Source organism: Acomys minous, assembly GCF_964271855.1.
Source record: "Acomys minous genome assembly, chromosome: 15".
NCBI classification, from domain to species: domain Eukaryota; kingdom Metazoa; phylum Chordata; class Mammalia; order Rodentia; family Muridae; genus Acomys; species Acomys minous.
This window is the reverse complement of record NC_140497.1, coordinates 91,310,776-91,382,864: the sequence shown is the minus strand read 5'-3', so window position 1 is coordinate 91,382,864 and position 72,089 is coordinate 91,310,776. Positions and strand designations below refer to the sequence as shown.

Here is a 72,089-nt window from a genome sequence, read left to right as displayed (position 1 = left end):
CCAAGCCAGAACTGATAGTTACCTGCAATAGCTTCCACTGATGGTGGCAAGCTGGGGCTAGGGCTGATGGCTCCTAGCAGGGGTTTCCACTGATGGTGGCAAGCTGGGGCTAGGGCTGATGGCTCCTAGCAGGGGTTTCCACTGATGGTGGCAAGCTGGGGCTAGGGCTGATGGCTCCTAGCAGGGGTTTTCACCTGATGGTAGCAAGCAGGGCCTAGATCTGATGGTGGCAAGCGGGTCCTAGAGCTGATGGCTCCTAGTGGGGCTTCCACTGATAGTGGCAAGCATCTAAAAAAGAAAGGAAAAGGAGAGAAAAGAACCATACACACACACACACACACACACACACACACACACACACACACACATACACACACACACACGTACACTAGATGATGAAATAATACAGACTCCAGCTGGTAGGTCTCAACAAGCTGTTGGTTGTTTTCAGAGGTTTTCAGTAGGTTGTTTTCAGAGATGGTGGTTGAATCCCTAATCTGCTCCAACAGCAATGCCTGAAAGAGATCAAGCATTGTTATTGTGTATGCCAAAGATCCTGCCCAGTGAGGAGCTGGAAGCCACTTTTGCAGTACTCGCACAATTCACATTTTAAGGGGATTATAAGGACCGCAAAGGTAATAAGCAGAGCTATGCTCCATAACAGCATGAAGCCCTCAGGACATGCAGTTCTCGGGGCTATGCCTTGCTGAGACACACCCGTGGTGGGTTTGCTAACCAGTGGGCCGCATTCTATGAGTTCTAGAGCTGTTTTGCTGTTCCTCTTGTATGGACCCCAACACATCATTCTGCTGCATACAAGAAACACACCTCAGCAACAAAGATAGACATTACTTCAGAGTAAAGGACTGGAAAGATTTTCCAAGCAAATGGACCAAAAAGCAAGCTGGAGTAGCCATTCTACTATCTAATAAAATAGACTTTCAACCAAAATTAATCAAAAGAGATGAGGAACGACACGTTATACTCATCAAAGGATAAATCCACCAAGAGGACACCTCAATTCTGAACATCTATGCCCCAAATACAAGGGCACCCACGTTTGAAAATACGGCATTACTAAAGCATAAATCACACATCAAAACCCCACACATTAATAATGGAAGACTTCAACACCCCACATATCCAAGTGTGGGATATGTAATAGATGTGAACATGTTTTTGTTTTGATCTCAAGTGTGGGCTACGGAACAGACCTTTGAGAGAACAGGTGATGTTTATCCACTAAACGACAAACCACCTCACGTGGTGGCTTGGTTTTTGCTGAAACACATCTTAGTACAGACTCTGGGAGGAGATATATATAGATATAGATATAGATATAGATATATAGATATAGATATAGATATATAGATATATAGATATAATGCCCATAACAGGAGGCTGGGGATTTTGGGGGGTCTTGGTATTGTTTGGCTGTTAATCACTCCACTTTGAGACACTCCTAGAGAGAATTGCTACAGAGAATGCTTTGGGGCTCCGGGTTCTGGCTGCTGTTCCTTTGGATGCAGCAACTTTGGTTGAATAGCTGGTCTGCTGAAATCCTGCAGACTATTCCAGGGAAATCATTGAGTCCAAAAAGATCTACTTCTCCTGTTGTTCCCATTAACCTCTTTTTTCTCTTGTCTGTGGAAGGTGGGTTGGAAGGGAAATATAAAGAACTTCAAATAAAGTAGGTTTGGAAAAGGTCAGAGCCTATAGACAAAGTCATTGAGACAAAAACTAAACAGAAATAATCAACTAGCAGATGTTGTGAATCAAATTGACCTAACAGATGTCTACAGAACACACAAACACAAAATAACATACTCCTTTCTCAGTACCTCACAGAACCTTCTCCAAAATGGCGATATAGTCAGTCATAAAGCAAGCATCAAATGATACAATAAAAGTTAAATAACACCTTGTATCTTACCAGATCACTGAGGATTAAAGCTGGACTTCAACAATAACAGAAAGCCTACAAACTCATGGAAACAGAAAAATTCTCTACTCAATGAACACTGGGTCAGGAAAAAAAGAAAGAAATTAAAGACTTCCTAAAATTCAATGAAAATAAAGGCACAACATACCCAAACTTATGGGACACAATCTAAGCAAGGATAAGAGGAAAGTTCATAGCACTAGTGCCTTCATAAAGAAATTGGAGAGACCCTACACTAGCAACATAGCTCACCTGAAAGCTCTAGAATAAGAAAAAGCAAACACACCGAAGAGGAGTAGATGACAGGAAATGATTAAACTTGGAGCTAAAAATCAATAAATTAGAAACAAAGAGAAGAATACAAAGAGTCAACAAACCCAAGAGCTGCTCTTTTAGAAAATCAAACAGATAGACAAACCTTTAGCCAAACTAAGTTCATTTTCTGCATCTTGTATCTGGTTGAAGATATCTGTTTTTGCAATTGAGTTGTAATCTGAATAAATTAATAAAATTTTTACAAAATAAAATATCTGTTTCAGCTTACTGCATCAACTGCCATTCTTCTCCACTATGCTGGTGATGGACTCTTATCCCTCTGGAACCATAAGCCCATATAAAGGAAGAAAGGGTCATGCAATTTTTAAGCCTCCAGTGGCACACTTCCTCCAGCAAGGCCACACTCTCTACATTACTAAACAGTGAACCAACAAGAACAAAATATCCAAATGCCCAATAGTATACCGTCTATAGTACCTCTACATTCTGTTCCTGGATACTCATAACCTTGTGGCCATATCATAATGTCTAATGCACTTAGTACACCTTCAAAAGTTGCTATCATCTCTCAAAGTCTCAACACTATTTAAATGTCCCAAGTCAGAAGTCTCTTCTGAAACTCAAGGGAATCTCTCAACTGTAACTCCATATAAAATAAAACGTAAGCTATGTCCTTTTGACCTACAATAGCCCAGGCTGTGCGTTGCCATTCCAAATGAAGGAAGGGAGCATAGTGAGGACCAAAACCTAGCAGGGCAAGTGCCAAATCCTGTGGATACACGTCCAATGCCAATGGGCTGCAATGTGAAGTTTCCTGGTGTTTCCTTTCTCCTTAAACTGTACATGTTGGATGTACTTCTGTCCCATTTTTTTTCTTTTTTTTTTCTTGTAGCCCTGTTTAAGAGTGATCCTTAATAACCAGGCAGTGGCTGGTAACACTCCATAAACAGTAAGGACAGCATAGGATGGCTGTCAAGGGATAACGTGGCCAATGAGTGATGTGAGCCCAAGAGAAATCCTACGTGGGACCCAGGTAGTCATGCTGTGGTGATGGTGTTGCTAAAGTCTTTAAGTCTTGCATCATTGCCACCACAGGCTTTTGATACTGGGATATAATGCAAGGCTTAGGCACTCGGAAAGTTATTTTTAATTCATTGGTATAGAATTGTGTGTTTTAGTGCAAAATAAGTGTAATTGTGATACATTGGTATAGAATTCAAATTTAAAGCCAGGCATTGTGGCGCACGCCTTTAATCCCAGCACTCGGGAGGCAGAGGCAGGCGGATCGCTGTGAGTTCGAGGCCAGCCTGGTCTACAAAGTGAGTCCAGGATGGCCAAAGCTACACAGAGAAACCCTGTCTCAAAAAACCAAAAAAAAAAAAAGAATTCAAATTTAAGATTATTCTTGACACATATTATATATATATATATATATATATATATTTCTATTCATATGTGCCATATTATAAACATACGACTCAATTATAGTACAAGGTTTACTTCCAATACTTTGTAAGTCATATTGCAGGCTGCTTAGGATAACTAAGTAATACAAGTTAATTGTTAGTTGATCAAATCATGGTCATATCAATTACTAGCCTATTTTTATCACAAGAGTTTAACAGACAGATATAATTCTATGGATATACAAGGTAAAATAGTTAGGTACATTATTCAAAAACCTCAAAGACATACAGAATACGGCATTTAAAGATGTTTTATTGTTTTAAGGATTCTTTGACATTAAGACAGGTTAACTCCTGGCAACACCCAGCCTACCTCAAAGAAGATGATGAGCATCAAAGAGCCTCCTTATAGAGATGGCTTCAAATGTGGCAAACCAGCCACTGGGAAAAATGTCGTTGTTTCTGTCACAGACAGAATTCTGCCAAAAACTGGGCAAGCTTAGATGCATGTAGAGTTGATGGCCAAACTCTGCCAAGCCAGGGTAAGCAAGTCCTCAATAGTTTTCTGGGTAACTAGGCAAGGATTAATACCCACTATTCAGTGTTAACTAAAAAAAACACACAAAAAGAATGCTATAGAACATTTCATTTCTTGTAGTACAATTTCACAATACATATATTTATAAAGTATATAAAATATCTGAGTGTGTAATTGTGCTTGTGTAATATATATGAACAATTTGGTATAATGTGGTATATTTTATTTTGAATAATCAAAAGATTTTAAATAAAGGCACGACTTGTAAGACAGGTTAAGGACATACTGTCATGGCTCAGGATCTTATGTTGTGAAGCACATATTACTTTTGAAATTAAAAAGTAGAAAATATGAACAAGATACAATTCTAACTTTTAAGGGTTAATTAAAGTAATGCTTTTTAAGTTGCCTATTCAGATCTGTGTTGGCAAAGTTTACTAATTATAGTATCTATAAGACTTTCAAAGAGGAGCCGATTTTAGGACAGTTTAGTCCTGAGTTTAACTAATCCCAAATGAATTGTGAATAAATTATCTCCTGAGCATAGCCTGAGTCCATACACTTATTAGGAAAATTGCTTGACCAAAGGGAAGCCAAGTTGGATGTAATCAGTTGATTGGTACACTTTTTTTCTCTGTCTCTCTATATTGTTTGGTTTTCAAGAAAGATGAGTCACAACATCACTATATATACGTCTTGAACTTCTGCTTGCATCCTTTTTGACTTTAGTTGAGTGTATCAGGGATTTATACACTGGCCAGAGAAGGTAAAGTTGTATTTATGTTTGTACAGTTTTCAACTTTATTTTATCCAGAGACCTTCAAACTGTTTGGCCCTGAAGTGTCTTAAAACAGTATCAATTGTTTTATTTTCTTAAATAATTTTAATTTATAGCACAATCTGGTTTTGTGGAATGATAAAAAAGATTTAAAATATTTATTTTCATTTCTAAATGAGGCTGTTAGCAACCTTGCAAGCAATTCAACATGTACTTTTTAACGTGGCAGGCTTCAGTGCAATAAGCAAAGGCAAGAGTGACCTGAATGGCAAAAATACCTTCTGAAGAATATTGTGAATATGTTTAATTTTGACTTTAAGTGGCAGAATTTAAGTCATAGCTGACCACTGTAAGGTCTTATATCTGAGTGGTATTACCATATGTACTTAACAGTGTGTTTCATATTTGTGAACAAATGCAATTTTATCCACCATTGAAAGCTTTAATTTACTAGAAAACAATGCAAAAATCCCCAAATGATCATTTAAATATATTTATTATTATTATTTTTACATTTTAGTATACTTTAACTATTGTGCAAACCACATAAAAGTTATCTGTCAGTTTTGATGATGTAGTGATGAAAAGATATCTATATTCCTAAAGAGAGAAAATGCTGAGACTCTGATTACTAAGCAGGAAATGTGAATAATGTCCATTATCAGCTTTAGTACTTAGCATTGCTGAAGTGCTCAGCATAGAAAAAATAGAACAGATCTGATGATAGCTTATATCACAGACTCTAAGGTACCTGCTGAGTTTCAGAACATAACAGGAAGATAGAAGTGATGTAGGTTACAGTGTGCAACTCTGTGGTTTGATAAAGTAAACCTATAGATAATTTTATTTATTCTGATAATTATTTGAGAAGTAAACCACTATTATACTTTTATTTCAATATACGTATTGTGAAAAAATTAGTATGAGTTCCTTTTTGTCTTTAAGAAAGTTTAAAAATAATATAACAAAGTAAACTTAATAAAAAGAAAATGTTAAGATGATACAAGTGCCTCAGAATTTATAGAAAACCGTATTGGTCCCTGGCTACCTTTAAATTGTTTTCTCTGTTCCTGTTTTAATTATCACAAATCATGAATTTATTTTTTTAATGAATCTCATTTTTGTCGTGACAAACACATTTAGCTCCTTGGCCATTTTAAAAGAACACACACTAAGATTGAAAACGACAGCATTAAACTTAGCAAGTATGATTGGGTGCTCAGTTTCAACCAATAAACTATAGAACTTTGGAAACAGTATTAGAATTGAATTTAAATGTTACATATTCAGTCCTGAAAGCACACAATATGTGAAACCAGAAAACAATGTTTCATACTATAAAACAATTCAAGATAGTATTAAAATATTTTTACATAATCTATACTACAAAGGTACCCTACACATACAGACATTATGACTGTTTGTAGGATTGTGTTTGTAATTGTTGAAGGAGGCTTTATAATCCATTCACAAATATATTGTCTTTCAATAAGATGTTTTCTGTTTAACAGGAGTAAATAGATATTGCTTTGGTACATTGGATATAGTAGTGTCAATATTTAATTAAATTTATACTTTGATTATTTTAATCAGTAGATTCAATGGTCAATAAATCAGCATGAGAAACCACTCTATGATTACTGAGTTTGTGCTCTTGGGCATATCAGACGATCCAGAACTTCAGGTTGTGATCTTCATCTTTTTATTCATTGCTTACATACTAAGCGTGTGTGGAAACCTAAGCATCATCGTCCTCACCTTGCTAGACTCTCAGTTAAAGACTCCTATGTACTTTTTCCTCCAGAATTTCTCCTTCCTAGAAATTATGTTCACCAGTGTTTCCATCCCCAGATTTTTGGAGTCAATAATTACTAAAGTCAAGACCATTTCTTATAACAACTGTTTGGCTCAGCTATTTTTCTTCATCTCCTTGGGAGTGTCTGAGTTCTTTCTTCTAACCGCTATGTCTTATGATCGCTATGTGGCCATCTGCAAGCCACTGCACTACACCATCATCATGAACCAGAGAGTTTGCACCCTTCTCGTCCTCACCTCATGGCTGGGAGGGTTTCTGACCATTTTCCCATTGCTCATGCTTATCCTCAAGTTAGATTTCTGTGCTTCGAATGTCATTGATCACTTCTGCTGTGACTACTTCCCCATTTTACAACTGTCCTGCTCAGACACATGGCTCTTAGAGGCATTTGGCCTTTATTTTGCCTCCTTCACTCTGCTGTTCACACTGGCACTAGTGATTGTGTCTTACATCTGCATCATCAGCACCATTCTGAGGTCTCCATCTGCCAGCCAGAGGAAAAAGGCCTTCTCCACCTGTTCCTCTCACATGATTGTCATCTCCATCTCTTATGGAAGCTGCATTTTCATGTATGTCAAGCCTTCTGCAAATGAAAGGGCATCACTGACCAAAGGGGTGGCTGTTCTCAATACTTCAATGGCTCCCATGTTGAACCCATTTATTTACACACTAAGAAATCAGCAAGTTAAACAAGCCTTCAAGGATTTGATTAATAAAGTAATGCTTTATAGAAACAAATGAAAGGACTGGCTAACCTGAATATCACTATGCTCCTTCAAAAAAGGGAATAATGGAATTTTATAAATATGAGCTCTTTGGCTTCAGCTTCTTAAAATAATTATTTTTGTGTATGAGTGTTTTGGTTGAATTTATTTCTGTATACCAAACTGAAGTCTGGTTTCTACATAAGCCTGAAGAGGTCATTGGGTGCCCTGGAAGTAGATACACAGTTGGTTGTGTCACCATATAGGTTCTGGAAGTTTCACCAGTGTCCTTAGAAAGAACAGCAAGTGCTTTTAACTCCTGACCCATCTGTCCAGTCCCTCAACATTTTCACTTATTTATTTACTTTTTTATAGTCGCTTGACTTTTTTCACTTTAGAACGTTACTATGTAATATTTTCCTTTTAAACAATGTAGGTATGTTTAGTATTTCACCCTGAATCAGGTGGGATTACATTTTATAAAATGTTATTTACATTAGTTAGACATGTGTATTTTGGAACAAGGACCTTATTTGGTTACTGTCTCTGTCTCTAGCTAACTGTAAAATTCATTTACACTTGGTGTTATATGTTTGTTATTATTTTCTTCTCCATTTCACAGGTAACTGTTTCTCAGTCCTCCTTTTCTAACTTCCCTACAAATGTGTGTTGTGTTTTATATTCCTTTAGATTGTGTGTTCCATCATGGTTACTCCTTTTTGTTCATATATTTGGGGTAGTACGCAAGTGTAGAAGTTGGTGTACATATTTGTGAATGTGCACACCAGAGGACAGTATTGAGTGTCTCCATCGATCCATCTTGCCTTGATCCTTTGAGACAGAACCTCTCACTGAACCTGGAGCTCAGCTAGGCTTGCTATCAACAAGCGCCACTGATTTTGTTTCTGTCTCCTCAAGTTCTTGAGTTACAGGCATGCATGGGACTATGCTTGCAGTTTATGTGGCTACTGATAACAAGACTCTGCTCCTCATGATTGCGCAGCAAGCACTCTTAACCTCTGGCTTGTGATCTCCTCTCTGCCACCAGCTCAGGTGACTAATTTATTGTAATGAAATTGCAGTATACTGGGCGTGGGAGATGCCCCACTATGATGTTGATGAACAAGGAAGGGGGCGACAATCAGGATGTCAAATGAACAAATTTTAAAATACTATCTGCCTTTATATGCTCCTTGACCACTTTCCCTTGTAGCTTTTAATATTCTTTCTCTGTTCTTGTGCATTTAGTGTTTTTATTATTATGTCGTGGGAGACTTTTCTTTTCTGGTCCAATATATTTGATGGTCTGTAAGCTTCTCGTAGGTTTATAGCCAGCTCTTTCTTTAGGATATGAACATTTTCTTTGTTGTTGTTGTTGTTGTTGCTGCTGCTGCTGCTGCTATTGCTACTGTTGCTGTTGCTGTTGCTATAGTTTTGAAATAGGTTTTATTTAATAGTGCTCCAGATTTTATAGATTTGTATGAGAGCACAGAGAGGACTACTCACAAGTCCTCTCCAGGTAAACAACTTAAACCAGGAAAGAAAACCATTATGGAAAGACATATGATTTTACCCAAATCTCTTATTTTGTTTGCGCTAGTGTAAATATAGTAATTTGGTTTCACATAAGTTTAGTTTCTTATTTAGATTCTAGATTACCTGGTCTGTGGACCCAAGAAATGGCCAGTCAAGGACATTTCTTTATTATCTAAAATTTATTACCTCCTACTCCTTGCTAATGTCAACTATTATCAAAGCAGGAAAGCTTTTGCCCTCCTTTGTGTCCATCCCCTTCTGTTCTGTGACTATATCAGCTCCAAAGTTGGTCATATAACTCAACTCTTCCACAGGCCAGAGAGGTTAGAGGACACTTGCTTACTGGTTTGGTTTTCTTTTTTCCATTTTTACTGAGAAGTCAAGGCCTGGCCTGGAAGAGTTACATGTCTGTCATTCCTGCACTGGGCAGCAGAGGCAAGACTGGGTGCGCAAAGCAATACTTGATTACATAGCATGAGGCAAACGTCAGCTGCAGGAAAAACATTGCTCTAAACAGAAGTAAATAATGAACAGCTCTTGAGAAAAATGGAAAGAAATTCTTCTATGATTTTGTTGAATAAATTTTCTGGGCCTTGGAGCTAAGAGTCTTCTTCTTTTATTCCTATTTTTAGGTTTGGTCTTTCCATAGTGTCCCACGTCTCTTGGATGTTTTGTGTCAGGAACTTTTTAGATTTAGCATTTTCTTTGAACGATGTATCAAGTTCTTCCTTCATCTCTTCTCTGCTTTCAGTTCTTTCTTCCATCCTTTGTATTCTGTTGCTGATGCTTGCATGGGTAGTTCCTGTTCTTTCAGCTGGCTTTTCCGTCGCCAGGCTCCCTTCAATTTGTGTTTTCTTTATTGCTCCCCTTTCCATATTCAGCCTCTGATTAGTTTTATTCATTTCCCTCACCAGTCTAATTGCATTTTCCTGTATTTCTTTTAAGGGATCTATTCAGTTCCTCTTTAAAGGCTTTTAATATCTTTATAAAATTGCATGTAAGGTCGTCTTTTGGTGCCTCAGTTGTATTAGGATATGCAGAACTTGCTTAGTAAGACAGATGGGCTCTGATGGGGCCATATTACTCTAGATATTGTTCATTGGGTTCTTATGTTGGCCTGTAGATATCTGGTTGTCTCTGGTGTTGGCTGTATGTTCCTGATTCCAGCAGGACTCCTCGGTGAGTCTGGAAGAGCCTTGGGCCTGACAATGGATCTCAGAGAACAGCTGGCTGCTTACCTCTTCTGTCTGTGCCTCTGGCAGACTGGAATGTTCCTGGGGCCCCACAAGCCTCCTGAGGAAGGGAAGTAGAGCTGTGGGCCCAACGATGAGCTTCAGGGGACACAGGGCAGCTTACCTGTGCTGGCTGTGCCCCCAGGTGGACTCAGCATTCAGGAGTATGGCTGGGAGGGCTCTAATCACCATAAATGGAGAAAACAAGATATTCCATGACAAAACCAAATTTAAACAAATTGTGTCCACAAATCTAGTCCTAGAGAAGATGCTAGAAGGAAAATTCCAACCAAAGGAAGCTAACTACAGCCAAGAAAACACAGGCAATAAAAAACTCCACACCAGAAAAAGCAAAAGAAGGAAACACACACACACACAACAACAACAACAACAACATCAAAATAACAAAGATAAACAATCATTAAACATTAGTATCTCTCAAGATCAATGAACTCAAATCCCCAATAAAAAGACATAAGCCAACAGAATGGATGTGAAAACAGGACCCATCATTCTGCTGCATACAAGAAACACACCTCAGCAATAAAGATAGACATTACCTTGGAGTAAAGGGCTGGAAAAAAAGGTTTACCAAGCAAATGGACCCAAGCTGTAGTAGCCATTCTATTATCTAATTAAAAAGACTTGTAACCAAAATTAATCAAAAAAGATGGCAAAGGACACTTCATACAAATCAAAGGAAAAATACGCCAAGATGACATCTCAATTCTGAACAACTGTGCTGCAAAGGGCACCCACATTCACAAAAGAAATGTTACTAAAGCTTGAATCACACATCGAACCTCATACATTCACTTCAATACCCCATGCTCACCAATGAAGAGGTAATTGAGACAGAAACTAAACAGAGAAATAATATAACTAACAGATGTCTGAATCAAATGGACCTAACAGATATCTACACAAAAGAAAAATCCTTCTCCAGTATTGACCATAAACTTGGACACAATGCAAGCCTCAACAGATGCAAGAAAACTGAAATGACCCTTGTATCTTTTCAGATGACCATGAGATAAAGCTGGACTTCAACAAAGACAAAAACAACAGAAAGCCTACAAACTCATGGAAACTGAATAACATTCTACTCAATGATCACTAGGTCAGGGAGAAAAGGAAGAAAGAAACTGAAAGTTTTCTAGAATTCAATGAAATAAAGAGACAGCATATCAAACTTATGGGATAGAATGAAAGCAGTGCTAAGAGGAAAGTTCACAGCACTAAGTGCCTTCATAGAGAAATTGGAGAGATCTAGTACTAACAATTTAAAAACACACCTGAAAACTCTAGAACAATAACAAAGGAATATAGCCAAAAGAAGTATATAGCAGGAAATAATCAAACTCTAGGCTGAAATAAATAAATTAGAAACAAAGAGAACAATACAAAGAATCAACAAACCAAGAGGTGGTTCTTTAAGAAAAATCAACAAAATGGTCAAACCTTTAGCCAAACTAACTAAAAGGCAAAGAGATAGTTTCTAAATTAACAAAATCAGAAATAGGAAAAAAGGGGGACATAACAACAGACACTAAGGAAATCCAAAACATAATTAGATTTTACTTTTAAAACCTGTGCTCTACAAAATGGACAGTTTTCTTGATAGATACCACTTACTAAAGTTAAATCAAGATCAGGTAAATAATTTAAATTGTCCTATAATCCCTAAAAAATAGAAGCAGTCATTAAAAGTCTCCCAACCAAAAAAAAAAAAAAAAAGCCCTGGGCCAGACGGTTTTAGCACCGAATTCTACCAGACTTTCAAAGAATAGCTAATACTCCTCAAACTATTCCACAAAATAGAAACAGAAAGACCATTACCTAACTCATTCTATGAAGTCACAGTCACCCTGATACCTAAACCACACAAAGGCTCAACAAAGAAAGAGAATTTCAAACCAGTATCCCTTATGAGCATCGATGCAAAAATACTCAATAAAATATTCACAAACTGAATCCACAAACACATCAAAAACATCATCCACCATTATCAAGTAGGCTTCATCCCAGGTATCATAGATGGTTCAACATATGAAAACCTGCCAATGTAACCCACCTATGAACAAATTGGAAGAAAAAAAAACACCTGATCATCTCATTAGATGCTGAAGAAGCCTTTTACAAAATCCAATGCCCCTTCCTGTTAAAACTATTGGACAGATCAGGGAGACAAGGCACATACCTAAACACAATCAAGGCAATATATAGCAAGCCAGTAGCCAACATCAAATTAAATGGAAAGAAACTTAAGGCAATTCCACTAGAATCAGGGACAAACCAAGGCTTCATACTCTCTCCATAGCTATTCAATATAGTACTTGAATTTCTAACTAAAGCGACAAGACAACTAAAGGAGATCGAGGGGGATACAAATTGGAAAGAAAGAAGTAAAAGTATCAGTAGTCACAGATGATATGATATTACACATAAGAAACCCCAAAATTCTACCAGAGAACGCCTACACCTGATAAACACCCTCAGCAAAGTGGCTGGATACAAAATTAACTCAAAAAATCAGTAGCCCTCCTGCATACAAATGATAAACAAGCTGGCAAAGAAACTAGAGAACAGCACCCATTACAATACCCACAAAAAACATAAAATATTTTGATGGAACTCTAGCCAAGCAAATTAAAGACCTGTATGGCAAGAACTTTAAATCTATGAAGAAGAAAATTGATGACAATATCAGAAAATTGAAAGATATCCCATGCTTATGGATTGGTAGGATTAATATAGTAAAATTTGACCATTTTATCAAAAGTAATCCACATATTCAATGCAATCAAAATCCGAACACAATACTTTTTTCATTTTTTAATTATTTATTTATTCACTTCACACCACCATCATAGCCCCCTCCCTCCTCTCTCCCTGATACCACTCTCCCTCCATCTTTCCCTCTCCCTCCTCCCCTATTCCTAAGAAAAGAGGAGTCCACTCTACCTGCCCACCCCAGCTCATCAAGTCTCATCAGAACTGAGCACGCCCACTTCCACTGTGGCCTGGTGAGGCGGCCCTGCAAGCAGGGAGTGATCAAAAAGCAGACAACAGAGTTCATGCCACAGACATCCCCCACTCCCTTTACTAGGGGACCCACATGAAGCCTGAGCTTCCTTCAGCTACATCTGTGTAAGGAGCCTAGGTCCAGTCTACACATGGTCCTTGGTTGGTACTTCAGTCTCTGCAAAACCCTCTGGGCCCTTGTTAGTTGCCTCTGTTGTCTTTTTGTAGAGCTTCTGTCACCTCCAGGTCTTTCCATTCTTCCCCTCACTTTTCCACAAGACTCCCTATGCTTTACCCAGTGTTTTTCTGTGAGTCTCAGTATGTTTTGACCTGCTGCTGGGTGAAGCCTCTCAGATAACAATTATATTAGGCTCCTGTCTGCAAGCACAGCAGAATATCGTTAATAATGTCAAGGGTTGGCTCTCTCCCATGGGGTGGGTCTCAGTTTGGGCCAGGCATTGTTTGGACATTCCTTCAACCTCTGTAATATCTTTATCCCTGTACATCTTGTAGACTGGGTAAATTTTGGGTGAAAGTTTTTGTGGGTCAGTTGGTGTTCCCTTTTCTCCACTAGGATTCCTGTCTAGTTAGAGGGCATCTTCTTCATTCCCCATGATTCCTGCTACTAAGGGTCTCAGCTAAAGTTCCCACCCAGCTATCCTCCCAGAAGGCTACCCTGTCCTACGTAGGTCTTCAGCTGGTCACAGAGATGTCTCCGCCCACAGTTTCTCTTCTCTCTGCAGGCCCTGTGTCCTACACCACCACCACCACCACCCTCCCCAGGCCTGATCTCCACCCTCGTTTCTCTCTGATCCCTCTCCTACCTTGTTCCCTCTCTTCAACTGCTTGCACTACCTGTTCTGTTTCCCCCTCTGAGAGAGCTGTAAGCGTCCACCCTTGGGTCCTCGTTGTTACTTCTTTAGGGCTATGAATTGTAGTATGTTTATCCTACACTGTATGGCTAAAATCCAACCAAAGAGTGTACATGGATTGGTCCCAGGCCCTCTGCATACATGTAGTAGATGCGCATATTGGTTGGTATTCATGTGGATCCCCCAACAAATGAAACACGGGTCCTCTCTGACTCTGAGGTCTCCTTTGGATCCCATTCTCCTGAGGGGCTGCCTTGTCCGGCAACAGAAGGAGAGGATGCACCGAGTCCTGCTGCAACTTAATGTGCCCAGGGCAGGATGGTGCTCATCGTAGACTTTCCTCTTCTCTGAGGAGACAGAGAGGAGAGATTGATTGAAGGGAAGAGGACTGGGAGGAGAGCAGAAGGCTGCAATCAGGATGAAAAGTGAATAAATAAATAATCTTTTAAATAAAAAAAGAAATGTTCAATGGCCTTAGTCATCAGGGGAATGCAAATTAAAATGACTATGGGATTCCATCTTACACCCATCAGAATAGCCAGGGCCAAAAACTCAAATCACAACACATGCTGGCAAGGATGTGAAGAAAGGGGAACACTCGATTGCTGGTGGGATTGGAAACTTATACAGCCGCTTTGGAAAGCAACCTGTGCTCTTTCAGACAACTGGGAACAGTGCTACCTCAAGATCCAGTTATGCCATTCCTAAGTGTGTACTCAAAAGATGCTCCACCATATGACAAGACACTTGCTCTACTATGTCCATAGCAGCATTATTCATAAAAGCTAGAAACTGGAAAAAAATCTAGATGTCCTTCATCCAAAAATTGGACAGAAAATTTTGGTACATGTACATAATGTAATAATCTTAGCTATTTTTTTAAAGGACATGATGAAATTTGCAGGTAAATGGATGGAGCTAGAAAAGATCTTTGGTAGGAACCTATTGCCTTGCATTTTCATATTATTAACTTTCTTTATGTGGGACTTCGGTGTCTGGAATTAGACTATTGATAGTGTCATTTGATAAGATTTTAAGCTCACTCATCTGGACTCCCAAGATCAGGCAGTGGACTGGGAACTTGAAAATCCAAAGGGGATGAAGCTAAAGAAAGCAGGTCTATCACCAGAGCTGCACCGGCAGCTAGACAGAGTCCAAAGGCTGGACAGTAGTCTGGGAAGCTTGATGTGTCCCAAGGGGGGGGAACCAGGGTGAAGGAAGCCTCTTATCACGATCCACATGTACAACCAGAGAGCGTTCCAAGGTAGAGTAGCTTGGGTAGGTTCTAGGGAAACATCTGGAGGAAGCTGTTCTCTTACTGGGGTGAGAGATGTAGACTAAGTGCTCAGGAGGGGTAGAGCTAAGAGTGAAGCCATCTCTGGCCTCTTTGAAGGAGGCAACCATGAGAGCTGGGCACTACCTAGAGATCCAACAGTGTAATATCCATGGAGTCCTGTGCTGTGAAGAGCAAAAAATTTAGGAGGAAAAGTATCAGATGGAAGGCATATAAAATAAATTGGCATATTTTCACATACACTCTTCCATGAAGCATGCAATACTTATTTAAGATCTCTTCTCTGTCACCAGCTCAAGGGACTAATTTTTTTTTTAAGATTGCAGTACAGTTGACATGGGAGATGGCTCAGTGGTGATGTATGAGTGCTTACTGCAGAGTCATCAGTAGCCACATAAACTCTGAGCAGGGTCCCGCACACACCTGGAACCCAAGAACTCAAGGGAAGAGAAACAAAATCAGTGGGGCTTGCTGATGGCAAGCCTAGCCAAGCTCCAGGCTCTGTGAGAGTTTCTGCCTCAAAGGAGCAAGGCAAGAGGGATAGATGGACACACCAAATACTGTCCTTTGGTCTCTATACACACAGGCATGCACATTCACACATATGGACACAAAACTTCTGCACATGCACACCAAACCAAGTACATGCAGATAATGGGATATCCATGATGAAATACATGACCCAAAGGAATCAAAAGCATGACACATTTGTATGGAAGATAGAAAGGACGATCGAGAAACAATGACCAATGAAATAGAGAATAAAATAATAACAAGCATATAACACTGAGTGTAAACGAATTTTAACATTAGCATCATATTTTCAAGTACAGAGAGAGCAACGAAAGCAGGTCCGTATCCCAAACTATGAATGTCCATCAAATGTTCTATAACATTTTACAGTCACCGTACCTCCTCCAGGACAGCATGTTTCAACATAGAGTCCTGTGGTTAAACAATACCCACGCAGTTTTATTGCAAAACATAATTTAGCTACTTTGAAATTAAAAGGAAAGTTGAGGAATTAGAGAGATGGCTCAGAGACTGAAAGTGCTTGCAGTTCTTTCTGAGGACACTGATGGACACGGATGCGGTTCTTGGCACCCACATGATGGCTCACAGCCACCACTAACTCTACTTCCAGGACACCTAACACCCTTTGCAGGCCTCAGTGGGTACCAGGCTTGCAATGGCTACACATAAATACACAGGTATACATGCAGGAAAAACACCCACACACACAGAATATTTTTTAAAGCTGAAACCAAGGTGCTCATAATGTAATTAAAGTCTCATTCATCCCTTTTTGAATAGATACAATGATATTCATGTTAGTGAGTACTTTCATTTGTTTCTATAAAGCGTTACTTTGTTAATCAAATCTTTGAGGGCTTGTTTTACTTGCTGATTTCTCAGTGTGTATATAAATGGGTTCAACATGGGAGCAATTGAAGTATTGAGAACAGCCACTCCTTTGGTCAGTGATGCCCTTTCATTTGCAGAAGGCTTGACATACATGAAAATGCAGCTTCCGTAAGAGATGGAGATGACAATCATGTGAGAGGAACAGGTGGAGAAGGCCTTTTTCCTCTGGCTGGCAGATGGGAACCTCAGAATGGTGCTGATGATGCAGATGTAAGACACAATCACCAGTGCCAGTGTGAACAGCAGAGTGACAAAAGCGAAGTAAAAGCCAATTGTCTCTAAAAACCATGTGTCTGAGCAGGACAGTTGTAAAATGGGGAAGTAGTCACAGCAGAAGTGATCAATGACATTCGAAGCACAGAAATCTAACTTGAGGAATAACATAAGCAAGGGGAAAATGGTCAGAAACCCTCCCAGCCACGAGGTGAGGACGAGAAGGGTGCAAACTCTCTGGTTCATGATGATGGTGTAGTGCAGTGGCTTGCAGATGGCCACATAGCGATCATAAGACATAGCGGTTAGAAGAAAGAACTCAGACACTCCCATGGAGATGAAGAAAAATAGCTGAGCCAAACAGTTATTATAGGGAATGGTCTTAACTTTAGTAATTATTGACCCCAAAAATCTGGGGATGGAAACACTGGTGAATATAATTTCTAGGAAGGAGAAATTCCTGAGGAAAAAGTACATAGGAGTCTTTAACTGAGAGTCTAGCAAAGTGAGGATGATGATGCTTAGGTTTCCACAGATACTTAGTATGTAAGCAATGGATAAAAATATGAAGATCACAACCTGAAGTTCTGGATCGTCTGATATGCCCAAGAGCACAAACTCAGTAGTCACAGAGTGGTTTCTCATGCTGATTTGCTGTCCATAGAATCTACTGATTAAAATAATCAAAGTGTAAAATTAATGTAAAAAAGTAAAGTTTAAATATTGATATGACTATAGACAATGAAATGAAACAATGTCTGCTCATTCCTGTTAAACAGAAAACAACTTGTTAAAAAGGAAAAATATTTTTAAATGGATGTATAAAACCCTCTGCAACACTTATATACAAAAACTCTGCATACAGTCACAGTTTCTATATGTGCAGGGTACCTTTGAACTATAGATTTGTGTAACAATATTTTTCTTTTTTAATTTATTTATTTAATCACTTTACAAACTGATCACAGACCCCTACCTCCTCTCCTCCCAATCCCACCCTGATGCCCCCTTCCCCGATTCCCATTTCCCCATCTTACATGGGTAACAATATTTTAATAGTATCTTCATTTCCAATGAAACATTGTTTTCTGGTTGCACATATTGTATGCTTTCAGGACTGATTATGTAACATTTACATTCATTTCTAATACTGTTTCCAAAATTCTATAGTTTGTTGGTAGAAACTGGCCACCCAATCCTACTTGCTAAACCTAAATGCTGTCCTGTCATTTTCAATCTTAATGTGTGTTCTTTTTAAATGGCCAAGGGAACACAAGACTAGATTTTCTTTTATTATAAAAATGAATAAAGCTGGGTGGTGGTGGCACATGCCTTTAATCACAACACTCAGGAGGCAGAAGCCAGCCAATCTCTATTAGTTGAAGGCCAGTCTACAGAGCTATTTCTAAGATAGCCAGGGCTACAAAGACAAACAAAAATAAATAAATAAATTCCAGATTTTTGACAATTAAAACATGGACCAGGGAAAATACTTAAACAGAGCCAGGAATCAGTAACTATTTTCTATGAACTTGGAGGCACTTGTACTATTTTAATATTTTCTTTTTATTAAGTTTACTTCCTGATTTTATATCTAAATTTTCTTGAGGACAATAGGAATTAATACTAAGTTTTTTATCTCAAAGTACATCAGTGCCTTCCTTCTCAAAGAATTATCAGAATGAATAAAATTATCAGTAGGATTTACTCTATCAACCCACAGAGTTCTACACCATAACCTATATGATTTCTATCTTCCTATTCTCTCCTGATACTTAGCAGGCACATTAGAGTCTGTGATACAAGTTATCATCACATCTGTTGTACTTTTTCTATGCTGAGCTCTTCAGCAAGCGGTGAGTACTAAGGCTGATAATGGGCATTATTCACTTTTCCTGCTTTAGTCTTCCGAGTCTCAGCATTTTTTTCTCTTTAGAAATATACATATCTTTTTCATCAATATGTCATCAAAACTGACAGATAACTGTTATGTGGTTTACGTGATAGTTAAAATATACTTAAATGTAAAATTATAAAAGTTAAAATATACTTAAATGTAAAATTATAAATATATTTGAGTGATAATATGGGGCCCTTGAATTCTTCCAGTAAATTAAACTTTACAATGATGGATGAAAATGCATTTGTTCACAAATATGAAACACACTGTTAAGTACATATTGTAATGCCATTCATATATAAGACCCTACAGTGGTCAGCTATGCCACTTAAATTCTACCACTTAAAATACGAAATAAAACATATTTCTTCAGAAAGTGTTTCATGTCACTCTTGATTCTGTTTATTGCCCTGAAGCCTGCCATGTTAAAAAGTACATGCTGGGGCTGGAGATATGGCTCAGCTGTTAAAGGCTAGGCTCACAAGCAAAAATAAAAAGTAAGTGCTGAATTGTTTGTAAGGTTGATAACAGCCTCACTTATAAATGAAAATAAATTTATCTTTAATCTCTTTTATCATTTCACAAAACTGATTGTGCTGTAAATCATAGTGTTGTCATCTTTGGAATTCTTTAAGAAAATGAAACAAGTGATACTGTTTTACGACACACTACATGGTGAAACAGTTTGAAGATCTCTGGATAAAATAAAGTTAAAAACTGTACAAACATGGATACAATTTTACCTTCTCTGGCCAGTGTATAAATCCCTGATACACTCAACTAAAGTCAAAAAGGATGCAAGCAGAAGTTCAGGACATGTATGTAGTGATGTTGTGGCTCATCTTTCTTGAAAATCAAACAATATAGAGAGACAGAGAAAAAAGTGTACCGATCAACTGATTACATCCAACTTGGCTTCCCTTTGGTCAAGCAATTTTCCTAATAAGTGTATGGACTCAGGCTATGCTCAGGAGATAATTTATTCTCAATTCATTTGGGATTAGTTAAGCCCAGGACTAAACTGTCCTACAATGGGCTCTTCTTTGACACACTTATAGATATCATAATTAGTAAATTTTGCCAACACAGATCTGAATTAGGTAACTTAAAAAGCATTACTTTAATTAACCTTTAAAAGTTAGGATTGTATCTTGTTCTTGTTTTCTACTCTTTAATTTCAAAATTAATATGTGTGCCACAATATAAGATGCCAAGCCAAGACCGTATACTGAGAACTATCTTTATCCTACCCTAACAGCCATGCATTTCCTTCAGATCTTTTCATTAGTCTAAAGAAGATGTCCTATTGTATACAACATTGTGTGTATGTGTGTCTTAGACAAACACAATCACACATTCAGACATTGAATTCTTTGTTACATACTTTATTATATTTTATACAGTCTACAAATAAAATACAGACATTATAAGATTTTACTACACAAAATGTCCTACAGATTTCTTGGCTCTTTTTTTCCATTAACACTGAGTAATAAATGTCAATTTTCATCACGTTGTCTAGGGGAAAAAAACCATCCTTTTATAACAATTACATGGGATAGCCAATGAGATGTGTATATAATTTATTAATTTTATTGTTGGTTAAGATTAGGGTTGGGTCCACATTTCATTCAATAGTAAATCTCTGCCAGCACAAAAACAGTGTAAGTAACTTAAAATCATTTAAACGCCCTTTGACATTAGGATTGCATTTCTGGGAAGAGTGTAAACCTATACAGCCACTATAGAAACCAGTATGGTGGCTCCTCAGAAAGAAAGATCTAGATCTGCCTCAAGATCTAGCTATACTATTCTTGGGCATATACCTAAATTCATCCTGCCACAAGAACACTTGCTCAACCACATCCATAATGTTCTACTCATAATAGTCAGAAGTTGGAAACAACCTACATGTCCTTCAACAGAAGAACTGGTAAAGAAAACGTGGTACATTTACATAGTATTACTCAGCTGTTTTTTTAAAAAAAGACATCATGAAATTTGTAGTCATATGGATAGAACTAGAAAAAAAAATCCTTCCCAGACCCAAAAAGATAAATATGGTATGTATTTGCTTATACGTGGATATTAGTTGTTACATAAATGATAACCAAGCTGCAATCCACAGAGACATGGAGGTTAGGCGTAGAAGAAGAGACTAAGGGGGAACACATGCATCTCCTAGGAATGAAGTAGAATAGATTTTACAGGTGATCTGAGGAAGGTGATGGGAATAGGAGGACCACATCAGGGGGTGACGGGAATAGGAGGACCACATCAGGGGGTGACGGGAATAGGAGGACCACATCAGGGGGTGATGGGAATAGGAGGACCACATCAGGGGGTGACGGGAATAGGAGGACCACATCAGGTGGGAATAGGAGGACCACATCAGGTGGGAATAGGAGGACCACATCAGGTGGGAATAGGAGGACCACATCAGGTGGGAATAGGAGGACCACATCAGGGGGTGGTGGGAATAGGAGGACCACATCAGGTCGGAATAGGAGGACCACATCAGGGGGTGATGGGAATAGGAGGACCACATCAGGGGGTGGTGGGAATAGGAGGACCACATCAGGGGGTGACGGGAATAGGAGGACCACATCAGGGGGTGATGGGAATAGGAGGACCACATCAGGGGGTGGTGGGAATAGGAGGACCACATCAGGTGGGAATAGGAGGACCACATCAGAGGGAGATGTAGTTAAGGGAGAAATGCAGGAAAAGAGAGCTAGATTTGAGGGAAATTTGAGAGGTAGTGTGGAAACCTAATGCAAGGGAAACTGGAATATTCAAGGCCCTCATTCACCAGAAGGGACCTGACACAACCTGGAAGAGTCACATATGAAGACACCTGTCAGAGCTCAGAGACTGTACCTCAGGCCTCTACCACACAGTTTATGGATCCTGTTGTGACTCGTGTGACTTATGTGCATGAATCAGCTAGCCAAGTCAGGAATACCCAAGTCAGATCTTATCGTTCCCCATGGCTGATCTCAAAAATTTCACCTAACAAATTCTGACTCTACTAAGCTAAGGTAACCCAAGGCATAGCCTCAAACACATTCACTGAAGGTAGGTCAAAAAGCTCTAAAACACAGATGCGCAAGTCCTAGCTTTCAATAAGCAACATCAATGACCAAACAATATACATCCTTTTTTAAAATAGTAATGGTCCACAATCAGAACAGCTTTTATGAAAAACTCTGCTCAAAATATTCAGAAGACAATCATGAATTTGTTCAAAGAATTCAAAGTAAATGTGAATTAACTTATTTAATTTAAAGAACATAGGAATAAAGTCCTGTAGGAATTCCAAGACAACATAAATAAGAAGCTAATGAAATAAAGAGTTCAATTCGGGATATACAATTAAAATTAAGAAAAATACGTAGAAATGCTAAAGAAAAGTCAATCTGAAATGGAGTTTGGAATGAAAATTTTAATAAACCAAATGAGAAGCATGGGGGAAAGCTTGAACAACAAAATAGACCATGTGCAGAACAGAACACCAAGGCTTAAAAACAGGAAGAAAAATTAGATTATTCAGCCAGAGAAAATGATAAATTTTTAAACACATGAACGGGACATACAAGATCTTTGGGAGGCTCTGAAAACACCAATGTATAAATTATGGACATAGAAGATCTTTTATGTGTCAAGGATATCTAAAATATTTTCAATAAAATGTAGAAAAATTTTTTCCAAGTATGTGGGAATAGATGCCTCAGAAGGTACAAGAGATATGCAGAATACGAAACAGACAGGATGAGAGAAAGATCTCCCCAAATCAGATCACAGTCAAAGTAACCCCTGAAGGTTACCGTCACTTATAACTTGGCAGAGTCTAGAATCACCTAGGAAACAGGCCTCCCGGTGTTTTGGTAGAGGTTTATTTTAACTCAGTTAGGATGCTATGCATACTGTAGGTGGCATCCATTTCCAAGGCTGGTACCCTGGGCTGTATAAAATGTAGACAGTTAACTGAGCACTAGCAAACCAGCACTCTACAACTTGGCCTTGAAGCCAACATGATCTATTTCAAGTTCCTGCCACTGTGAATTCATTGCCATAAAGCTCTATAGCCCCCAACTGTGTGAAGCTGAAACTGTGAGCTAAACAAACTCTTCCTTAAGTTGATCTTGTCAAAGGTATTTTGTCACAGAAACAGAAAAAGAAAACAAAACACATACAGGACAGAGAAAGCTTATTAAAGCTACAAGAAAGACCAAATCACACACAAATGGAAACCCATCAGAGTAATAGCTGATTTTCCAGTGGGAACTCTAAAAATTAGATGGACAGGGAAAGTTGTATTCAACTTCTGAGAGACCAGAATTGTCAACCATATTTCTATAAATGAAAAAAATGGAAAATTTTCCTGTGGAAAAATAAAAAATGTCCATAATACACTAGCCCAAGAGGCATGTCCCATGAAAGTCTTCACTTACCAGGAGATAGGGATAGTAGTAAGGACATCCTATTGGGACTCTAGGTGAGAGAAGTAGTGGAGAATGGGGAAATAGAAGGACCCAGAGGGTCCTAGAAACCTACAAGAAGAACATCATGATGGGTGGATCTGGGCCTAGGGGTTCTGCTCAAACTCCTGCACCAACCAAGGACAATACAAGTAGTAAATGTCGAATCCCTTCTCAGACCTACTAGGCAATGGTCAGGACATTCTCCACAGTTGAGTGGAGAGTGAGGACTGACTTGGACATGAACTCTGGTGCCCCATATTTGACCACTTCTCCATGGTGGGGAAGCCTGGTGGCACTCAGAGAAAGGATAAGCAGGCTACCAGGATGAGACTTCATAGCCTATGACCATATAGTGGGGGAGGGGGTCCCCCTCTGTCACAGACAGAGGCAAGGGGAATAGGGTAAAAGCAGGACGGAGGGAGAAACAGGAGGATACAAGGGAAGGGATAACAATTGAGATGTAATCTGAATAAATGAATTAAATAATAAAAAATGTCCACAATAAAAACAAGCTAAGAAATGTATGCTGATTGCAGAGTGAAAAGGAAGATAAATCTACCCAAGATACAATAGAAAATAAATTTAAAAAACAAACAAACATTAGGCCAGTAAGTAAAATAGCAAGCAGAAAAATCAATAAAATAACAAGAACTAAAATGCATCTTTCAGTAATAATTTTCCTTTGATGAGTATGAAGTGTTCTTCCCCAACTCTTTTGATTAATTTTGGTTGAAAGTCTATATTCTTAGATACCAGAATGGCTACTCCAGCTTGTTCCAAGGGTCCATTTGCTTGGAAAATCTTTTTTCAGCCCTTTACTCTGAAATAATGTCTATCTTTGTTGTTGAGGTGTGTTTCTTGTATGCTGCAGAATGATGGATCCTGTTTTCACATCCACTCTGTTAGCCTGTGTCTTTCTATCAGAGAAATGAGTCCATTGATGTTGAGTGATATTAATGACCAATGGTTGTTAGATCTTATTATTTTGGTGATGGTGGTGGCTGTGTGTGTGTGTGTGTGTGTGTGTGTGTGTGTGTGTGTATGTGTGTGTGTGTTTGTGTGTGTGTGTGTTTGTGTGTGTGTGTGTGCATGAGCACACATGCATACGTGCTCGTACTCCTTCTTGGAATTATCTACTTCCTGTGTTTTCTTGCATGTAGTTAAGCTCGTAGTGTTGGAGTTTTCCTTCTAGTATCTTCTATAGGGCTGGGTTTATTCATATATATTGTTTAAGTTTGGTTTTGTCATGGAATATCTTATTTTCTCTGTCTATGGTGACTGAAAGTTTTGCTGGTTATAATAGTCTGGGATGACATCTGTGGTCTCTGGTTATAGTAGTCTGGGCTGACATCTGTGGTCTCTGGTTATAGTAGTCTGGGCTGACACCTGCCCAGGACCTTCTGGCTTTGAGTCTCTGTTGAGAAGCCAGATAAGTCTGATAGGTAATTCTGAAGGTCAGCCTTTATATGTTATGTAGCCTTTTTCTCTTGAAGCGTTTAATATTCTTTCTTTATTCTGCACATTTAGTGTTTTGATTATTATGTGGCAAGAGGACTTTCTTTTCTCATCCAATCTATTTCATGTTCTGTAAGCTTCTTGTATGTTTATAGGCAACTTTTCCTTTAGGTTTGGGAAATTTTCTTCTATGATGTGGTTGAAAAAATATCTCTGGACCTTTGAGCTGAGAATCTCCTCCTTCTACTATGATTATTCTTAGGTTTGGTCATGTCATAGTGTCTCAGATTTCCTGGATGTTTTGTGTCAGGAATTTTTTTTGGATTTAACATTTATTATCTTTGACCAGTACATTGATTACTTCAATCACATCTTCTATGATTCTGTCTTCCAACTTTTGTATTCTGTTGGTGATGCTAGTGCCTGTAGGCCCTTTTCTCTAACCTGGGTTTTCCATCTCCACAGTTCCCAAAGTTTGTGTTTTCTTTATTGCTTCTATTTCCACATTCAGGGCTTGGATAGTTTTGTTCATTTTCTTCACTTGTTTGTATTTTTCTACATTTCTTTATGGAATGTATTCATTTCCTATTTAAAGGTTTCTCGTCATCACAAGAACGAGTTTAAAGTTATTTTCTTGTGCTTCAGCTGTGTTAAGATATCCAGGGCTTGTTGTAGGTGGGCTTTGGTGGTGCCACACTGCCCTGGCTGTTCTTGATTGTATTTTTATGTTGGCCTTTAGGCATCTGAATTTTGCAGTTGTTATAGGTTTAGATGCTGATTTCTGAGTTTATCTTTGTTGGATGGATGGCTTTGGATGTTTTCCCACATTGGTTTCTCTTTCCTCTTTTTCTACTGGCCTGGGGTTCTGGTGATGAACTAGTCTTTGTGTCCAGTAGGGTTCTCCCTTCTGGTTTCTCTGGCCTGTGAGGACTCTGGGGTCCCTAGTGCCAATGTGGCCTGGGGTCCCTTTTACAGGCACTCCTCACAGAGAGCAGACCAGGTTGTGGGCCGGTAAATGGAGGCCATGGGGTGTGCTGTAGTTTAAGACTGATGGCTGTCTTTTAGGGTAATGTGATGGGCAAGGGCTTGGGACAAGGTTTTACCTCATCTCTGATGCTGATAGGCCTCCAGGAATACAGGCAGAGTTATGGGGCAGAAAAGGGAGCATATGGTATGGGGTACAGTTTTCCACTGTTGGGTGTGCTTTCACGGGAGTGGTGAACAGTGGCTTGTGAAGGGGGTGCTGTGGCTAATTTAGAAGTGTGGCCTACCAAGTGTTTATTACTGGACTAATATTATTATGGAGACATAATATTATTACAAAGGAGACATACCTGGGTTTCCTGGTATAGGCAGGCCTTCAGGAAAGCCAGCAGAGTTGTGGGCCAGGAAATCAAATATAAGTTTTTAAAGTATGTCCTCAGGTCTCCCCCTCCAGGGGACATGGTCAAAGGTGAGGCACCAGAGTATGTGAGAAAGTAATATCCCACTCTCCACTCTACTGTGGAGAGTGTTTCGTCCATTGGCTAGATCTGGGTAGGGGTTTAAGGTTTACCGCCTGTATTGTCCTTGGCTGGTGCCTTAGTTTGAGCGGGACCCCTGTGATGGCACTCAGAGGAAGGACAGCAGGTTACCAAGAGGAGACTTGATACCCTATGAACATATAGAGGGGGAGGTAATCCCCCTCAGGAACAGTCATAGGGGAGGGGAGTAAGGGGAAAATGGGAGGGAGGGAAGAACGGGAGGATACAAGCGAGGGGATAACCATTGAGATGTAACAAGAATAAATTAATAATAAAAAAAAAGAAAAAAAAAGAAAAAAAAAGAAAGTATGTCCTAATGATTTTTCCAAATTTACTGCTGTCTGTTGTAATGCTTCCTTTTTGTACCTATTTTCGTTAGTTAGAGTCTTGTCTATCCTTCCTTCATTAGCCTCGTTAATGTTTTTTTTAATCTTATTTACCTTTTCAAAGAGTCAACTTCTGTCATATCAATTATTCACCTTGTTATTGTTGCTTTGTTTGTTTGTATTTCATCAATTTATGCCCTCATGTTGATTATTTAGTTACATCTACTGGTTTGTCTTTGGTTTGTTCTTGTTTCTCTGAGACCCTAAGATGCATCATTAAGTTATTTGAGATCTTACTGATTGTTTTTAATATAGTTACCTATAGATATTGGTTTCTTTCTTTTTTGTTTTCTTTCTTTATTATGGCTTTTTATTGTATACCAAAGACATAGCATATTGTGGTTTTATTTTTATTTCATTTTATAGATTTTTATATTTCCTTTCTAATTTTTATGATGGATAACTCATGTTTAATAGTGCTGTTCAGTTTCTATAAATCTGTGTATGTTCCACAGGCTGCTGAATATAATGTCCATTCTGAAGTGGTTTACTGAAATGTTCTATAAATGACTGGTAGGTCCATGTGATGTTGTAACATTTAACTCAGATGTTTCTCTGTTTCTTTGCTAAGAAATGACCTATCTTTTGCATATCATCTCCAGGAACCAGAGAAGAGAGAGTATTGGTGGTTCCGCAGTAGGGAGAATTGAGCAGGTGGTAAACTGCTTGTTAAGGTAAATCAACCATTGGTTAACAACCAGCTAAAGGAAACTAGTCATTGAGGAGAGGTTGAGGAACAGAGGAGAAAAGTGCTGAGAACCAGGCACAAATTGCCGTTCAAAAACTGAAAAGTCTTCCATCCCAGGAGAACCTTATTTTTCCTCTCCTTTTTCCTTGTCTGTTACTCCTTGGGCCAACCCCAGTACTGTATTTAAAATGAAATTCAGGTTTTTTTCATTACAGATTACATCATGATTTTCTCATTTTTTACAATCAATAGAACCTTTAAAAATCAACAGAGCATGAAAACAATCTAACAAAGAAATAAAAACAGTTCTGTATAACCTACAATAGCAAAAATAAATCAATTTCCAAGCAATGGTCAGCATGCCCTGATTATTGTTTCTTAAACGATATTCCAGAAAGGTAGGATGGAACTTTGAGGGCAAAGTCCCAGCTTGGGGCTCTGCATAACCCCTCAACTATGGGGTTGTTGTGGGGGCAAAGGCAGGAGCCCCTCTGCACATATTCCTGCCAGCCTCACCCATCAGCCTTATGAGAAGAGCTGGCCACTGCCTCTCGGTTCACATATCAATCCCCTTTCTATCTGTCCATTGGTCGATGGGGCTCCAAACTCTGCTCTAGCTCCTCTCCCAGCGTTTGTGTGGATGGAGAGGAAAGGGTAAAAGTCAATGTCATGCAGTTCCTACTGACATTAACAAACTGTGTCCTGCTTCAAAGTCTTTAACTCCCAGGTGTCCCCACCAATTATGTATCCAGTTGGCCATCCAGCTATTAAGGGAAGGATTTCCTGTAGTTTTTTTCTAACCTACACCAAGCCACTGGTGTCAGCTGGGCACTGTCCACAGTCCCTTGACAGAGACCAGCTCCACAAACGTCTTGAGTACAGGCGGACTACTGCTCTAATGGCAAGTAGCCTTGAACAGGCAGACTACTGCTCTGGTGGCAAGTAGCCTTAAGAAACAGGCGGACTATTGCTCCGGTGGCAAATAGCAACGGTTTATTTCTTAAGCACAGCTTTTATACTATTCTAAAGTAGCTTATTCTGGCTTGGCGCCTAACATTAGTTATTCATTAATATTACCAATAACAAACTTGGTTCTCATACCTATTAGACTAAACACGTTCTGGGAGTCAGTCAAGGGAGAAAATTTCATGAACAAAAAAGAAAATAACTATAAGCCTTCCCTCACCTTGAACCAATAACTGTTTCACTTTATCAAGAAGTTCACGAGGAGTTACTGCCAAGACTTCTGGGAGCAGAGCCAGAGCCACCCAACCCTTCCAGGAGGGGCAGCCCCTGAGCTCTTCCCCAAAATCCTTAGTTAACACTTTCAGGCCGATACTAAGTAGCAGTTCTCCTCAGTCCCTTGCATCTCTTGTCTCAAAAAAGAATCTCAGCTGGAACTGATAAATTCATTTATAACCACCATTACTTTCAGGAATAAGAACTGCTGTGTATCAATCGCCCTGACTGCTTTCTCTCACCAAGCCAAATGGATGAGGTTTCTAAATGCCATTTTACCTAGAAGTCTTTCAATGATTTTTAAGCAATACTTATAAGCATATTGATACAATTATAGAACAAAGTCTGAAATTGTCACCACTATAATAAAAGCAGCAACTAATTATGTAATTTACGTATTTTCTCTATTTTTCTTAACTAATTAAAATTTCTCAAACCTAAGTAATTCATATAACAAGCTTTAAATAAGAAATGTGGATTTATTAGATCTCCACTTAGGTTTGACTTAACTTCATGCATTACGGTTTTTATGTATCATGTGTAAGCTGTAGATAAGTGCATAATAAAATTCTTCTGCCGTCTTAATGGACTTTATCCAATGGTGTATCCTTCTGTCTCCAAAGACACTGTCTCTAAAGAAGCATAACACAGCATATACTTCTTCCACCTGAAATTAGGTTGCTCAGAAGATTCATTAGTGAGCACGTGTCACCAGGGATTGTCTTTATTTAGGTGGTTGCATTTTTAATCAAATAAGCAATATTAAGCTAGATGCCACAGATGTGCATTGCTCCATTAAGTCAGAGTAACAACTGTCATCAGTGGAGATAATTCTTCAGGTCCTGCAGCCTTCATGTCATGTGATTTGTTTGTTTGTTTTTACAAGAAGGAGGATAAAAACAGTACAACAAGGCGATCAGAGACTGGGCAATGAAGGGTCCTACTGAGGTGTTTTACCTCCTCCAGCGGTCATGCACTTGACAGCAGCAAGGTGACTAGAAGCTGATATGGGAATACGCATGTCCAACTTAGCAATTTTAAGACTTCAAATTGCAACAACCAATAAAATCTACCATTGGTAGTCATGATGGTAAGCACAATCCATTTCCTTGTCTTTATTGCATTTAATTTGTTTGATCTCAGTTTTTTTATTTATACTCTGGAAGAGGAAAAATTAACTCTAAGATGGGAAATAAATATAAGTAATAATCTCTGTATTTCATAAAGCATTGTTTTTATTTGTACAACACGGCTTCTTTGCATCTATAAATATAGTATGGGGAAATTTTTATACACACGAATATGCTGTCATTTAAGGGTTAAGCTCAGCTGGTGACACATGCCTATAATCTCAGCACTTGGAAGGTTCCAAGAATAAATAAATGTTGTAATTTGATGGTCATTGGGAAATCTATTGCCAATATTGAGAACTTTACATCGAAAACAAGTAAGATTCCTGTGCATATGACTAGGTGAATACCTGGTACTCCTGGAAAAAAGGACATATTGGTAAACATTGAATTGCCTCATTAGAAATCTCTGTCCTCATTTCATTTTGAGAGGAGAATAAACAGAAATCACTTAGCTACATTAATAGTAGTGACTACTAAGGCCCAGTGGTAACAATGCTAATTGTTTACTCAGTGCCAGGATCTCTGTGTCACATCTGAGACTAGAGGCAGAGTATGAAGAAAGAACTTTTGAGAACATCCAGAAAAACAGAAGGCAATTCCTCTGTTGTGACCTGTAAAGATAAACAGAACAAAATGTTGGTCTCTTTAAAAACCAAAGTAGCCATTTGTGGTCAAGCATGTCTATAATCCCAACAGGAGGTAGACTGGGTTAGAAGTCATCCTGGATTACATATCAAGATCCTGTCTAAAAATAGTTTTAACTAAAAAATATATAAACAAAAAAATATACTTAGCCACCAGTTCAGATCATACAAAATGTAAACAAAAACAATACAAAAATGCTTTGCATTAGAAGTCCAAATAGAAAGGAAAAAAATCTTGGTAGATATCTGATTGGAAACCGTGAAATAGATAATAAACATATTTAGAAGAATTTGTTAAACAACCAGTTGTGTTGTGTGATTGTCTGAGTTGTGTCAAGTAGTATAATGGGGGGCAGGGGAGCACCACACCCCAAGATTCCTGAGCGGGTGTTCTTCCTTCTGAAATGTGTAATGCAGGTAATGTTTCCCGCAGGGTTGCAGAGGTGGGAGTTAACCATCACCACAGCTGTCGGGCTTGCAGGAAACTGTCCAGAAGATCTTAAACTAGAGTTGAAAAATCAGTGGGAGAATGAAAATCAAGCAGGTGAGCTGGGAGCAGATTACCCTTGTTCTATTGGGAGCAGTGGCTAACACATCTGTGGCATGCGGCGTGGCCCACTTTGTACTGTATCACCTTTATTGGAAGGAGCATATGGTTGGGATGCGTTGTCTGAGGTGTGCTCAAATGAATATACCGGGACACGACGGAGAATCAAAGGGACCATAGAGAAATAAAGATATGGGTATAATGGAGACACTTGTATAATGATACAATGAGCTGGTGAAAATACCATAATTTTTTTAGTAAAGAAGGATAAAGAAAACACCATTTTGATAATTTTGTCAATTGGTCTAAAACAAAAGAAAAATTCGATTTGACTGTCACAACCTCACAACCTGATAATTTGTAAAAAAAAAAAAAAAAAAAAAAAAGCCATTGTTTATAACTGGATATGCAAGTGTCCACTCTACATTAGTTAGTGCTTTTTACTCATATAAATGACCTCAACTATGTCACAATCTTTATTTTCTCCTAAATCAAATTAGTCATTTTCCTTTTTTTCTTTTTATTCCATCTTTTATCTTGAGGTAAAGACTAGACTATGTAGGAAAAGTAAATTAAAACGTGATATGCATGGGGTAGAGAGTCATCACAGGCAGTGTCTTTGAGATGTATTTATCAGAGTATTTCATAAAAAAATGTGTGTTCTCTGCATAATTAGATGGTGCTTTAAAGTCTTTCGTGTTATGTACCACCTTGAGTTGTTAAATGATCACTAAGGGACAGAGAAACCCAATATGAGGCAGTATCAAGGGAGCAAGTAGGGAAGCGTGTGTGTGTGTGTGTGTGTGTGTGTGTGTGTGTGTGTGTGTACACATAGCTGATTTTATATGTGTGCATGCACTGTATATTCATCAATGCTAAGTCTGGAAGTCTTCAGGGTGAACACACAAATTGCAGTAACAAAATTGAAACATTTTGAGTATAGAGTTGGAATAGAGTCTTAAGTGACTGTGTCGCCATAACGATCTTACGTTGTCTGGCTTGTTTCAGCACGTCACAAAGGGACAACGTCCTTGGAAAATGCATCACGAGATCCCAGCCAATTTTGATCATTCTTGAGCTGAAAGATATCTTTGTTTCCCAAAAAAAAAAAAAAAATAGCAGAGCCACAGGAGTTAGAAGTCCTTACAAAACATGAATTTAAAAGGTAATGCTTTTAAAGGTATAATGAATTTTTTTTTAATCTGGCAAATTTAAAACTGTGAGCCTATATCAAAATGTCTCTGAATGTTCCATGCGGATCTGAAAGAAGCCAGAAATGAGCGATGAGGAACCACACTGTCACAACCTTCATCCTGCTGGGATTGACAGATGACCAGCAACTGCAGGTTCTTATCTTTGTCTTTCTCTTCTTTACCTACTCTCTGAGCATAACCGGAAACCTGGCTATCGTCTCCCTCACCTTTGTGGACCCTCACCTTAAGACAGCCATGTACTATTTCCTTAAAAACTTTGCTTTCTTGGAGATCTCATTTACATCTGCCAGCGTCCCCAGATACTTGTATAACATAGCAACGGGCGACAAAACGATTAGTTACAATGCCTGCGTCGGCCAAGTGTTTTTTACTGATCTCTTTGGCGTAACGGAGTTCTTCCTCCTAGCCGCCATGTCCTACGACCGCTATGTGGCCATCTGCAGGCCACTGCACTACATGACCATCATGAGCAGCACAGTCTGCAGAAGACTTGTGTTTTGTAGTTGGGTGGCTGGTTTGTTTATTTTAATTCCCCCACTTAGCCTCGGCCTAAATCTGGAGTTCTGTGACTCTAACATCATCGATCACTTCATCTGTGATGCTTTCCCGCTCCTGAAAATCTCTTGTTCAGACACTTGGTTCATGGAGCAGACCGTTCTCATCTGTGCTGTGCTGACGCTCCTTATAACACTGGTGTGCGTTGTTCTGTCTTACGCTTACATCATCAGGGCCGTTCTCAGATTCCCTTCCGCCCAACAAAGGAAAAAGGCCTTCTCTACCTGTTCGTCCCACATGATCGTGGTTTCCATCACCTATGGCAGCTGCATCTTCATCTACATCAAGCCTTCGGCGAAGGAGGAAGTGGCCATTAACAAGGGTGTGACGGTTCTCACTACGTCCATTGCCCCAATGCTAAACCCCTTCATCTACACACTTAGAAACAGGCAAGTCAAACAAGCCTTCTGTGACTCGATAAAAAGAATTATGATGTTTTCCAGTAAGACAAGATGAAACCCAATAAACATGGTGGTCAACTTACCAGCTTCTGGGTCAGATTAACTTTCCCCAAACGCTCTTGCTCATTGTGGTTAACTGACCTTCCTGCTCCCACAAACCTCTTTTAGGATCACATCCTTCCAAGTGTGTTAATAGCTTTCAGAAATCATAACCCCAGTTTCACTTGAAAATTAAGAAATTATTATTATTATTATTATTATTATTATTATTATTATTATTATTATTAATGCAAAAACAAAACAGTAGAGAAGTAATTGCCAAAAGGATTTTACATCTTCAACAACAAAAAAAGTCACCATTGTTTCTTCTAATCCAACCAATTGATATTAGTGTTTACTGTCCTTAAGGTAGGCACTATTTAGGTCCTAAAAACAGAAGAGGACACAAACCAAAAAGAAAAAAAAATCCCCCCAAGTACCCTCAAAGACAGAGAGGAGAAATGGGAACAAACCAGTGAGCAGATAATCAAAATGTTGCACATGAATAGCAAGAAATACTTTTGACTATAAAGTAGGATGGAATTCTATCATTTGTAATACAGGTGGGATAAAGATAACTGTGCTAGAATAAACCAGCACAGAGAGACAAGTGCCTTCCTGTGTGTGGATTACAGAAAGCTGGTCTCAGAGGAGGCGAGAGCAGAATGCTTTTCAGAAGCTGGGGAAGGGGATGAGGAGAAGAAGGGCTGGAGAATGTTTAACTAAGCCACGGGTGGTAGGTAGAACTCAGAAGTTCCAGGGACTGTATAGAAAATGATAGCATATTAAATAACTCAGGAAGCTTGAAAATGAATTTTGAATATCTTTATCACGCAGAAATTATTAATGTTTGAAGAGACAAAATGTGTATCCTGATTTAGCTATTATGTAGTATACTCTGGTATCAAGACATCATGTAATAGTTCAAGAACAGGCATGTTTTTTTTTTATGTTTCAATGCATGTTTTAAAAATTAATATGTAATAAAATAACTTTTAAAAGAAAAATACATGTTTTCCATGAAAGAGAAGAATAATAATCATTTGATTTCATAAAAAAAAAGACCAAAAATACTCATTTTATGTTCTTTAAATTTTTATAAACTTATTTTCATGTAATATGTTCTTACTTCTTTACTTGTTGTTTTCAGCAAGAGTTTTCCCTCCCTCAGCTCTCCTCAGTACCCTGCACCTCCTCTCTCATGCAGATCTTCCCAGGATGTGAGAGCAATCGTCTGACTGAGACATGTGTCTCCCACTGATCACCAGCTGATGAGGCTGGTCTGGGTGTCCCTCCCTTCTTCCCTCCCCATGTGCTTTCCGTTAGTACTCCTTGAAGCCTCTGGGTCAAAGAGGACATCCTTCCCTGGACAGAGGAGGAATCGGTCTCCACCAAGGGTATAAAAGTAGATGTGCTCCCTGCTAGGAACAAACAAGCTCTCAAAAATACTCATATTTTTAGAGGTATCAAATTAACAATAATTTTTTTTTCAAAAAAAACTATTCGACATTAACATGAATAAGCTGGAAATGGTTATTCTATTTTTTAATGGTGTTTTGAGACAAGATCTCTCTATATAGCCCTGACTGTCCTGATGCTGGCCCAAACGCACAGAGAGCCACTTTATCTCTGCCTCCTGAGTGCTGAAACTAAAGGCATGGCCACCCAGTCCAACTATTCTGAGACATCTTTTAATTGCAATCTGCAACCTGTACATACATATATTGAATCACACAAAATGTCAATAAAATAAACAAACATATGCCCAAGAAGAAGCAAAATAGTACAAATAAAATGAATAAATGAATGCTGAAAACCTAGGAAAACATCTTTTTAATATATTTTAATAATTTATTCATATTACATCTCAATGATTATCCCATCCCTTGTATCCTCCCATTCTTCCCTCCCTCCCATTTTCCCCTTACTCCCCCCCCTATGACTGTGACTGGGGGGGACCTCCTCCCCCTGTATATGCTCATAGGGTATCAAGTCTCTTCTTGGTAACCTGCTGTCCTTCCTCTGAGTGCCACCAGGCCTCCACATCCAGGGGACGTGGCCAAATATGGGGCACTAGAGTTAGTGTGAAAGTCAGACCCCACTCTCCACTCCGCTGTGAAGAGTGTCCTGTCCATTGGCTAGATCTGGGTAGGGGTTCGAAGTTACTGCACGTATTGTCCTTGGCTGGTGCCATAGTTTGAGCAGGACCCCTGGGCCCAGATCCACCTGTCATAATGTTCTTCTTAGGAAAATATCTTAAAGGAAGTATGCAAAAGTACAAACAATGTTGTTGCTTTAATATGTAGTCAGTTATGTGTGGTTAAAGACACAAAGTGTTTGCCACAGCTCATCCAAAAGGAGAAATGGAGGAGAAAGAAGCATGGATAAGGCTCATGGAACCGTCTCCCGACCCCAGTGTGCTCCTGGAATTTCTCGCCCACTTGTGTTAAGTCTCACACCTCTTAAACTACAGGTCACTACCAGAACGGACTGCCAATCCTGAAGGAAGAAGCTTCCAAGCTCTGGGTTTTCAAGTATATTGAAAGTATGACTTTACTCAAATATACTTTTTAAAAGAGTTCTTATTTATAACAGAAAATGGAGGAGATAAATGCTTTCCATAAGCAAAGATGAAATTAGCAAAACATTTGAAATCAGTGATGAATGTATTGTGTTCATTTTATTGTAAATGTTTTCTGCACTTTACATTATCTGCTGCTATAAATGAAAATTGAGTTCAAATTATTTTCTGTTTACATGCATCTTTTGTGTCGTTTTATTGGTTTTTAAATGTGTATTTAAAGTAACAATATGATGTTTTATATACATAAGGAAATGGGTATAATGGTAAAGCAATTTAGCGTGCCTATAACCTCAAAAGCTTCCCTTTTTCTACATAGTAAAATCATCCAGTGTCTCATAAATATTTCAGCATAAATTGCAATAATAGTAATAATATAAACCAAGCATTGTGGTACACTCCTGTAGTCCTAGAACTCTCAGAAGACTGAAGTAGCAAAACCAGGAGTTTGAGGTCACCCCAGACCACGCAGTAAAAACCCAGTTTCAAAATTCTGAATAAAATCTTTTTTTAATTGATATTATTACCTACAGTCTTTGGGGATGTTAGGACAGAACATTTATTCATTTTTCCTGAAACCTTACTATTTCCTTTCATTTTATGGAAATTTTTCCTTTTATTGAAAATGGATTTTTTTTCTCATACACTATATCCTGATTTTAGTTTCCTCTCCTACTTCTCCCAGTTGCTTCTCCCCCCTCCAAAGCCAATCCTTTTAAGTCACTCATTAGAAAAGAATATGCTTCTAAGATATAACAACCAAACATGGCAATATAAAATATAAGAAGACAAGCAAAAATCCATCATATTGAAGTTAGACAAGGCAACCCAAAAGAAAGAAAAGAGTCCCAAGAGACCCATTCATTCTCACTCTGGAAACTTTAATCCCAGCACTCAAGAGACAGAGGCAGATGCATCTCTGTGAGTTCAAGGCCAGCCTGGTCTACAAAGCAAGTCCAGGATAGCCAAGGCTACACAGAGAAACCCTGTCTTTAAAAAAAAAATACTAAGCTAAAAGCTATAACATATATGCAGAGGACCTGGTTCAGACCCATGTTGGCCCTGTGCTTGCTTCTTCAGTCTTTGTGAATTCATGTGAGCTTTTCTCAGTTGATTTAGAAGACTCTCCCCCCCCCCTCTCTCTCTCTCTCTCTCTCTCTCTCTCTCTCTCTCTCTCTCTCTCTCTCTCTCTCTCTCTTTCTCTCTCTCTGCATAATTTTTTGGCTATGGGTCTCTATATTTGTTCGCATCTGCTGCAGGAGGAAGCTTCTCTGATGATGGCTGAATACGGTGCTGATCTATGAGCATAGCAGAATATTATAAGGGTTAATTTTATCACCATTTTTTAAGACCAGTAGAACCAACATTTTACCATAAATCTCTGGGATGACTAGTCTTGGTTCTTGGTCACCCAAGCAGTCTCAGGTATGGGTGCCATCGTGTGGAATGGGTCTTAAGTCAAATCAGACACTGGGTGCTTTCTCACACAAGTTTTGTGCTACCGTTGCTCCAGCATTTCTTCCAGGCAGGACAGACTGTAGGTCAAAGGTTTGGAGCTGGATTGGTGTTTGGGTTTCTCTTTTAGTAGCCTACAGAGTACCTACCTGCACTAAAGAAACTAGAACAGAGAGGTAAAGGCTCCGTGTAGGCACCAGCTCAAATTCTCCATGTTTAATGATGCTGAGCTCTGTAACACTCCGCCCACCTACACTGTCAGTCTGCAGAGAACAACCCACTGTCTTAGAATAGCCTGGATCGATTGGGAACTTCCATGGGACCCCCTTGGCCAACAACGCAATTGAATGTAAGCCAGTCTCAGTACTACTGGAAGCTTCATTTGGTAGCAAGAGATGGCCAGTTGAGACTCAGTACCCCTCATTATTAGCGAAGCTCATTAGGATCACCTTCATATATTTTAGTAAGTTTCCTCTGCACTAGGTTCCCATATAGTTCATCAAGTGCCCCTCAGTCCCAGGTGTCTCTCCCTCTACCCTGTCATCCCTCCCCCTCGCTACCTGATTCTCCAATTCCCATCCCCGTCCACCCCCATACCACCCACAAAATCTATTCTGTTTCCTTCTCCCAGAGAGATTCGTTTGCCTCCGCCCCCGCCTCAGACCCTTTCTGTATATCTAACCTCTCTGGGTCTATGGAATGCAGCTTGGTTATCTTTGACTTAACAGATAACATCCACATATAAATGAATACATATCATATTTATCTTCTAGGTCTGTATTGCTTGATCCGGGATGACTTTCTTCTAGTTCCATCCAATAGTCTGCAAATTTCATAATGTCGTTTTTTTTTCTCCTTTATTAATTTATTCTTGTTACATCTCAATGGTTATCCCATCCCTTGTATCCTCCCATTCTTCCCTCCCTCCCATTTTCCCCTTATTCCCCTCCCCTATGACTGTTCCTGAGGGGGATTACCTCCCCCTGTATATGCTCATAGGGTATCAAGTCTCTTCTTGGTAACCTGCTGTCCTTCCTCTGAGTGCCACCAGGTCTCCCCCTCCAGGGGACATGGTCAAAGGTGAGGCACCAGAGTATGTGAAAAAGTAATATCCCACTCTCCACTCTACTGTGGAGAGTGTTCTGTCCATTGGCTAGATCTGGGTAGGGGTTTAAGGTTTACCGCCTGTATTGTCCTTGGCTGGTGCCTTAGTTTGAGCGGGACCCCCGTGCCCAAATCTGCCTATCATAATGTTCTACTTGTAGGCTTCTAGGAGGGTCATAATGTCGTTTTTAAACAGCTGAGTAATACTTCACTGTATGAATGTATGTTTCCTTTACCCTGTCTTCTGTTGGGGAACATCTAGGTTGTTACCAGTTTCTAACTATTATGAATAGGGCAATGGACATCGTTAAGGAAGTATACTTGTGGTAGGATGGAGCATCCTCTGGGTATATGCCCAAGGGTGGTATAGCTGGATCTTGGTGTAGATCAATTCCCAACCTTCTTAGGAACCACCGTATTGATTTCCATAGTGGAAACCAATCCACAAGTTTGCACTCCCACCAGCCATGGAAAAGCTGGATAGAGTGGTGCACAACTTAATTCCAGTTCCCAGAGCGTTAACACACCAAGGTCAACAGTACAGCCTTATCTTCTCGGTTGAAGGACAGCCGGAGACACATGCAACCTTGTCTCAAAAAATAAGCAGTCATCAGTACAAAATTAAGTGGCAAGCTAATGAAAAGGTGGTCACTAAATGGATGTTTCCATTCCCTGGATATTATGAACAAGACAGCAATTAGCATGGATGCGCTGATGTATCGATCATAGAATGTATCTGGAGGACACGTGCTGAAGAGCAGTATAGCTGGATCATACGGTAGATTTATTTCTAGCGTTTTATGAACACCCATGCTGGTTTCCATAATGACAGCACCAGCGTGCATCCCTGCCAATGGTGAATAAGTATTCTATTTTTCACCACATTCATGGCAGAATTTTATGAAGTAACCCAGTCCCAGTAAGATGAACTATATGCTTTCTCTCGTTTGTTAGCCTTCAGTCTTCAGATACGCATGTTCCACTTGGAACGCCCTGGAGGTCGGGAAATTAGTAAGGATGAGATCAAGAGAGAGGTGGTATAAGGAGTTAGAGGAGGCACAAGTGGTACAGGAGGAGCTTAACAGAGAAGAGGATATAAGGGGAGGGTCGATGAGGGATACAGGGAAGGATAACTAACACTAAAGTCATTCAGAAAAAGCCATATGGAAACCTACTACTGTAGGTGCAAAACATATATGCACACATATAAAAAGATTTTTATGTGCAATTACCCTACATACGGAGCAAAAATGTCCCTGCTAGACACCACAGGATAACAAATAAAAGACCCACTGCCAAGAATTCGTTACCCCTTTGGGGGTTGTTAACAAGTGAGACCCCATAGATCCCCAAACATTACATGCCATTTGCCCATGTTCTTGGTTACCCTCAAAAAATGTGACTGTAAGACCCTAATGCTGAAGACACTACACATTTGAGTTATAACAGAGAAATCAAGATGGTATACGTCTGGAAGCTCCATCTTGGCTAGATAGATTTCATAGTGCTGAAAGGAGCTATGCACTCAACTAGAGGAGAAATGGGATCACCAAGCTTGCCAAGCTATGAACTCAACAAGCTACAACAATGACCACCCTGTCAATACACGCCCCTGGTACAACAGTGGCACAAATGTCAAGGTAGTAACCAACCATTTTCCAAATGGATTTAAGGCCTGCAAGTCAAGCATATATACCTGTTATCAAGACAAGAATCTGTGGGTAGATAGGTCATAGACCAAATAGGTCAATCTAATACTATACTAAATTGTTGTGGGGTTTTTTGTTTTTTTGGTTTTTTTTTTTTTTTTTTTTTTTTTTTTTTTGGCTTGTAACTCTATCATTGCTTGTTCTTTGTTCAGTGGTAGGTAAATACATAAAAACATATTTGTTAATAAACTATAAAGTCCATTGTAAAGCTTTACAGCTTCAGAATGGCTGCCCTAACTGTATGGATGTTCATTGAAATGTATATACTTTAGGTCTCATTATTTTGCTGTGTGACTTTCTTATTTGAAAGTTATTCTAAATAAAGTTTTAATAAACAAGTAAAAGAATATAGTGTTATACTGATTCTTAATGACTTTTTATACCCATAGATTAGTACATCAGTCAATCCTCATTGTAAATGGATGGAAATTAACGCAGAGACCAACAAATCAAAGTGTAATCAAAGTGCACATCATAAAAGGCTATGAAATGCTTAGCCCCAAGCAAGATATCTGTATCATACCCCATTTTCCTAGGCTCAGGGAACATTTTGGAAGTAGGAATGGGAAGATTATATGATCCTTGGATGGTGAATAACTACAAGGAAATGGTGTTTCCTGGATTCATCGTGACAGGTGTATACGTGAGTTCAAAGTAGTTGGTACACCATGTGCAAGACTTATGCAGGTTTAAGTAGATAGAATTCCAATGTGGAAAGTTAGTTTCCTTTAAAAGTTAAGCTCTCAGGGAGGTTACCACCCTCCAGTGAAAGTCATGTGTCCAAGAGTATATGGGCAGTCTAAATTGTGCTTGATAAGTTTCAAAAAAAGTTGAGTGGTTATGGAAGGGGAAGAAGTAGTGAGTGTAATTGAAATACACAGTACAAAACTTTCAAAGAACTAATTAAAAATGAGAAAAACTAAGAGCTATTTAAAATATGAATGTATGATAAACAGTACATAATATGCATTATAATACATCTTTATGGTCAATGTTTTCATAATAGTTTATGTAATTAAGTGAAGAGAGCAAGTTAGAACTGTAAATAACAGAAGTAATATTTCTACCTTTTAAGTGTTCAAACTCTCATTTACTTCCATTAAAAGAAAACTTGCTTGAAGTTTTCCAGTGTTTTTGTTTTAGTTTTAATGCCTGAGAAAAATAGTAGTTGCAATAGCCTTATAGTCTTTCAACTTTCGATCATGGTAAGGAGAAAAATACAAAGGACGCCAGACATTTCTTGACCATCTGAATTTTCTCCCTTATGTCTTGACCTGTACATGTTGCTATGGCTGCAATTTTGTGTCTCTAAAGGCACTGCCCCCACTGCAGCATCTTTCAGGATTTGTGCCCAAGTTCATTATAGAAACTCATTAGTGATGTCTGAACATAGGTCACTGAGGACTCAGATAGTCATTTATTTAGTTTCAGGTTTAGGAAATAAATCAAATGCAAATTGTAACAGTAAGGGGAAAAAACATCTATCCAAAGAAATCACCATGTCAATGCTTTGAAAAAAAACCAAAGACAACATTTGCAGTTGTATATTATTTTTAACAAAAAGAAATATATAATATGTGCCTATGATAAAAGGGAACCAAGTCCTGATGAGAAAATCCATCCAGTGTTTTGGAGATGAAAAGTTTGAAGGGTGTGTAGGGTCAGGCCTTCCCAGAGCATGAGGGAATTGGTGCACTAAAACTAGAAAGTTCCATGTGGACGTTGCTGGTAGGGTATTTGTATCAAAAGAAACTTCTGGACTCTTGTTAAAGAATCAGCTGAACCTACTGTTAACTCTAAGAACAGTAAGTACAGTGCCTACTTTATTCATCTTTATATTTGACTATGGCTTTTCTGATAAGCATACTAGACCTGACATACTATAGTTATTTATATAAATTGTTACATAAAGATGCACAGATAGTTCTGGCTTGTGATCTAAAGGTGTTATTTTTATCTAAGTTTAAATAAAATGTGAATTTATAGATAGCCAATTGCTATGATTTCACAACCTCACTCTCCTGTTTAAATGGAAAAGATGTATGATTAAAAATCATCCAATATGATAGTTTATCCTATTGTGGACAACATTGTCTCTCTGAATTTTTTTAGAAAAAAAAATACCTTTGGAAGATGCAATGATTTTCTAAAGCTTTGCCTTTTAAAAGCTAGAATTTAATGAAGTAAATGAAGGTTATTTTGTAGCCAGGGCTATCGCACAGGAATAAGCAAGTTACCACAAGCTAGCTCCAGGAGTGGACACTCATAAGACCTGGGCTGACAGCAAGGGAAGAGCTGAAAGAGTGCTCACCATTGGTTAAAACCATTCCGTCCCTATAGTTCCTGGGGATGTCACGGGTCTGGAAAGGCCACTGTGGCTCTTCTTCCCATTGATGGTGACAGCATACTTGCCATATAATTAAGGGAAAATGTAGCCCTCACTCTTGAGGCAGTGACTATGTTATTAAAGGCAAAAGGACAATTGATCACATATCACTATAGTTTTATTAGACAAATGGGAAAAAATGCGTTCTTTTCATCTTCAAACACTGGAGATTGTCATTCAAAATCCAAAATACATTTCATTCAATGTCCTAATGAAACAAAGTATCACCTGAGAAAAACAATAGAACAACTATTACTCTAAACCAAAATTTAAGGAAGTCCTTAACTCTCATTTTTTCATATTATTAAAAATATCCATTGAAGAAACATCAAGGGAAAATCCTGAAGAAAATGGTGGTGAAAGACGTAATTGGAAACTGAAAGGCTGACTATTCATGGTATAATTTTACGAATGAAACTCTCATAGACCAGAACTTATATCAAAGAGACAAAAAAAAAAAAACAGGCATAGTGGTACACACCCCTAATCCCAGGACTTGGGAGACAAAAGCAGGCAGGGCTCTGTGAGTTCAAGAAAAGGTATGTTTAGCATATTGTACTGTGATGACTTGAGTGCTAATATGTGACACATGCCACACTGTAAGGTCAAGGAAAGTAGCTTAAAGTTCATAGACAGTATTTTGGTACACAGAGGTTCTAAATAAATGTAGCTTTTCTTACTGAAGATACATTTGTAAGAATTGTGAAACTATAAAGCACACTTTGGAGATTATTTTAGCAGTCTTAAAAATAAAGAGATGCATAATAGCATATAGGAAATTATTTTAAAGTTTAAACATATGTTCATGTCATTTTTAATTATAGGTGAAACTTTGAAATCATAAAAGTTTACAAAGCTAACTTTTGACACAAATATATCATGGTAAATTAAACGGACTTAAGTGTATTTATGGAGATGCAGAAATATTCGCTATATATTATCATGTAAATAACATGTGAAATTATAGATTAAGATATATGGATTCCTGCCTTCTGTCTTGATTATATCACTAACAAATGTCTCAAGACAGATAAAAATTCTCAGCAGCACAGTTAGAACAACAGCTAACACAAGGAGAAGACACACTACTTGGCATTTTGAGCAGCAAGTGCATTAGTAATCACTTTATTCACTAGTAACTCTTGTTTCAAATACAAAAAGAAAGTCAAATGTAGAAACATACAAAGTTTTTAAAGTCACTGTCAATGACAAGAACTGAGTTAATGGCTCAGCGAGTAAAACACTTTTGCCGTGAAAGCGAAAGACCTGTGTCCAGGTCCCCAGCAACTACATAAAAAGCTGGGTTCTGTGGTACAGGCCTGTAATCCCTAGGAAGACCAGCCAGCTTTGCCACATCAGCAAGCCCAGGTTCAGTGAAAGACCTTGTCTCAGAAAATTAGATGGATATCGATAGAGGAAGAAACTTGGTGTGGACCTCTGGACTCCAAATGCATGTACATACACATACATGAACACCTCAAAGACACACACATGTACACATGCATATACCATGCACAGACAAAAAGAATGTAATGCCTCTTTCAGAGTTTAAGCCAATGGTGTGGGTATGTATGCACTGCTAACGTGTTTCTTACCCATTGATCACCAACCTAGAACTGTGTAGGTTTGGGTTGTTCTCTGGGTAAAGAAAATAGAGCAATCCCTGATTTCGAGAATCTTACTTTCTCAGAGAGCGTGTCGAAGTAGAATAATCTGACACAGGGACACAAATGAGCAATGCAGACAATAGAGCTTTAGGCAGATTTTTTAAAGTGACATTCAAATTACACATGAAAAGTGCGTAGTTTTCAGAGTCTGTACACAGAAAGCATGTGTAGTGCTTTAAACCTGATAGTAGTGATAAGTTGTTAAAACATTTTCCGCACTCAACACACTGAAAGAATAAAGGACCTATGTTTTCTTTTCTCAGCTTGGCTAAGCATATTTTACATAGTCAATTCTGTATCCCAGTAAACTGTGAGTATGGATGGCACGCTAACAGGGAAATATAAAAGTAATTTAGAGATGCTATAAAGCAATGCAGAAGTTCCAACTTAAAGCAGAAAGCATGCTTCACAAATGCATGTTTAATCATCATGGCAAAACATAAAGTACAAGCTAAAGCTAAAGCAACAGACTTCTTCATGGGATCCAGAGGAGTTGTCACATGCTTACATTTTATTGAGGACCAAATCTTCTAGGAAAAGTATGATTGCACTTGAATGTGCATCCTTCAAATACAAAGGAAATCTTAGACATATGAAGACAATGATTTTTATTGAATCGGGACACATTATGACTCAAATGTAAAACCACAGGAAAGCCTAATTAGGTATAAATCACAGGTATAATAATGAAGAATATGAATGTCATGACATTTAATTTTATCGGTAAATATATCACAAACTCTTAAGCCAGTCAACTAAAGTAAATTATTGAGTAGCTAAGCTCATAAGAATATCAACAGAAACCGCTACCACTTGCAGAAGAAACTACTACACATGACTAAGCTTATTATTATATCATCACTGTTTACTGCTATCTGGCTTTGCTACTTCTCAAGGAGGACATCTATAAATTTTTCATGAAGATTGAACAATTCGGTAGTCAGTGATGAAAAACAACACGATAACCACCTTCATTCTGTTGGGGCTAACAGATGACCCTCAACTTCAGATTCCAATCTTCCTGTTTCTATTTTTTGCCTACGTGTTGAGTGTAACTGGGAATCTGACTATCCTGTCCCTCACTCTCCTGGACTCCCACCTTAAGACGCCCATGTACTTTTTTCTACAAAATTTCTCCATATTAGAAATTTCATTTACTTCTGCCTGTATTCCAAGGTATCTGTACAACATAGCAACAGGAGACAGGTCGATTACTTATGATATTTGTGTCGTCCAAGTGTTTTTCACTGATGTTTTTGGAGTGACTGAGTTTTTTCTTCTTGCCATTATGTCCTACGACCGCTATGTGGCCATCTGCAAACCCCTGCACTACGGCGCCATCATGAGCAGCACGGTGTGCCAGAAGCTGGTCCTCTGCTGCTGGCTGGCTGGCTTGTTCATTATACTCCCTCCGCTCACCCTGTTCCTAAACTTAAAATTCTGTGAGTCAAACGTTATTGATTATTTCTTCTGCGATGCGTCTCCTATCTTGAAGATTTCGTGCTCAGACACTTGGCTGATAGAGCAGCTGGTGATTGTCTGTGCGGTGCTGACCTTCATTCTGACCCTGGTGTGTGTCGTTATGTCCTACGTGCGCATCATCAGGACCATTCTAAGGTTCCCCTCTGCCCAGCAGCGGAAGAAGGCCTTTTCCACCTGCTCTTCTCACATGATTGTAGTTTCAATCACTTACGGAAGCTGTATTTTCATTTACATCAACCCTTCTGCAAAGGAATCTGTGGCTATCAATAAAGGTGTAACAGTTTTGATGACGTCAGTTGCTCCCATGTTGAACCCGTTCATTTATACTCTGAGAAATAAGCAAGTTAGACAAGCCTTCAGCGATTCCTTCAAAAAAATTGTCATGATCTCAATGAGGAGAGAGAATGATAAAATATAGAAATAAAATATTAATTAAGCATGGACCATTAAAATCCATGTATGTTTGTCTCTTAATTGATTCTGGTTTGCTTTTTGTTGTTGTTTTGTTTTTGTTGTTTTTGTTGTTGTTTGTTTGTTTATTTTAGATGAAATTTCTCAAGAATTTTTTGAGAAAGGAACAGAAGAGCAAACACATGTGATAAGAAAACAGAGGTGATTAATACTGTGAGACTTAAGAATAGGACTGGGGTTAAGGGAGAGGAGCCCATAGGTGGAGGGTTAACTACAAGTAATGACATATGGAAAGCATTATTTTTTAAAAACACTATTTTATAAGCTAACTTAAAGATACTTTAAAGAAGTTTGAACAATGATAGGCTGATTGGGCAGATTATGTTGTTCCCAGAAGCTACAGGTTGTAAAATGAAAATTTCAGTGCATGGTATGGGCACCTCTCTATGTCTATTTCAAAGACCTTGGGAATGGTACAGGCTACTGCCTTTGGCAATGGTACAGGCTACTGCCCTTGGCAATGGTACAGGCTACTGCCCTTGGCAACAGTACAAGCTACTGCCCTTAGCAATGGTACAGGCTACTGCCCTTGGCAATGGTACAGGCTACTGCCCTTGGCAACAGTACAGGCTACAGCCCCTGCTCTTGGCTACCCACCACAACTACATGGCATAACCTTGCTGTGAAGACATCACACACTTTGGTCTAGGATAAGTCAACCTAGAACTGAATAAGAAGTTCCCTCCCTTATGGCTAGCTTCCACTATACCATGAGATGCCATACAGGGCACTGAGGGAACAGCTACAAACTTCTTACCCAAAAGCGGGCCTTTTGCTCTATAATATTAGCATTCCATGCAAGCTGCACTGGCTGATGCAACAGGGGCATAGATGCTGCAGGGGTAACACCTTCTGCTTACATTTGAGACCCCCCCTTACTGGAAGAAACTAATGCCTGGAAATATAAATGTATTAAGTTCACAGATGGAGAGGTCACAGACCCTAGGTGGGGAACCTACTACTGTCATTTTGCTAAATGGGCATTTCAAACAGGCTTGTAAATATTTGTCTTTATCCCCATAAGCTCCTTTTGAAAGGGTCAAAGACTCACAATTGGTTAAAAAAAAAAGTACTGAAAATGTCTGTTGGGTGATCAGCCCTAAAGAAGGCATTTATCACCACCACCTGATGCTCAAGAAAACACCAAAGAAACGGGAATAGAAAAAATAAGGCTAGAGGGTGTAGAAGAATGCCGTGAAAGACTGTCTTCTGGATATGACATGGTGATTGCACACATGAACTCACAGCAGCTGTGGTCACCTGCACCAAACAGAGATCATCAGCATTCCAGCATGGATGAGGTGGATGAAGGAAGAACACATGAGGACCACTACCTACTGAGGAGTCATTGACAGTTACTGGCTATTGAGGGGGTGGGAGTCATTTTTTTCTTCAGGGATAAAGTCACCAGTAAATTGTCCATCACCCAGGGGGGGAAATTCCATATCCATATACATGTAAGCTACTTTAATTAAACTCAGTGAGTTATGAAGAATTAGAAGGAGGAGGAAAAGGAGAAGGAGGAAGGAAGAAAAGAAAGAGAGAAAGGCATGAAAGGAGGATTGGGAACCCCACTTGGGAAGAAGGGCTCCAGAAGGAGAGAGGGGCATAAGAACAGAAAGGCTGGAAGGATTACTCACCGGCAAGGTGCTTCTGTGTGAGCTTGGGAATCAGAGTACACACCCCAGAGCCCACATAAATGCAGGGGAGGACATGGTAGCCTACTCAGAAGGCAAAGACAGGATCCCTGGTGCAAGCCTCTCTGGAAAGCCTAGCATATCACTGAGCTTCTGCCTCTGACTGAGAGACCCAGCCTCAGTGAATAAGGCAGAGGAGTGAACACACCAACATCTGGCCTAAGCATGCACACAAACGCACATGTACCCACACAAGTTTGCTCACACACATGTAAGCAAGCACAGGTGCATGTGCAGCACACACACACACAGAGTCAAAATAACAAAATAAAAGAGACAAAATCAAAGTAAATATGACCAAAACTCACTACATTCATATATAACCCTGTCAGTAAATAAAAAGTTTATTTTTTTAAAAAAGTTTTATGCCCAAACACATACCACATAAATTTATTCTTTTAACCCTCCTGAAAACAAACATTTTTAGAATAAATACCCAATCAGAGCAAATCATATTTTTCTAGTTATCGCAAGCCTGGTTTTGCTTCAAATTTTAGGAATCAAAAGTTGAAAACAAAGTAAGAAAATAATGAATCTAGCCAACTTATGCTAAAGCCCTTGGACTTCTGAGAAAATGAGTGGGAGCTCTCCATATATCTTCAAGCTCATATGATGCTGAATAGTTTAATGGGTTAAGTTTAAATTGTTTTTGAGTGCCCAGATCATTACAGTCAAACAGAAACAAAATTATAATATTTGTGATATCAACTCCTAGAATTATAATCACCCCAAACTCAGATGCCTAGATATCAGAAAAATACAATCAATAACAGCCAGAAAAATGTGTCCCCACTAGAGCCCAGCAACCCTACTACACTAGTTCTGAGAGTTGAAATATAGCCAAAGCACAAGAAAAGGACTTCAAAATAGCTATTAAGGATATTATCCATTCATAAAATCTATGAAAACAGTTTAGTAAAATTTAAAGAAAAACAGGTCAAGTCACAAAAGTGGAAATGGAACAACTAAAGAAAACCCAAACCGAGGTAAAAATGGAAATGCAAAGGTGAGATGTAAAAACAGGAACCTCAGGGGCAAGCCTCACCAACAGAACAGAAGAGGTTGAAGAAATCTCAAACATTAAATATTAAGCATTCAAGATAGAAGAAACGAATATCTCAGTCAGAAAAAAATGTTAAATGTAAAATATAAATAAACAAATAAGCCCAAGCACAAAACATGCAGGAAATCTGGGACGTTGAAAAGATCAAATCTAAGAATGGTAGGAACAGAGGGAGGAATAGAAACCTAGGTCAAAGCACAGAAAATGTTTTCAACCAAATATCAGGACAATACTTCCTTAACCTAAAGACACCGATGTCTATCAAAGTACAAGAAGCAAGGGCACCAAATAGACTGGACCAGAAAACATACTATAATCAAAACACTAAAAACGCTGAACAAAAAAAGAATGCAAAAGGCTGCAAGATAAAAACACCAAGTAACGTATATGCAGACCTATTGGACTAACACCTGACTTCTCTCAGTGGTCGCTCTAAAAGCCAGAGGGCCTGAATGAATGTTCTTGAAACTCTGAGACCATAGTCAGTATCCCAAACCACTACGTCAAGCAAAACTTAGGATCACAATAAGTGGATAGCGTCATCCCACAATAACACCAGGTTTAACCAGTGTCTGTCTACAAGTACAGCTTTACAGAAGGCACGAGAAGGGCGTTTGACCATCTAAAGAAGGCACTGGAAGGAAATTTTTCCAGTGGAGTCTCGCTGAGGATACGAACCACTCCAAAAGGCAGGCCCCACGCCCGGCAGCAGATGACCAACACAAAATGAACTCAGTGGTATTTTTGGAGGTTCTTCATCAGGGCCATCTCATCCCGGAAGACAAAGACCATCCATTCCATCCCTAGGGCATCTGAGATTAATCTGAGAGTGAATGCGCTGCTCTAACTTCTGGTCTTCCTGCTGAGAAGGAAAAGTGTCCACTCTTATTTAATGTGCTGACGGAATATTTGTTCCATCCCAGTTATACATTCATTTTCCCATATCCAGTTTCAACATCTATGATCTGTCTTAAAGCCTTAATTTCTGCTACTCATACATTTTTGTTTTTCTGAGAGTCTCTGGTTTAGAGATGGGACTACATTGGGTCGTGAAACTAATAGAAAAAAATGTGTCAAAAAAATGTGCCTGGAGTCTATATTTCCCATGTGGATGTATATGGCTCATATACATCCAGCCCATACGTTCCAGGGATGAATAGTTCCTTCCCTGAATCTTTGACTATTAAAAGAATGAGATTACATTGGAGGTCACTGGAATTTCCTGGAACATCTCCCTGTACTATTTGGATTTTTGCCAAGTTCTCTAAGGAACATACAGCAGTGTTGGATTATGTCCCTGAGGTGAAGATTCCCCCATGATATAGGTTCCAACTATATTTGTTGCTTTTCTATTGCTGTGACAAAACACGATGGCCAAAAGCAGCTTATGGGAGAAAGAGTTTATTTGGGCTTATGATTCCAAATGCATAGTCCATAACGAATGCCAGGAGAAGACAACACAGCAAGGTGTCCAAGGACAGAGAGATCACGTCTTTGACCACAGCACAAAGCAAAGAAAGCAAACTGAAAGTGAACCGAGGCTATAAACTCTCAATGCCTACCCCTGTGATGTACCACATCCAGCAAGACCACGCTGTAAAAATCCACGGCCTTGACATCACGGGGTCCAGGGCGGCTGAGGTGGGACAGCAGCATTGGCGTGAAAAAGGTCCAAAGGCTTTTACTCTAGGCCAATGGGGGCTAGGAGCTGGCTATTTCTAGCATTTCTCTCTGTACTTTAACTCCTAAACTTTCAGCCTGTTAGCTTTGCTATGTGAGGCTACTGGTTATGGCAAGAAATTCTGTCTATACTTTAACTCCTAAATAAAAACATATATAGACAATCAGACAGATGGACACATTTTTGGATGAAGCAGGGGACTTCAACAAGCAAGTTCTAACAGGCTTCATAGTGTCACACGTATACACATATACATATACATACACATACACATACACATACACATATAGATATACATATACATATATAAAAACAGATGAACACATTTTTGGGTGAAGCAGATGGCTTTGACAACTGTTTAATTTTGGTTTTTGTTTTTACCATCTAATACAAAAGTTCTGTATATACGGAAAATTTGAAAATCTAATGGAAATGGACAATTATCTTGATCAATTCCACTTGCCTAAGTTGAATCAAGATCAGATAAACAAATTAAATAGTCCTACTTCTCCCACAGAAATAGAAGCTGTCATTAAAAGTCTCCCAACCAAAAAAAGCCCAGGGCCTGATGGTTTCAGTGCAAAATTCTATCAGACCTTCAAAGAAAAGCTAACTCTTCAAGATAGTCCACAAAAAAAAAAAAGATACTCCACAAAATAGAAATGGACGGAACATTACCAAACTCCTTCTATGAGGCCACAGTCACCTTGATACATAAACCTCACAAAGACCCAACAAAGAAAGAGAATTTCAGACCAATTTCTCTTATGAACATTGATCCATAAATAATCAATAAAATACTCACAAATCGAATCCCAGAGCACATCAAAGATATCATTCACCATGACCAAGTAGGCTTCATTCCAGGCATGCAGGGATGGTTCAAGATAAAGAAATCCATCAATGTAACCCACCATATAAACAAATTGAAAGAAAAAAACACATGATCATCTCCTTAGATGCCAAAAAGCATTTGACAAGATCCAACACCCATTCATGTTTAAAGTTTTGGAGAGATCAGAGATACAAGGCATATACCTAAACATAATAAAGGCTATATATAGCAAGCCAATAGCCAACATCAAACTAAATGGAGAGAAACACAAGGAAATTTATCCAAAATAAGGGACCAGACAAGGCTGCCCACTTTCTCCATATCTCTTCAATATAATTCTTGAAGTTCTAGCCAGAGCAATAAGACAACAAAAGGAGATCAAGGGGATTCAAATGGGAAAGGAGGAAGTCAAATTATCCCTATTTGCAGATGATATGATAGTGTACATAAGTGACCCCCAAAATTCCACCAGAGAACTCCTACAGCTGATAAACACCTTCAGCAAAGTGGCTGGATACAAAATTACTCAGAAAAATCAGCAGCCTTTCTGTATACAAATGACAATTGTGCTAAGAGAGAAATTAGGGAAACTACACCCTTCATGACAGCCACAGAAATATATTTTTAAAATGATGCTTTGATAATACATTTAACATATTTAAAATAGAATTAAGGAAAACAACTATCAATAAAATAAAATAAAATAAAATAAAAGTCAGCATAGAAAAACAATCCACTCCTGAAGCCCTAGATCATATCATGTTAGAGGCGTCCAAAGAGAGGGAACCAAGCACGTACGAGGAGAGGGCTGATGCTGTAGTGGCTGGAGTCAAGGATTGACAGCAAAGCTCCAGAGCCCAGATATGAGGAGGAAGGCTGAACTGGAGTCCAGGAGCAGGAAACATCAAGTTCAAAGTCCAGGTCCTAACAAGGCAAACAGGTGTCTACGTCGGGTACAGAGCACAAGCTACATGGACAGTCATGGAGGAGTCTGTGGCTTCTTGACCTAAACACCAGGTATCAGGTGGTAGGTTGGCATGAGATCATGCCATCTGTCATTTTACTGCATCCAAGCAAGGGAGTTAGACCATTTCCTCAGTCACATGTCTGGCAAGTTCTTGGGCCTTTTTTCTCTGTATGGTTTTAATATACCAATGTGCCCCTAAAGTCTCAATCTACTCCCCAATAAGTTTATAGAATGGATCCCTTTCTAGTTACAATAATAAATCACTCATCAGTTTGTTCCAGATGGTTGGTACCTGACAGATGGTACAGGGTGTGGATCCATAGGTGGAGCTAAAATCTGCCTTTAAAGTGAATCTCCTGGAGCAAGGCACGGCATGAAAAACCACTGTTTCATACCTAGGGAGTGCAGGGGAGTGTATAACCTTAACTCATCATGGTGACCACCCAGGGTTGCCTGTACTATCTGTTGAAGAGGATGTCTGTTCCCTAATGGATATTTTTGGTAGGGTCCCATGGGCCCTTCCCTGACCATGACTTGACTGTGGACAGAGTCGATCTAACGCCCAACACACGTAGCTGCAGCTACCGTGAGACCATGGTTGCAATGACCGTGCGGTGCCCAGAGAACGACGTTTCGCAGCCCTTGTCCCTATCTAGCGCGTTCTTCTCACCTGTTACCAGGACTACGTAAGGACTATCTAGTAGCACTAAATGTGCTTACAAATGCAGATTTGTACATGATCTAAGTGGTAGCATTAAGTATACTAGCAAAAAAAATTGTGATTATTCACACATTTTCTTGCCATCATAACTGAATTTTTATTTCTTCCAGTTATAATTTTAAAAAAATAATAAATGAGCTAAGTCCTGACGATCTTATATACCCTTCAGGAGTTGTGGAACAAATGTAAGAAGGGCTGTGTGTCCGTGTCCCTTTGGTCTCCAATGCTATGGGTCAGCCTGCACTCGCTGTTGCGTCTCTCTTCCTCTGAGGACACTGTCCTCACTGCTACATAATTTTTTGGGATCTTTGCCAGGTTCATTACACAGAAAATTCACCAGTGGATCTTAGAATTGAGTCACCAAGGTCCCCTGTGGCTAGTTCACTTCAGCTTTGGCAAGTAAAACGATTAATTACCGTGTTAGCACCCAAACCTTCTCACCAGGAGGCAAGAACCAAACTGAGAATCGAACGACCCTCCTTTTCGAAACCAGACAAGGCCCTTAATGTATTGAAAAAGGATGAACAGGTGAAGTCCCTACAGCATGTCTGGTGCACCAAGGTTGGGCTGGGAATCTCAACACACACAGCACTGAAATGCCCTAAGGTGCGTAGAGGAGAATAAGAACGAGCCGGAAATTCACACACAAGCCTTCACCAGCAAGATCTACCCCAAGTCCCATTCAAGAAGTCTGTTGCTAATATCCAGACTAGGACTGGCTCTCCAAATAGTGAGTACAACTTCCTAGTTGCACTTGCTTTTTTTTTTTTTTAATGAAAGATTGAGGGGGAGAAATGTCTCAGAGAAGCATACTTGACATACACTTCTCAGGACCACTCATGTATGTACTGTTATGAAGTACTGTCAAAGAGGCTTAAATGGGAGCTGTCACTCTTGTATAAATCATAAACTCAGTAAACACCTGAGTCAGCCAGCATAGTGCACGGTGGTGATCGTTGGCCAGACCGTCAGCTCAGTAATCTGACATGAGCCCACTCTCGCGTCAAAGTGAAAAATAGAGTTACATGAAAACTAGCTCTAAATACGACTGGTTACCTAAAAGGTGATCTACTGAATGGCCAATAAAGTTAACTTTTCTTTTTAATCTTCCAAATACAAAGAGAAAAACAGCATGGCTCAGTTCCAATAATTCTATTCAAACTTTGTCTCTTAGTATTTCATGGAAGAGAGAAGTCTCCCAGTTTGGAAGCAAAGAGGGATTTCAGAACAAGGGGTTTCATCCCAGGCAGACAGAACTCTGAGTCTACAGATGCAGCTAAGCGCTAAAGAACTCGAGGGAAGTCCTGGCAAGAGGCTGGGTGGGCTGCAGAGACAACCTTCCAGATCCTCCAGATTTTCTCTACTTTTCCCTACAGTCCCTGGGAATGCCGTGGAACACCAGAATCCTTGGTGCTTCCTTCTTCTATAGATGGGCTTTTGTTGGATGTAAGATACCTTGGGTAGCTGACCTTGCTCCCAATTCTAAAGGAAGGAAACTTGAAAGTTCTTTTTTTGTTCTTGGTTTTGTTTTTGTTTTTGGTTTTGGTTTTGGTTTTGTTTTTGTCTGGTTGGTTGGTTGATTTTGATTTGGGTGTTTGCTTTTGTTTTGAGACAGGATCTTTCTATATAGCCTTGGCTGTCCTGGAACTCACTACGTACACCAGGCTGGCCTCAAACTCAGAGATTTATCAGCCTTTGCCTCCCGAGTGGTGGGATTAAAAGCATGAACCACCATGCCCAGCTCGTAAAAAAAAAATGTAAGCAAAGAAAACTATTCACATTACAGTCTACCTGAGGTCTATGGTGAGTGTTATTTCTATTCTTTTATATAAGCAAATCTCAGACCTTATACATGCTGGGTCAGGATTTAAAATATTTCAAATTACAATGTGATTAACTTTTTCCTGAGAGAATGAACATCAAGTCCTTAAACATGAAGTTGTCACTGGAAGAATGATTGAAAAAATCATAAGTGGCAACAGGAGGAAAAGGTGGCACTATTGAGTCATTTGCTTAGGGCATTGTGATTATCTGAGCAGCTGTCAAACAGACATCAAAAGTATTCACGAGACATTTTAAATTAAATAGCACATGACAAATTAGATATTCAATTGTAAAATTTCAGTGTATAATACTTATATTTTTATAGTATTTATAATCTCTAGTGATATTTTCAGAAAGAAAATGTAGTTAAGATATAGAAATTAGCTGTTTTGTTATTTTATTTTACATTATTTTTCTACATTAATCCAAGTTTTTCAACTTCACAATTTATTAACATGATCAAATAATGAGAAGTAGCCTTTCCAGTTGCTTTAAAATACATAAAAACAAAATAGTTGAGTGTAATTTAAATTTTTGTTCTAGCAAGCAGCCTGTAAGAGAAGACACTGAAGCCGGCTCTCCTCCCTGAGTATACTGTGTAACAGATTAATGTCAGATTTAAAACACTTTCAGATACAGAAAACCCATGGCGCGTGCGCATGTGTGTGTATGTGTGTGTGTGTGTGTGTGTGTGTCAGTTGGCAGTATCAGATGACTTTCCATCTACCCTTTTTTTGAGACAAAGTCTCTCACTAGTCTAGAACTTGTCCACTAAGCCAGGCCATCTGGCCAGGAAGTCCCAGTGACCTGCCTGCCTCTACCTCCCAGCACTGGGATTACAAGTACACACCACAATGCCAGGGTTTTGTTATTTTGTTTTGTTTTGTGTTTGTTTGTTTGTTTGTTTGTTGCAGTAGAGTTTCTGTGTAGTCCTGGCCATGTTGGAATTTACTCTGTAGATCAGGCTGGCCTCAAACTCAGAGATCCACCTGCCTCTATCTCCTGAGTGCTGGGATTAAAGGTGTGGGCTACCATCGCTCAGCTAGAATTTATTAACAAAGGTTCTTAGGATTGAACACAGCTCTCATGCTTGCAAGTGTTTTACCAACTAAGCTATATCTCCAGCCCCATTAACTTTTGAGCCCGTGTTATAGAAGATCTTCTGGTTCTCAATTATAGATTTTTAAAAGTCACATTGGTGCTATAGATCAGAGAATTACAAACATTACATTTTCTTACCAAAGAGAATGTTCCTAATATTACACTTCTGAAAATTAAATGATAAAGTACAGAAGAACAATGAAAGAAATATCAACCATATGTATCCTAACAGAAAAAAACCTACTGAGGAGACTCTTACTCTATACTGACAATAGAAACCCTATAAATTCCTAGGGATGCCTATGAATATGTCTGGTAATATCAATCACAAGGCCACCTCTCAACTGCATCTTTATTTTCAACTTTGTATCATTATTAGCTTTTTACAGTTACATAGTGAACAGAAACTGTCATTAACTTTGAAAGGCATAGAGTACCACCATTGGATACTTTACAATTATTCTTAGCAATTATTTAAGGAGGTCACCAAAAGGCCATATAATTCACAGCCATACAATAGCCTTGCTGTTTATACTCTCAAACTAGAGGAATTTAGGTAGTATCATATTATTCAAGATCGCTTATGTACACTCAATGAAAGATTCTCAAAACAATAGAACTTTTTTTAAAAATCTGTCCTACCTTTGAGTCACTTATGTGCTGCCAAACTTGAAGCTAACCGTACAGGAAAAAAAAATGGTTTTCTCACAGAATGATGTCATTTACAACTACTGTAAAGTAATTATGCTCCTAGACTCTAATGTTCCCAAATTGTACAGGGTTGAGTTTAGCACCTTGATGAAGCTGACAAGAGTGGAACGCAAAGAAGGCAGGTAGATTCCTGAGGAGGTTGTCACTGTGTCTTAAGTCGACCCATTGACGTTATTCCCCATGTGACTCTACTGCCATCCACACTTCCAGTTCCCACGAAAACCAGACCCTGCTTAAAGAAGACAGTGGCATAAATGTGAGAATTATTATAATTGGAGTTGACTTTGTACTTATCTTAGCAATAAGGTCCTTTTAATTACTTGTACTTATTTTATGTTGGGAGGCACAAATGTATCACAGTCTGCATGTGGGTTTCCAAGAACAGCTTGCAGTCATCAGTTCTCTCCTTGTACCCTGTGATCCTGGGACTCAATTCATCAGGCTCACTTAGCAGTTATTTAAAAAAAAAAAAAAAGAGTAAAACACTGCAATGGAGCAACTGACCCAAATCCAGTACTGCAAGGTTCACCTAATAATTTATGATATGTATGTGATGTCTGTGCACATATAGGCATGTATGAGTGTGAGTGCTCACGCCTGTGTATGCACATGTGTGTTAAGGCCAGTGGGTGGCCTTAACCGTCTCCAGCCACCCTCCACCTTATTGTTTGAAACAGACCCTAGAAACCTACAGCTCACTGACTCACCTATGCTGTCTGGCCAGTGAGCTTCATGGGTCCTGCTGCCTCCACCTCTCCATCTCTGGGATTACAGGTGTGGGCAAGTAAGCAGTGCTTTGGCTGAAAACCAAAGAGATATTGTCACCCTTGCATTAGATTCAGTGACTTTTAAAGAAAGATGTAGCAGAAAGGGGAGGTGATTGGAGGAGGCAGTTCCTCTGACATGTGCATCCCTTAAAACAACTACTTAACACCCGGCAGAGCACCTGGGTTCACTGCCTCACTTTATAAGAGGGAACACATGAGAAGAAGAGAAGAAAACAGTTTATGACGTGAAATGTATCTTCGTTAAATATGGGACATCTGTGGTTGTACACAATCTGAATTTCAGATATACATAGATGTAAATAGAAGGATTTTCACACATAAATTCTATCTGAGAGAACTAAGATGTAACCCAGGGATAGAATGCTTGTCTCACATGCATAGGGTCCTGAGTTGATTCCCAACACTACAAAAAAGAAATTCACAAGTTAAACTCCATTTAAAATCATGAGACTTGCTGATACAGCTACCATAAAATCACAAAAAAATGTATACACAAAATAACCAAGTAAATTTTATACAGGGTAGGATTGAAATTATAACTGGTGGAAGACTTTGGAGAACCTCCATAGGAAGTCTAAACCATTTGTTATATAGCTGTGTTTTGTTAAGGACAAAGATGCAAGCAAGCTAGGAAGCTTTTAGTGACCCATTAACTTCAACTTCAAAACAGAAAAGGTTCACAAAAGTAAATTAAACCTCAATGCTGACAGTATCATCAATGATACCAGTTCAAAAATAAACAAAAAATTTAAAAATACACTTGAATAATGAAACAGAGAGGTAGACAATCTTAAGGCATTATGTTGTAACTGGTAGATTGACCTGTTGGACATATCACTTCCAAGATTACAAAACATGGAAACTTACAAGCTTAGAAGAATATGAAAATATTAATTACCAAGACAAGGAAAGACATTGTATGTGAACCAGCTGTTTAAGTTTACTTCTCACGGTTAACAGCTGTGGAACTGTAGCCTTCATAAATTCTGATAGAATAACCTACTTTTTTTTTTTCATGAGAACAGATTAAAATCAGGAGCCAGCTATGAGGAACCATACAGTAACAACATTCATTCTCCTGGGACTGACAGAGGATCCACAAATGCAAAGTCTGCTCTTGATCTTTCTGCTTTTTACCTACTTGCTGAATGTAACTGGCAACTTGGCAATTATCTTACTTACACTAACAGACCCTCACCTTAAAACCCCAATGTACTTTTTCCTACAGAACTTTGCCTTCTTAGAAATCTTGTTTACATCAGCTTGTATTCCTAGATACTTGTATAACCTAGCAACAGGTGACAAGACGATTACATACGGTGCCTGTGCCGGCCAGGCATTTTTCGCAGACCTTTTTGGGGTAACTGAATTTTTTCTGCTAGCCACGATGTCCTACGACCGCTATGTGGCCATCTGCAAACCCCTGCACTACGGCGCCATCATGAGCGCTGCCTGCAGGAGACTCCTTCTTTGCTGTTGGATGGCTGGGTTCTTCATCATACTGCCACCCTTTAGTCTGAGCCAAAATCTGCAATTCTGCGATTCTAACGTCATTGACAGCTTTCTGTGTGATGTGTCTCCCTTCCTGAAGATCTCTTGCTCGGACACGTGGCTTATCGAGCAGATGGTCATAGGCTGCGCCGTGCTGACCTTCATCACGACCCTTGTGTGTGTGGTTCTTTCCTACGTGTACATCATCAGGACCATTCTAAGATTCCCTTCCGCCCAGCAAAGGAAAAAGGCCTTTTCCACTTGTTCGTCCCACATGATCGTGGTCTCCATCACCTACGGCAGCTGCATCTTCATCTACGTCAAACCTTCAGCGAAGGACTCAGTGGCTATCAACAAGGGCGTGATAGTGCTAACTACCTCCATTGCTCCCATGCTGAACCCGTTCATTTACACCTTAAGGAACAAGCAAGTCAGACAGGCCTTCAATGATTCAATCAAAAAAATTGCCTTAGAATGTCGAAACTAATTACTCAAGTTTTCATAAGATACTGGTAGCCTAAGCTCTCTCTAGCCATGGAAACACACTCTATTGTACAATGAATACATACTACTAATAAAAAGTGGACACCACATGAAATATTTAACTCATAAGAAAAAGTGGTAATAACTTTATTATTATATCTGTAACTATCCACAACTAATTCCTTGACTTATTATATGTACATTCATTAGCTCATCCATGTTAAATAGTGAACATTTAAAAAAAATAACCTTGCCCTCATGCAACAAGAATTCATAGAATAAATGTATAACCAAAATGACAGTTACATGACAAAGTTTAAGTGAAAAGCAACGAAACAAGCTGTTTGTACAAATTAAGATATAGATTATTACTCAAAACAACTGCTAAAAAAAATCCCAAGAAATACACAGAAGCATCAGCAACTATTATACATCAAATAATCAAAAAATACTTATAGTCAAACCAGTGATATTTAAATACATATATGCTGTAGGTACAAATAAAGTGGCTTTTAACCAAGATTATCAGATTATTGAACAGAAATTGTACTGATGTCCAATAAAATAAAGGTGCACAGCTGAAGGAAATGAAACATATAATCAAGGACTTAAAAACCAAATTCAGCTGGGTGTGGTGGTGCACCCTTTTAATTCCAGCACTAGGGAAACAGAGGCAGGTGGATCTCTATGAGTTTGAGGCCAGCCTGGTCTACAGAGCAAGTCCAGGACAGCCAGGGCTACACAGAGAAACCCTGCCCCAAAACAGAACAAAAAAAAATTTTTCACTAAAAAGATAGAAACATTATAGATAACATGAGATAAAATGAAAATGGGTTGAAATACTCAATATTCCAATTAGAGAATTCAGGAAAATGAATCAAGTAGAAGGCAGACTTGAAGGAAAAAAACAGAGAATCTATACCAAATAAGCAAAGGATACGTTTTATTTTTAAACACGCAAGAAATTGAGGCACCATCTTTGAAATATAATTAATAACATTAATTATTCATTAATTAAATTCTAATAATTAATTAATTCAAATCTTTGAAATTTAATCATACATGAGGGCAAAGAATCTCAGGATGGTAGCATAGATCAGATCTTTAAAAAGATTATAGAAGAAAGCTTCCTCAGACTAAACAAAGATACACCCATACAGTTTTTTCTAAAAACCCCACACAGAACATCAACTAGACAAAAGCAGGAAAGACACTCCCTTAGAGAACATCATAAAAGAAAACACTAAGTTCACAGAACAAATATAAATATTGACAGCTACAAGAGTAAAAAATACAAGTCACATAAAAAAGAAAACCCATCAGAATAGCAGCTGATTTATCAATGGAAACTCTGAAAGTCAAATGAACCTGGAGTAAAGCACTCCAAATTCTAAACAAAATGGCTACTAGCCTAGACTACTGCACCCAGAAAAATTATTTGCCATAGTCTAAAAAAGGAAAGACTTTCCATGCCACAAACAGGTCTTTAAAAATCATGTTTCAAAAAAATAATGCTGAACACAATATTGGAAGCAATATTTTGGACTGAAGAGAAAACTAAATGGCAGCCAACAGAGTGTAGAAAAAAATGAGGCTGGGCCAGAAGGCTGAAGATGATGCTACAATGTTATAGTTTTGGGTGACTCTTCAGGCAACAAATTGTCTCTGTAATTTTTTCATTTTGGAAGCTGCTAACCTGCACTTCCTGTTTGCTCAGGTAATTAAGTTCTACTCCTTCTCAAGTCCCTGATAGCGTTGAGGGCCAGATATTTCACACTTATAATTAAACTTAGTTGTTTAGGGGTTAAGATGTTTTAAGTACAGATAGATGTTTTAAGTTGATAGAGATGAGATATGATAGATATTAACTCATATTCATAATTTTAGACTCACCAAGATAGGAAAAAGGATGATCTTAAATCCAATCTTATAAAGATAATAAAGACCTTTAAAGAGAAAATAAATAAAACTCTTAAAGAAACATAAGAAAACACAAACAGGTTAAGGAAATGAATAAAACTGTTCAATACATTAAAAACTGAAGTAGAAGTAATAAAGAAGAAACAGACTAAGGGAATCCTGGAGATGGAAAACCTAGGAAAGAGAGCAAGAAAAACAGATGTAAACATCACCAACAGAGTTCAAGGGATGGAAGAGAGGATCTCAGGCATAGAAGATACAACAGAAGAAATTGATACATTGGTCAAAGAAAATGCTAAATCTAAAAAATTTCTGACACAAAATATCCAGGAAACATGGGACACTATGAAAAGACAAAACCTAAGAGTAATAGGAATAGAAGAAGGTAAAAAGTCCCAGCTCCAAAGACCAGAAAATATCTTCAACAAAGGTATAGAAGAAATTTTCCCCAACCTAAAGAAATAGATGCCTATACACATGCAGGAAGCACACAGAACACCAATTAGATTAGACCAGAAAAGAAAATCCTCCCATCGCATAACAAGACGCTAAACCTACAGAACAAAGAAAGAATATTAAAAGCTGCAAGGGGAAAAGGTTAAGTAACTTACAAAAGCAGACCTATCAGAATTCACCTGACTTCTCAAAAGAGACTCTAAAGCCAAAAAAAGCCTGGGCAGACATCTCGCAGCCTCTAAGAAGCTATAGATGGCAGCCCCACCTCCTATACCCAGCAAAACTCTCAATCAACATAGATGGAGAAAGTAAGATATTCCAAGACAAAACCAAGTTTAAACAATATCTATCCACAAAACCAGAAACTACTAGAAAACTCCAACCCAAGGAGGTAAACTACATCCAAGAAAATATAGGAGATAAATAATTCCACACCAACAAAAACAAAAGAATGGACACACACACACACACACACACACACACACACACACCACCACCACCACCACCACCACCACCACCACCAAAAAAACAGGAATTGAAATTTTTGGTCTTGCATTCTCTCTCTTTCTCTCTCTCTCTCTCTCTCTCTCTCTCTCTCTCTCTCTCTCTCTCTCTCTCTCTCTCTCTCTCGCTCTTGCTCTCGCTCTGTGTGTGTCTGTCTGTCTGTCTGTCTGTCTGTGTGCATTTCTCCTGATCTGTCTCTCACTCTTTCTCTGTGCCCTTGTGGCTCACTCAGGCTTTAACTCCTTCCCTTTCCTTCCCCCAAATAAACTTCCTTGTACCAGAAAAAAATCATTGGTCATTAATATCTCTCAATTCTCCAATAAAAAGACAAAGGCTAACAGAATGGATGAGAAACTAGGATCCATCATTCTGCTGACTAAAGAAACATACCTCATCAACAAAGATAAACGTTACCTCAGAGTAAAGAACTAGAAAAAGGTTTTCCAAGAAAACAGATCTAAGGACGCAAGCTGGAGTAGTCATTCTAATATCTAATAAAATAGACTTTCAACCAAAAGTAATCAAAAGAGATGGGGAAAACACTTCATACTTATAAAAGGAAAAAATCCACCAAGATGGTATCTCATTTCTGAACATATATGCCTTAAATACAGTGGCACCCACATTTGTAAAAGAAACATTAATAAAGCTTAAATCACACATTGAACCCCCCACATTAAGAGTAGGAGACTTCAACTCCCCACTCTTACTGATGGACAGGTTATCAAGACAGAAACTAAACAGAGAAATAATACACCTAACAGATGTTATGAATCAAATGGACCAAACAGATATCTATAGAATATTCTATCCAAACATAAAAGAATATACTTTCTCAGCACCTCACGGAACCTGCTCCAAAACTGACCACATGCCGGGCGTGGTGGTGCACACCTTTAATCCCAGCACTCGGGAGGCAGAGGCAGGCGGATCGCTGTGAGTTCGAGGCCAGCCTGGTCTACAAAGTGAGTCCAGGACAGTCAAGGCTACACAGAGAAACCCTGTATCAAAAAACAAAAACAAAAACAAAATTGACCACATAGTTAGTCACTAAGCAAGCCTTAACAGATACAAGAAAATTGAAATAACACTTTGTATTTTATCAAGCCACCATGGATTAAAACTGGACTTCAACACAACAGAAAACCTACAAACTCATTGGAACTAGACAACTCTCTACTCAATGACCACTGTGTCAGGGATAAAATAAATAAAGAAATTAAGACTTCCTAGCATTTAACGAAAACGAAGGCACAACATACCCAAACTCACGGGACACAATGAAAACTGTGCTGAAAGGAAAGTTCATAGCAATAAGCACCCCTACTAGCAATTTAACAGCACACCTGAAAGCTCTAGGACAAAAAGAAGCAAACAGATCGAAGAGGAGTAGACAACAGGAAATAATCAAACTCAGGGCTGAAATCAATAAATTAGAAACAGAACAATACAAAGATTCAACAAACCAGGAGCTGGGCCTTTGAGAAAATCAATAAGGGTTTGTCAATCCTTAACCATGCCAACCAAAAGGCAGAGAGACAGTATCCAAATTAAGAAAATCAGAAATTAAAAGGGAGACATAACAACAGACACTGATGCAATCCAAAGAATCATTAGGTCTTAGTTTAAAAACTTGTACTCCACAAAATTGGAAAACCTAAACAAAATGGATGGTTTTCTTGATAGATACCACTTACCAAAGTTAAATCAAGATCAGTAAACAAGTTAAATTGTCCTATCATCCCTAAAAACTAGAAGCAGTCTTTAAAAATCTCCCAAGCAACAAAAGCCAAGGGCCGAACCTCAGCTGCAGCCCAGAGCCCCGAAGCCTTCCCTCGAGAAGTTCTCTCTAGGAGCATCTTGAAGTGCAGCCACGAACAGCCAAAACTATCTCAAGTCTCCAAAGGCCCCACCTCCTGTGTTTGGCTCACACTTATATCTCCTCTCAGAATTTGTTCAAGGATGTTTTTCAGCTGGTAACAACCAATCTCCCCTGTACTGTGGTTCAACTTCTAAGGGGAATAAACATCACCTGCTCTCTCACACGTCTCTTTCTCATCACTCACGTGTGATCTAAACAAAAAAAAAAACATGTTTATCTCTCCTTCACCACTCCATTTCCTATTCACTCTTTCTGCCTCAGGTTTGTAATTAAAAATGTGGTCGCCTCTGCTTCCTGCTCCAGACTCTCCTTCTGGAACAACCATAAGTCATTTTTCATCGTGGTGTTTTAACACTTACAAAATATTACTAATACACTATTAATTACAATAACTATCAAAATCATCCTATCACTTTTCATAGAGATGCAAAAAAATAAAAGTAAATCTAATCCTTAAATGGAACATGTCAAAAATAAAATCTGAACCTATCTTCATAATCTGAAGTTATAGTGCCAAGATACAGCAATCAAAACTAGACGGAACAGGCATTAAAAAAAAATAAACACATAGACAAGTCCAAAAAAATGAAGGCTCAAGAGACAAAAGCGTATGTAAATATACAGTAAATCAGTCTTTGGTCAGAGTTCCAAAAAATGGACAGTGGTGAAAGAATTGTCTCTCCAATAAATGTTTCTTTCAAAACTGCATATGCAAGCAAATAAAATTAGACCCTTCATTCTGGTTTGCTTTTTATTGATCTGATAGAGACCATGATCAAAAGCACTTGTAGAGAGGGAAGAGTTTATTCGATTTACGTATCCCAATCACTCCATCACTGAGTCAAGCCAAAGCAAGAACTCAAGGCAAGACAGGTAGCAGGAAACAGGAAGTGGAGTAGAAACCATGGAGAAATGCTGCTCCCCATGGCTTGCTCAACTAGTGTTCTTATACAACCCAGGACCATTTGCCCAGTCGGTACCACTGCAATGGGATGGCCCTGCCTCATCAATCGTTAATCAAGGAAATGTCCCCAAAGACCTGCTACCAGGAGGCAGTTCATCAGTTGAGATTCCCTCTTCTCAGATACGTCTAGGTTTGTGTCAAGTTGACAAAAGGGCTAACCAGCAAGGGCTTCAAAATGGCTTAAGGGTTAACATCACTGTATGTTCCTCCAGATGACCCAGGTGTGATTTTTCAGAACCCACGTGATGGCTCATACCACCTGTAACTCCAATCCCAGGAGATCAGACACCCTTTCATGGCCTTCAGGAACACCAGGTATGCTCGTGGTAGCTAGGCATACATGCAGACAAACACTTGTGCACATTTAAGAATAAAGCAAATTAAAAACTAACTAGCACACCCCGTCTTTCATCACCATGAGAATTAAGTTGAACTGGATTAGAGATTTAAATGTTGAGATATGATAACATAAAACTACTAGAAGAAAACAGGCAAATCTCTCATTATGTTTTGGATCTAAAAACAAAAGCAAATAGGCAAGCAGGTTTGTATTGAACTAAGCTTCATTCACTAAAGGAGACAACCAACACATTGAAAAGCAAACTAAGGAATGGGTTCACAAACTAGAGCTGGTGATCCTGGTATTTGGGAAGCAGACTGAGAAATCATGAGTTCAAGGCCAACCTTGATTATATATGCCCATCTCAAAAATATCAAAGAATTGTTTAATATTTGCAAACAAATTTCCAATAAGATGTTTTATATCCAAAGTATATGAGAAATGCATACAACTCAATGTCAAACAAACCTAATAGTAAACCTGACACAAGGACCAATGTGAGAAGCAGAGAGACAGTCAACGGAAATAAAGGTTATTCACCTCCACTGTGAATAATTTTCATCTCAGTGCTTGAAGAAAAAAAAAAGTCTCTTGTTGCCTCAAATATCTATAGGAGTTTTTTTTATTGCCTATCTTTAAAAGTGAAAACAGGAAGGGATATTATGAAATTTTAATCAGGGTAGCACGATGAAATCACCAAGTTTGACGTTTAAAGGTTGACAAGCCTCTTAAGTATTGGGAGAAGCCATAATATGACTTGCCAAGGAAATGGAAACTTGGAACTAAGATAAACATTCCAAGGACCTTGTACGGACTGGACCTGGATCACCTACACAAATGTGGCTTATGGGCAGCTCAGGCCTCATGTGGGTCCTCTTGTAAGGGGAACCAGCGCTCTCTCTGACATGGAATCTCTTTCCCAGGTTTTCAATTATCTCCCCCTGGCAGCACTGCCTTGCCAGGCCACAGAGGAAGAGGACACACTCAGTCCTGACACAACTTGATGGGCTTGGGTGGGTGGAATCCTCCATTCTTCTGAGGAATATGGGAGAGGCAGGGGAAGAGAGAGGGAGGGATGGTGGGACTGGGAGGTGAGGAGAGATGGGAATACAACAAGGATTTAAAGTGAATAAATAAATAAATAATTTTTAGAAAGTTAAACTTTCGGGCTGGAGAGATGGCTCAGAGGTTAAGGGTACTGACTGCTGCTCCAGAGGTCCTGAGTTCAATTCCCAGCAACGACACAGTGGTTCACAGCTATCTATTATGTGATCTGATGCCCTCTTCTGGCCTGCAGGTGTGCAGGCAGAACATTGTATACATAAATAAATAAATGTTTTTTTTAAAAAAAGTTAAACTTTCATCCTTCATCAGAGGGACTTCATCAGTGAGGACTCTGACTGGTCAGCTCTGATTTTCAGTATTTGCATATATAAAACATAGCTTTTTTTTCTTTATTTTTCTTTAGAGTAAATATTTCATTTTGTATTTGTGTCTAATATAAATAATGTATAACATAAGCTGACCATAGCAGAGCATTCCTCTAATCCCGCCACCCAGAGATGGAGCAAGACCATAAGTTTGAGGTCATCCTTAGCTCCACAGAAAGAAAATAATCATAAGAGAAACGTGTACTCCGTGAAGGAACCCAAACAGAATTCAGGTGACATTAAATCACCCTCCAGGTCTCTGAGGACATTGTCCCTTTGCTCTACAAATTTTCACAAGGCGGATTACACCGCCGTCAACTTGTTAGTAACTTCTGAAATTGAGTCACTGAGGACTGTTGTGTTGTTCAGGCAGTCACTCTGCGTGTGCTGGTGGCAATATAAAACAAACCCTGCAGTTACAGAAGCCACAGGGAAGCCCGTCTACACTCCCTCCCCACCCCCCAACTACACAGTGCTGGGAAATCTAGTGTAAGATGTAATTTTAGATGTGGCGAGAGGGAAGGAGACTTAAGATTGATCTCAGTAGAGAAGGAGCAATGAAAATCTAGCTCAGACAGACAGACAGACAGACAGACAGACAGAGACACAGAGAGAGTTGAGAGACAGACAGACAGACAACAGACAGACAGAGACACAGAGAGACATAGAGAGAGCTGAGAGACAGACAGACAGACAGACAGATAGACAACAGACAGACAGAGACACAGAGACACAGAGAGAGTTGACAGACAGACAGACAGACAGACAGACAACAGACAGACAGAGACACAGAGGCACAGAGGCACAGAGACACAGAGACACAGAGAGAGAAAGAGTTGTATGCTTATGTGACAACTGCGATGGCGGACGGGACTGGGGACAGGACACAGGCTAACCTCCTCAACAGCCACTGCTCCACAAATTGTGCTTCTCTCCAGGACCTCCAATGAGTAATCATCAAAAAGCAAGTATGAATTGTTGTGAGATTTCATTACCGTATTCTCAAAACTGCAGACAGGGCATAAAACAGATTTTTAAACCTGGAATTCATTACAACTGATACTTGAGAAAGGGGAGGAAAGCAGTTGGCAGTCATTTCTGATAAATCGTTAGCCTGAGGAAACACAAAGCTGGGATTTTTTTTTGCATTGGGTCACTCTTTCCTTTTCCTAACTATACGGACCAGTTGACAAGACCAGTCAATAATAGAAATATATAAGCTATGAGAAAACACTACCTTCTCAAAAAAAAAAAAAGAAACTCCTATTGTCAAAGATACAAACGGTATCCGTGTCAGAAATTAGAAGAAGCCTCTCATCCCAGCAGGTACCAAAATCACTTGAGCCCAAACAATCATTCTAAACGTGTAAGGTCAAAATGTCTTAAATATATTTTAAAACTCAATAATTAGAGAATCTATGAAGGAAAGAAACTGATTCTTAAACCCTCTTAGAACTCCCAAACTGGTTGTGTGCTTCTACATAGATTAAACCACTGGGGAATGTCTGCTAATGCTAATTGAAACAGTATTTACAGGGGAGAGGTAAAGGTTATTGCTCATTGGATGAAATTTGTTTCCAGCTCTGTTTGATACAAACTACACAAGTAAATAACTCTCTACTGCCCAGGAGTTTTTTTTTTTTCCTAGCCTAACATAGGGCACTGGTGAGCCTACTAGTGTTAACCTGAGGTTACAGGCAAAGGATCTGCTAGCACAGGCTTAGCAGCACTGTTAGAACTTAGCAGTTTAATTTACATTAAAGCGTGTGTGTGTGTCGTGAACAGAGCTCACTCCTAGCAAATAGAACAATAGACGTCCTGATAGGAAGAAAGAACTAGCATAGAAGGGGGCTGGAATGAGAATGCTAAAGGGTGTTATAAAGTTTTTAAATATGATACAGTTAAATGAAGAAAAGAGATGAAGAAGAGAAGAAAAGGAGGGATGGAAGGAAATTATAAATTAATCCGGTCTAGCACTATCTGTCAGTCTTCTTCCTGCAAATACATGGCAAGATACTCTCTCAGTAGCCCAGGAAAGGGGCAGCTCTTCCCATTCCAAAACCATGCCTGTGAGCACAGAGCACTGTGCTTTGCTAACACATATCTTGAGGACAGCTTTGACTGCCAACTTTGGCAGAAAACCAGTCTGAATAAGCGGAAAAGATTATTACTAGCTGCCAGGATAGCTAAAAACTAGTTTCAAGAAACAAAAATGGAATCATTGTCACACTAAACTTAAAGTCAAGTTTTTGTTGCAATCTGGTGTTGCTGTGTCACAGAAAATGAAATGTTATCTGCTACTGTTGTCGCTTTCCAGGTCCTTTTGGGAATAACTTGTTCCTAGTCTCAGTGTTATGCTCTGTAAATAATGGGGACTTGTTAATTATTTATATGAGTGAATAGAGGTTAGTTATTTATTTGAAAAGTAGGAAAAATAAGAAACCTACATCTTTGATGCTCAACAAAAAAGAAACACATTTTGCTACACTGGGAAGGATGTTTTAAAATATCAGAAATTATGAATTTTTTAATTTTTCCTTTAATATAGAATTTTGTATGACTAATCAATAAGGCATTGAATTAATCTAAAAGTGTTAATTGAATAATTAATTTCTACTAATGATGCAAAAAGTTATAGATTAGTATAGCAGTTCTCAATTTGTGGGTCATGACTCCTTTAGAGGTCAAATGACCCTTTCACAGGGGTCTCTTAAGGCCATCAGAAAACACAGACATAATCATTACAATTATAACAGTAGCAAAATTACAATTATGAAGTAGTAATGAAAATAATTTTATGGTGTGGGTCACCACAACATGGGGAACTCTACTAAAGGGTCACAGCATTACAAACATTGAGAACCACTGGACTAGTGTATTATTTATTATGAACTACTGTTTTCATTATGAATATATATTTCTCACATTTTCTTTTACAAGGTGAACATCTGAGAACAGCTGCTTAAAAATCAAATTTCAGTGAGGGTTAAGTCTTGACATGAAGAAAAGGAGATGTGACTGAGCCAATATAATACTGATCCTGAAAATAATAAAATTGAGTAGAGAGACCCTTGGACTGATTAGCAGTACTAAAATGGACAGTGATGAATTCCAAAGAGAAAGGTAGTGTGTTTTCATAATTTTGTTTACTGGTTTATATGGGTCCAGAGTTCCCATATGTTTGACTGAATAATGCAGGTAGGATGGGTGATAGATTAGAGATAGGTAAAAGATAGATAAATAGATAGATAAATAGATAGATAGATAGATAGATAGATAGATAGATAGATACATCAGGTTTATGTACAAATTCTAGAACATGTTTCCTTACAACACCACTTTACCAACCTCAAACAATTTAATAAAGAAATGTTTTTCATTGTCAAATACAGGAATGACAAAAGTACAACACTGTATTTTACACTTTCCCTCTCCTTATTTAAAATTAATCCGAATTCAAATAACAAATTTGTCACTTGAAAATGTAATGCCACTGTTAGCTAATGACAGCAAGATAAAATTACCAACATAAAATTCTAACTAGCAGATATTTCTTTGTTTGAGAAATAGAGTGGTAGAAATAAATAATATTTTTTAAAAGATGAATATGGAGTAAAGGACTCCAGAGTTGTCAAGACTTCTTTTAGGAAACATAAGGTACAGTCTATAACCTTGAGGCAATATAGGTGAGGCCATCGTATGTTACACAAACATGATTTATGTTTTGTGTGGTTTTTTTATTAAAATGTAGATAATGTAGAAATATTGGAGAATTACATACATAAGAGCAATAGAGTTATTTGCATAGGAGCCACCAAGGACACCGGTAGGCTTAGCTACATTACCAAGTTGATCCTCAAGTGAAAGAAAATCGCATGCTTGCAAGCTCACTGACTCTGATGTCTTCATTTAGGCTACATTTCCAGGCTCTTCTAACGACTCTCTTCAGACACCCGTGACTTGGCACGACAGGGATGAGAAATCATACAGCAATAACAACATTCATCCTACTGGGGCTGACAGATGACCCCAAACTACAAGTCCTACTCTTTCTATTTTTGTTTCTCACCTACATGTTGAGTGTGGCTGGGAACCTCACCATCATCACACTCACACTTTTGGATCCCCACCTTAAAACACCCATGTACTTTTTTCTCCGGAATTTCTCGTTCTTAGAAGTCTCGTTCACCACGGTGTGTATTCCCAGATTCCTGTACATGATGGCGACGGGAGATAACACTGTTACCTACAATGCTTGCGCCACTCAGTTGTTTTTCGTTGTTTTCTTCGGAGCAACAGAATTTTTCCTCCTTGCCGCCATGTCCTATGATCGCTACGTAGCCATCTGCAAGCCCCTGCACTACACCACCTTAATGAACAACCGAGTGTGCACGGTTCTTGTCCTCGCCTGTTGGTTTGCTGGCCTGCTGATCATCCTCCCACCTCTTGGCATAGGCCTCCAGCTAGAGTTCTGCGACTCCAACGTGATTGACCATTTTGGCTGCGATGCCTCTCCCATTCTACAGATAACCTGCTCAGACACGGTGTTTATAGAGAAAATTGTCCTGGCTTTTGCCATACTGACACTCATCATTACCCTAGTGTGTGTGGTTCTGTCCTACACATACATCATCAGGACCATCCTCAGGTTCCCTTCTGCCCAGCAGAGGAAAAAGGCCTTTTCCACTTGTTCGTCCCACATGATCGTGGTTTCCATCACCTACGGCAGCTGCATCTTCATCTACATCAAACCTTCAGCAAAGGAAGGGGTGGCCATTAATAAGGTCGTGTCTGTGCTCACGACATCAGTTGCGCCTTTGCTCAACCCATTCATTTATACACTTCGGAACAAGCAAGTGAAAGAAGCTTTCAAAGACACAGTAAAACGAATCGCATTTCTCACGAAGAAGTAAGGTTTTCGGCTAACTTAACCTTATGTCTCCGTGGCCGTGAGCAGCACCCATGAACTGGAAAATGTGTGTTTTCCTCCCATCACATAGATTCGAGGTAATTTTTTTCCTAAGAACAGTTTTCTCTTATAATCCAAAAATAAAAAATCAAGTTTTTCTTGGAAGTTTATTTTACTTAGATTTCTTCAACTATTGTATTATT

General features: G+C 38.9%; 6 protein-coding genes across 6 annotated transcripts; 5 read left to right on the top strand and 1 right to left on the bottom strand.

Annotated features, from left to right (window-relative positions):
- Window positions 1-6,558: 6,558 nt before the first annotated feature.
- Window positions 6,559-7,497, top strand: LOC311585478 (olfactory receptor 6C3-like; the record flags this gene model as incomplete). Its single annotated transcript, XM_084760698.1, has 1 exon — window positions 6,559-7,497. One exon carries the CDS (start codon window positions 6,559-6,561, stop codon window positions 7,495-7,497), a length of 939 nt encoding a protein of 312 aa, XP_084616824.1.
- Window positions 7,498-16,762: 9,265 nt separating this feature from the next.
- On the bottom strand, window positions 16,763-17,701 carry LOC311585484 (olfactory receptor 6C3-like; the record flags this gene model as incomplete). Its single annotated transcript, XM_084760704.1, has 1 exon — window positions 16,763-17,701. The coding sequence occupies one exon, from the start codon at window positions 17,699-17,701 to the stop codon at window positions 16,763-16,765; it is 939 nt and encodes a 312-aa protein (XP_084616830.1).
- A 14,637-nt stretch (window positions 17,702-32,338) lies between these two features.
- Window positions 32,339-33,280, top strand: LOC311584210 (olfactory receptor 6C2-like; the record flags this gene model as incomplete). The annotated part of the gene is made up of 1 exon (XM_084758310.1): window positions 32,339-33,280. One exon carries the CDS (start codon window positions 32,339-32,341, stop codon window positions 33,278-33,280), a length of 942 nt encoding a protein of 313 aa, XP_084614436.1.
- An 11,832-nt stretch (window positions 33,281-45,112) lies between these two features.
- On the top strand, window positions 45,113-46,066 carry LOC311585465 (olfactory receptor 6C2-like; the record flags this gene model as incomplete). The annotated part of the gene is made up of 1 exon (XM_084760682.1): window positions 45,113-46,066. One exon carries the CDS (start codon window positions 45,113-45,115, stop codon window positions 46,064-46,066), a length of 954 nt encoding a protein of 317 aa, XP_084616808.1.
- Window positions 46,067-58,552: 12,486 nt separating this feature from the next.
- On the top strand, window positions 58,553-59,485 carry LOC311584209 (olfactory receptor 6C2-like; the record flags this gene model as incomplete). Its single annotated transcript, XM_084758309.1, has 1 exon — window positions 58,553-59,485. The coding sequence occupies one exon, from the start codon at window positions 58,553-58,555 to the stop codon at window positions 59,483-59,485; it is 933 nt and encodes a 310-aa protein (XP_084614435.1).
- Window positions 59,486-70,951: 11,466 nt separating this feature from the next.
- LOC311585475 (olfactory receptor 6C2-like) lies at window positions 70,952-71,890 on the top strand (the record flags this gene model as incomplete). Its single annotated transcript, XM_084760692.1, has 1 exon — window positions 70,952-71,890. One exon carries the CDS (start codon window positions 70,952-70,954, stop codon window positions 71,888-71,890), a length of 939 nt encoding a protein of 312 aa, XP_084616818.1.
- Window positions 71,891-72,089: the final 199 nt, after the last annotated feature.